The 72,089-nt window shown below is 41.1% G+C and overlaps 1 non-coding gene across 1 annotated transcript; it reads left to right on the top strand.

Moving 5' to 3' along the window:
• The first annotated feature begins 54,815 nt into the window (after positions 1 to 54,815).
• On the top strand, positions 54,816 to 54,897 carry trnas-gcu (transfer RNA serine (anticodon GCU)). The gene has a single exon. It is a non-coding gene; the product is annotated as a tRNA-Ser (tRNA).
• Positions 54,898 to 72,089: the final 17,192 nt, after the last annotated feature.

Below are 72,089 nucleotides of genomic sequence, written 5' to 3'. Positions count from 1 at the left end.
AATAATCCTGACGTTCCCCTTGCTTACCATTCCAATAACCTACATTGTTTGCATGTTGACTTTTCGGTCCTGAGCTGCTATAATGTTCCAAACAAGCACAACCCAAGCTTGAGTAACACCTCACTTTGCACTTTGGTATATTACAGCCTGTAGGAGTTAATATTCAATTCCATTATGCCACAGCCTGACCCCATTATGGCTGTTCGCCATTTTTCATATATTCTGCTTGCTGATTTCTCTATGACCTCGCCTGTGACTTGTTATCTTGCACTCAATTGAGATAAACCATTTCTCCCATTTACACTTTAATTTACACCCATTTTACATCTGTTTCTCTTTCGCCACAATTAAAAGCTCATTCCTTTGTGGCATTTCATCTCCGCAAGATCTTTATCCCATCATCCCTCGTCCACTTTTGTCAAAGGAATTAAGGAGTTCTTTTCAGTTCTGAATAAGTGTCACGCTCGACTTGAAGCACAGTCTCTGTTTCTCTGTCTCCACTGATGCTGCTAGATCTGCGAAATTTCTCTAGCAATTTCTGGTTTTCAACAGCTTGAAAGACGTGTGTCCAAGCCGCTCAAATGCCCTGTCCATCATGGAATGCCATACACCGGGAAGTGAACAAAAACAGAAGATTTAGAAATTCATTGGTTCTGAAACGACAGAAGACTGGCATCATTGACGCTACAGAGTTGTTAATGAAGACCATGGAGAGAAACAGGGAAATACATTCAATCTAAACAGCCAATGTGGCACGACTGGAAGGGAAAAGATCCATATGAATGTTAGAATTAGAATCGCTACAGTGTGAAAACAGGCTCAGTGGCCCAACAAGACCACAACGATTCTCTGAAGACGAAACCAAACAGACCCATTTTCATATCCTACACTTACCCCTGACTAATGGACCCAACCTACGCATCCCTGAACTCTATGGGCAACTTAACAAGGCCAATGCACGTCTTTGGAGTGTGGGTGGAAACAGAACCACCTGGAAGAAACCCACGCAGACATGGGGAGAATGTGCAAACTCCACACAGACAATCGCCGAAGGATGGAATCGAACTTGGGTCCGTCGCGTTGTGAGGCAGCAGCGCTAACCATGGACCCACGGTGCTGCCTGGTGGAACATGCTTAAGGCTTTTGAGAATCATGACATTTAAGAGGTGTGGCATCATGGACAAACGCTCAGAAGAATGAGAATACAAAAATTGAAGTGTCACCTCATCCGAAACCAGAGTAGATCATGGGGTAATGGGTGAATGGGTCTCGGTGTGAACTTGGGGATAGACGGTTGAATTGCAATGCAGAAATTGCAGCTCAAAACTGAGAATTCATGTGATACTGTCGATCACAGCTGGACAGAAGGAGAATTGTATTGAATCACAATATGTAACTTTATGCACAGGATAATCCCTCAGTCTATCATTCCCATTAAGCTGATTGTTGTTACAGAGAAGAGTTGGGGGATGTACTAGGGTCAGAAGCATGTACACCTAAAGCTGACGACAATCCATTGAAAGCTACCGCACGTCACCACTGTACTTACATTCCAAACAGCAGGACTAATTTCTGATGGACAGGGAGAAATGATTACAAAGCAAACAGATCCGATAGAAGCTCTACAATTCTGCTACATCCAGTCAGAAATGGAGTTGAACTATGAAACAACTGACGATGAAAGAGGACACCACAAATATTATTTAAAAACAACATTGTTCAATGGGATTAATGTATCACTGGTTAGCTCGTCATTTATTGCCCAGAGGGTAGTTAACAATCAACCACATTGCTGTGGGTCTGGAGTTACATGTGCCCAGAGCAGGTATGGATGGCAGTTTCCATTCCTTAAGGCCATCAGTGAACCAGATGGATTCGTCCTACAATCAGCAATTGATTCATGATCTCATCGTTAGACTCTTAATCCCAAGCATGTATTGGATTTGAATCCACCTTCCACTGTTCCAGGATTCGAACTCAGGTCAACAGAACATCACTGGGGTTGTTAGACTAACATCTCAGCAGCTATTGCTGAGGCTATTGCTCTACCATTCCTCGAAAGAATGGAACCTTCATGTACATCAGTGTAAAAGACAAGAATGCAGTGTCTGCACCATCCTCAGCCAGAAGTGTTGCTTGAATGACGCCCACAGAATCACAGATGCCAGTCTTCAACCAATTCGATTAGCTGCACGTGACATGAAGAAACAGCTGAACACAGTAGATACAACAAAGGCAATGGGTCCTGACACCATTCTTGCAAAAGGACTGAAGACTTGTGCTGCACAATAAGCCGTATTCCTTGGGAAGCTGTGTCATTCCAGCTCCAACTCCCTGGCAATGTAGAAAGTTACTTAACTATGTCCAATCCCCTAAGAGGGGAATAATTACAAGCTGACCAATTACCACCCTCTCAGTCCCATCACGACAATCAAATTGATGAGGTTTCTTTCTGCCAGAGACGTCAAGCAGCAAAGAAATAACCAGCTCAGTGGTGTCCCATAGGACCCAATGTGGAGATTGTGCTATTGTGGAAATGTCACTGGAATACTAATCTAGACCAGGATAATGCTTTGGCAGCTGATGGAAGTTAGAAACAATTAATACAATATCGAGATGTAAAATCTGGTGCCAGTAATACTGACATTGAAGCTCATGTCAATTGTCAACATAACTTTTCTTCCCCATTGTACTTTCAGGAAGGGAATCTCCCGTGCTTTCCTGGTCTTGTCTAAATGTGACTCCAGATACACGGTCATGTGGTAAACTCATAAGTGGTCTCTGAAACTGCCAAGCAAGGCCATTGTATCAAACTGTTCCTAGGTCTTAAAGGATGAACCCGGACAGAACACTGGGCATTAGCATCTGTATCGGAAAAGGGAAAGGGAACCACAGTCTTGTCGGCCCTTCAGAGACCTCCTTCCTAACATCTGAGAGTTTGTAACAACATTTACAGAGCTTTCCCACAGACTGCACAGAAACATTGGGAAATGTGTAGGTCATCCAACACATTGAGCCTTCCCCACTCTAGTTTTTGGCCAAACATCTCTTCAATTGACTTTTCCCAAACACTGTATACTCTATCCGTTGAAGTGATTAACTGTCTGGATAAAAAATGAAATAGGAACTTCAGTCCGTCAATTTGGTGAAGACGTCAACAAAGGTATACACATAAGTCTCTTCACAGAGCAACAGGTTTACATCAATTCCTATTAAAATGCTAACTGTTATTCTATTTTTCTAACGAATGTGCTCAAAGTCACGTCAATCCACATTGTTCTTCACCTGCCACGTATTTGCCCATTCCCTCCAATTGTCTCAATCACATTTGAACTTCTTTGCATCCTGATCACCCACTCACAATCTCAATTTGGGGCCATCAGCAGATTTGCAAAGATTACATACAATGCCCTTGAACAAATGTTTAATATGCTTTCTGAATAGCTGGTGTCCAAACATCAAATCCTGGATTATCATGCTAATCATTGCTTTCCAATCCAAAATATATAGAACTGTTTATACTGATTCACTTTTTCCTTTAAACTCTCCAATTCTCACCCATGCCAGCATATTAGTTCGAGCTGTTACACACTGTTATGGGCTAGCACAGATCTTCTCAAATCATTTCAAGGAAGTACCGCAGACCCAACCTTTACTCATTGACTTAAGCAGGTGTAGGGTGGGTATTCCAGGAGTGATGCAGCTGAATGAAACACAAACACAAGACGATAGCAGACAGAATAACTTAACTATCTGAAAAAACAACAAATTATCTCTCAAATCCAGATTCAACCTAGTGAAACTATTCTGCACCCCATCCAGTGCCAGTACATTCCTTCTCAATTAAAGGGGCTTAAACTTCATACAATACTCCAGGTGTGGCCTCACCAGCACCCTGTACAACGGGAAAATAACTTATCTGATTTTAAATTGAATCCCTTCAGCAGCGAAAGACAACATACCATTTGCTGTACCTGCAGACCAACCTTATGTGATTCATGTACATGGACACCCAGGTACCTTTGCAGAGCAGCATGCTGCAACGTTTTACCATTCAAGTAATAATCCTTTTTACTGGTACTCCTAACAAACTGGACGAATTCACGTGTACTGATATCATATTCTATCTGCCAGATATTTGCATACCCACTGATAGTATCTGTGTTCCTCTTAAAAAGTTTCATAGATCTCTGTACACTTTGCTCTGTCACTCATCTTCGTGTCATCTGCAAACTTTGACAAACTACGGATGCTCCCAATTCCACAGCATCTCTATAAATTGTAAATAATTGCAGCCCCAACACTGATCCCTGAAGCACGCCACTAGTCACTGATCGCCAGGTATGAATAGCACACATTTAGACCCACCCTTTACTTCCTGTTAGTGAACCAACCTTCTATCCATACTAATACTTGACCATAACGCCTTACATCTTTATCTTCTGCAGCAGTCTATTGTGTGGCACTTTGTCTAAGACCTTTTGGAAACCTAGATACACCACATCCACTGAGGCCACGTTTTCTAACTTGCTCATAATGTCTTCTTAAATTTCCAAAAGACTTGCTAAGCATGACCTGCCCTTCAGGAACCAATGCTGTCTCTGCGCAATGGGACGATTTCTATCAAAATACCTTGCTATTTCTCCCTTGATAATACACTCATGCGTCTTGCCCATTACATAGATTAAACCAACTGGTCTGTAGATCCCCATCTTTTATCTACCAGCCTTTTTAAACAGTGGCATCTCATTTGCTGGTTTCCAATCTGCTGGGACTGCCTCAGAGTTCATCACATCTTAGAAAATTACCATAATTGCACTGGATATTTCTCACGCAATCTTTTTTAGTTCCCTGGAATGCATTTCATTTGGGGACTTGACTGCCTTTAGATCCATTAGCTTACCCAACACTACCTCCTCCGTAATAATGATTATGCACATGTCCTCACCTACCCTCATCTCTCTGACAATTACTGGCCTGTTATTGATGTCTTCCACTAGGAAGATCGATACAAAACACCTGCTCAATGCCTCAGTCATTTTATCATATCCTATAACTAAATGATCCTTCTCATCCTCTGAAGGACCAACATTTACATTAGCTACTCATTTTCATTTTATATATTTAGGGAATCATCTGCAATCTCTTTTCATATTCTGTGCTAATTTTCTTTTTCTTGTGTTTTATCCTACTTTTCTTTATAGCTCTTTTCGTGGCTTTCTGTTGACCTTTAATGATTTTCCAATCTTCTGGGTTCCTGCTGTTGTTGGACACTTTGCATGCCTTCTCTTTAAACTTGGTAGCCTCGCTTATTGCTTAGACACCCGATACAGATTACCCCTTTTCTTAGATTCTTTCCTTTTCGTTGAATATACTTTTGCTAAGGACTTTGAAAAAAATTCCTTTAAAAATCCTCCACTGCTCGTCAACTCTCACTATAATTTTTTTTGTTTTTCAGTCGAATTTAGCCAAGTCCTCCCTCATTCTATTTAGTCTCCCTTGTTTCAGCACACGAACCTGGTATTGGATTTTATCATCACACTCTCCATCTGTATTTTAGATTCAACCACACTGTGATCATTCCTTCCAAGTTGATTCCTAACTCTGAGGTCATTAATTTTTCCTGTCTCATTACACAGGATCAGAACTAGCATAGCTTGCTCGTTATTGCTTTTACCTTAGACCAGTCAACCCCAGACATTTTGGATTCACAGCTTTTTCATCTTTGAAAAAAAAACAAGAACAGCATGATCTTGTTAAAGGAGGAGCATTTTCACAACACTAGACTTGGGACTTCATCAAAACGTTTCTGAAAATCCAAATTCACTGCATCTATTGCTTCGCCATAATTTATTTCCCAGTCGGTTTCTCAAATATGATTCACCTTAAAAAATTTGGCATTGACTTGATCCATGTTCATTACTTTCAAACTAATTTAATTCTCAAAGTTTCCTGGCAAAGCATTCATTCTAATAGACTGTTGTATTGTCCTGACTGCTTCTTTGGTGCTAAACAGACTGTAATTCCCTGCTATCTCCCTGCCTCCTTTAGAAATACTGTGTTTATATTTGCTACTCTCAAATCTGTCAATTCAATCATCAGCAATTTGGAAGACGGCAAGCAAATTACCATTATTCCCATGGCCATCTCCTTTAGGAATCAGAGATAAAGATTATCACGCCATGGGGATTTATCAGATACCAGTCCAAATAATTTCTCCAAAACTTTTTATTTACTGATTTGATTGTATTTCCTGCTTTTTCTCAGTAGACCGAGACTTGCTTGGAAGTTTTTAATTTTTTTCTTTCATGAAGGCAGAACTGACGTAGTTGCTTCATAGTCTGCCATTTTCCTGTTTTCCATTCGCTGGATTTGGACTGTAAGGAAGCTACAATTAACTTTGCCAACATTTCATCTTGATATATTGTACTTTGAGAAGCTTTTACGTTTCACGCTTGTTTAATGTACTGCTCGAAACCTATTACTTCCTGTCTTAAGCTGTTCAATGATTGACCTTTCAGAGCCATACACTCATAGAAGCATAGCCTGTGCAGCATCAAACTTACAGCAAGATCTATATTATTCCAACTTTACTACATCAGTCCCATATCCACGAAAGGTTTGACACTTCAAGTGCTCGTCCAAATCCATGTTAATTGTTGTGAGGTGACCCGTGATAGCTCCCCCCACCCTCCCTCAGGAGCTGCATTCCGGACCCCATCACTCTCTGGGTGTAAAACAATCCCCGAATCCTCTCTAAACCTGAAATCCTTCCCTTTAAACATGTCCTCCCCTGTTCTTGGCCCTTTGACTAAAAGGAACAGCTGCTGTCTATCTACCCTGTCTATGCCCCTCGTAATCTTATCCTTCTGAATCATGACCCCCTCAGCCTTCTCTCATTCAAACTAAACAACCCTAGTTTATCCAGCCTCTCTCCATAGCGGATATGCTCCATCCTTGGGAACATCCTGGTGAATCTCTGTACCCCCTCCTGAACAATTGCATCCTTCCTGTAATGTCGCTCCCAGAACCACAAATAGTATTCCATCTTGGCCTAACCAAAGTGCTACAGAGCTCTTGTAATCTATGCCTCGATGAGTAAAGGCAATGCCTACTGTTTCCAATTATTTCTTACGTAACATCCGATCCTCTCCCGTTACATGCACGGACGTGTGGAGAAGCACCCTCTGAGCTTCCTGGTGTGCTGCCATTCATTGTGTACTCTCCTGTCTGGTTTCTTCCTCCAAAGTGCATCACCTCATAGTTTTCAGGGTGACATCTGCCATTGATCTACCTATCTGACCATTCCATCTGTATCTTCCTGTAACATACGAACTTCCTCCTCACTGCCAAACACCCAGCCAATATTTGTGTCAACACAGACTTACTTATCATGCTGCCACTCTCCCTCCACATTCACACCTGCATCATTTATAAATACCACAAATACTAATGGACACAGCGCTGATCACTGTGGTACATCAGGGGACACCGGTCTCCAGCACACAAACCTGCTTCATGTGGAATATTAATAGAAATCTTTCAAAACTCTGAGGTTTTATTTGCTGAATCTTACTCAGCTGCATACTTTTCCGATATTTCGTTGCATCTGAAGTCGTCCAAATTAGATATTGTTTCCTCGAACTTTCTACCCCTCAACGCCACTTTTACACTTTTACCTGGCCACAGGCTGTCTCTCTCCTGGTCAACCCACTGCTTGTGTATCTCTAAATGTGCCTTTCCAAGTATTCTGGAAACGGATTCTCTGAGTGACAGAAACTCTGCTCCCATCATTTCTTTGTCCTACATCGATGGTTTTGAAAACCTGACGTTCAGAAATATACGAATTGAAAGAGTGAATTTACCACCTATTTTCTCTCTCCAAACCTCAAATACTCTGGAAAACTTCCATTCGGTTTTACTTGGTTCAGTTTCAAATTTTCCAAAACACAAATAAATAAAATTCTATCCCCACTAAATGCCGTCAGCATCATCTCTAATGTCTTAGCAGCCCAGTAAACGCTGGCAGTGTCCTCTCTGATAGAATCACAGATTCCCTACAAGGCAGAAAGTACAGTTCAGCCAATCGAGTCTGTAGGATCACTCTGAACATCATCGCAACAAGACCTAGCTCCCGTTTCTATCCCCGCAGGACTCTGGCCTATGATTTCAAATAAACCTGTTGGAATAAAAACTGGTAACGTGTGACTGCTGACCTTATCACTGTGTTACCCATGGCTAATTCACTTAACTTCCTGAATTCGCTCCCTGGACACATCAGCCCAATTTAACATGGCCAATCCACCTAACCTACAGACTTAACAGCAGTGCGAACCACTGAGCAAATATACCATCACATTGAACACTATTTGAATCATGTGTAATGGCTTTACACACTGGTAACTCCGCCTAGTGAAAGCAAGTTGCGCCCACCAACCCGAATTCAATGCATCCAAACGCGGTTCTACGCTGTGCACCCTCATTAGTGCTGCTGGAAAAGCTTCTGCACTCAGGTTTTAATGGGTTTACTTTGTTTTCTTCCTCAGATTAATGCTTTAAGTAAACACATCAGTCATGAACAACTCTACAAAATGGTTTTCATAAACACAATGTGCAGTTGGCTGAAGTTACGTGTTTGCACTTTCACTGACACTCTCTCTCCCCAGGAGCTGCAGTTCTTCCACACGCTGATTCAGACAGCACCATCCTTCCTGTGACATATCCCATCGAGAATGGAAGGCCAGGCATTAATAACCTTCACTGGGTAACAGAGCGATAGGTTTAAAATCTGTCCGATTCCCCAGCGGAGAATTGAGCCCTGTGACAGGCGGGAACACTAACCACAATACTGTGGAAGACAACAACATTGAAGGAGGCCCTTTAACATGTTGTGGCCGCACTTGTCCAACACAACTGCTTAACGACCTGAATCAGGTTTTCCATGATTTAGCACATAGTCCTATATGTTTTGCCATCACAAATTCACATCTCATTTTTTTTCAGGTTAGAAGGTTTTCCGCCTCTCTGACCCTTTCCACACATCTACTCAAACTTTTCTGCCTTTTCCCGAAATCTCTTGGCTCCAGTGTTCGATCCCCCACCGCCCCACCCCCCCCCCCATCAATAAGAAACGCTTCTTTCAGTCTATCCTCTCCATATCCCTCATTATTTTGCACATCTCTGTCATGTCTTCTCCAATCTCCTCTGCTCAGCGACAAACAACCCCAGTCTGTCCAATCTCTCCTCACAACTGAAACTCTTCAGCCCAGACAATATCCCAGTGAATCTCTCCTGCAATATTCACAGTGCGATCACATCCATGCTCTCATGTGAATTGCAGGACTGCACACAGTAATCTAGCTGGAGCTGAAAATGTGTTGCTGGAAAAGCGCAGCAGGTCAGGCAGCATCCAGGGAACAGGAGAATCGACGTTTCGGGCATAAGCCCTTCTTCCTGAAGAAGGGCTTATGCCTGAAATGTCGATTCTACTGTTCCCTTGATGCTGCCTGACGTGCTGCGCTTTTCTAGCAACATATTTTCAGCTCTGATCTCCAGCATCTGCAGACCTCACTTTCTCCTCAAAGTAATCTCGCTGGAGCCGAATGAACTTTTTTTTACGAGACTGTTACAGTATGAGGGCGTCGCTGGCTCGGCAGTATTTATTGCTGTCCCTAATTGCACAGCGGGTAGTTGAGACTAAACCATATTGTAGTGAGTCTGGAGTCACATGACGTCAGATGGTTTTTTTTTCAACAATTGGCTATGGATTTACAGGAGTCATTAGATTCGTATTTCCAGATATTTATTGAATCCAAATTCTACCACCTAGCACAGTCGGAGTCAAACCCGAGTCCGTGGTGTCTGAATAAACAGTCCAGTGGTCAGTGGTCAGTCCAGTGCAGCAGAAAAGCAGTGAAACTGATCTGATCCAGTGAAGTCGCTTTTCCCCGATACTGTCCTGTGCCATTTTCCTGAGCTTGACCGCACCCACCCCCCACAATAATCTCTGGTCCATGTAGGTAAGAGCTGCTACATGAGTATTGATCTCACAACAGTGGTAAACAAATGGATCAAATGGTCTGTACGTCCCGATGGTGGGGTCGGGGCACGTTCACCCAGCAACAGTGACTGCAGCCACACAGACTGATCGGTATCAATGTGAGAGTCAGTGTTAGATTCTGCAATGCCTTAGTGAAATAGGAAATGACTCCACAAACACATGATGAAAGAGCAGCGCTCCGAAAGCTAGTGCTTCAATTAAACCTGTAAGATCATAACCTGGTGTTGGGTGATTTTTAACTTTGTACTCCATAGACCAACACCGGCATCCCCAAATTAATGCAATTGGGGGTATGGGGTGGAAAGTTTGGTTAGTGATCGTAGGAGGGAAGAAATCTCTGACAACGGGTGGATTTGAATTCTGAAACACAGAGATGTGAGTGAGCAGAACCTGAAGGAAAAAAGTCATCACTTTGGAGAAAATTGCCATGCTAAAACAACTGATTCTTTTGTGTTTCACAAAAGACTGGGACAATAGAGCGATTGTTGCCCTGACTCGGATTCGAACCGAGGTTGCTGCGGCCACAACGCAGAGTACTAACCACTATACGATCACGGCACCCCACAGATGAGCACGCAACGCAGCCGCAATAAGTACAGTATCATAAGAAATGTTAGGCAGAGCACCAAATGCACAATATCAGTGCTTATCGAACTGTGCCAGACATGTGGGAACTCAGAATGGGCTGACCGTTTAACTTCAGTGCCCCAAGTGGCTGTGTTGATTCCATCATTAATATGCTGAAGGCTGAGACAAATAGATTTCTCTAAAACATCAAAGACTCCGGAGGCATTGTAGCTTTTGTTGATATGTATGCTGCAATAGCAATGCAGTTTAACATCGGCTCCTTCACCAGCCCCCCACACAAGGCAGTAACCACTGCTGCCACAGAGTCCCAACTCCCCGCCCAGTATCAGAGGAAATGAGTGGCGCAGTCGCGAAGATCCAACTTGAAATCGAGATGGGAATGAGGTCGCAGAGATACTCAATGGCTCAAGTGACACAACCGGAGAATGCACGGTATTTCTATGACGGTTTAGAGGCGCAAGCAATTCAGAGGTTGGAAGTGCTCCTGGTCAAAGGCGGGGCAGAAGGGAAAATTTGTTCCCGTTTATAATAATATAGCAATCGACAGCGCATCTTGCTGAGACAACTGAGTGCCACAACTGGAGCGGGGGCAGCTGGTTTGGAGTTTGATTTTACTTCACTTTCACCACTTCCCTGGAATGAATTGCTTTCACCATTTTTATTTCCAATTGTTTGATATCTCCCTCCAGTCTGCGGCTTTCTTCCTCATGGTTAATTGCATGATTAACTGTTGTATGATCTGCACACTGCTAAATCACGGCCACTACAAGTAAATATGAATCATTGATCTATATGAGAAAGCAGTGGACATCACAGCAGGTATGCTTCGTAGGTTTGCAGGCGACATCAGTATTGTAGACAGTGAGGACGATTATCTAAGATTCAAAAGGATCTTAATCCAATGAGTCGTTGGGTCGAAAAATGTAACATGGAGTTCAATCTGGATAAATGGAAGGTATTGCATTTTGGTACAGCAAAAAGAATAGGGCTTTACGTAGTGTTGGAGAACACGGAAGCTAGGGATGCAGGTACATAATTCCTTGTAGTTTGCATCACATACAGACTGGATGGTTCAAAGGCATTTAACTTACTTCCCTTCATTGTTCAGTCCTTCGTGTACACGAGTTGGGACGTTAAGTTTAAGTTTTTCAGGACATTGATGAGGCCTCTTCTGGAATATTATATCCAGTTCTGGCCGCCCAGTTGTAGGAATGATATTATTCAGCTGGAGCAGGTTCAGAAAAGGTATACACGCATGTTACCGTGTGTGGAATGTTTGAGTTATAATGAAAAGCTGGATAGGGTGAGACTATTTTAAGATTCGAGATTGGGGTGCTGGAAAACCACAACGGGTAAGGCAACATGCCAGGTGCATGAGAATCAACTCTTCGCGCAAGTGTCACTCATCAGGCTCTTGCCCGAAACATCGATTCTCAAGCTCCTCAAATGCTGCCTGACCTGCTGTGCTTTCCCAGCACAACACTCTCGACTCTGATCTCTCATCTGCAGTTCTCACTTTCTCCTCGTTGTGACTGTTTTCACTCCAGGTTAGGGGTTTGAGCGGCGACCTGACGGAAGTTTATGAGAGGTAAGTTACAGTTAACCATTGCTGCCTTTTACCAGGAGGGCAATTTCAAGACGAGAGGGCATATGTTCAAGATGAAGAGAGAGAGATTTTTTTTTAAAAAAAGCATGTGAGGCATTTTTCTAGAGAAGGTGTTTTACGGGTGCAATTAACTTGCTGAGGTAGTGATGGATGAGGGTACATTTGCAACATGTAAAGGACAATTGGATCCAAACATGAATGGGAAAATGGGATTTTTAAAATAAATATATTCATGCCTAGCACATCAGTTATTTCCCAGAGGACAGTAAAGAGCCAACCACGGTATTATCCATCTGGAGTCTCATGTGGGACAGAGCAGATGAATATCACAGTTTGCTTCCCGAAATCAGATGGATTTTCCACACAACTGATTCAGATCACCACGAGACACTTCAATTCCAGGTGCTTATTGAATTCAAACTCCACCATCTGTCATGCCAGGACCTGAACCTTTTGTCCCCAAGATATTACCTGGGTTTTTGGATTAGCAACACAATAAGAAAACTAAAAGGGCATTATAACCACTCAGCGGGTACAGCAGGAGACAGATGGGACTAGATTAGTTTGGCAGTATGTTCAGCATGGATTGGTTGGACTGACGGGCCTGTATTCATGCTGCATGACTCTATGATTGACGCTATGGAACAAATAGCTGGTTGGGATTAACAGCAGCATTGATAACATAATCGAACACCTGATGGGATATGTAATCCTGCTGGAGTCTGGGAGGTTGTTTTGCTCAGTCATCCCTTCCCACACACGGGACTGGTGAACGGTCTCTCCCCAGTGTTACTGATTAAATAATTTTCCATTTCTGTGGTTAATTGAATCTCTTCCAGCAGTTCCCACATTGCCCTGCTTTCTCTGTCGTATCGGTGTCCTTTTTTTCTACCCAGGGTGAACGATCCTTTCAAATTGTGTCCACACAGATACAAATCCCGTTCTCCATGTTGTTAATGTGTTTTCATTCTTTCTCATTCACCCACAGGGTGTGAGTATCACTGGTCTGGACAACATTTATTCTTCGCCCCTTGTTCGTTGCTGTCTGGCTACACTACACACCCGAGTACAATCCCAGCCTCGGGCGTCTGTCTGTGGGCAGTCTGCACATTCTCTCTGTGTTTGCGTTTTTATTTCTCCCTCTGACCAAAGATGTGCCAGTTACAGGGATCAACAATGGGAAATGCAGGCTTATGGGACAGGGAATACCGTGGGGTCTGGTGGGATGCGCTTCGGATGGACCGTGTGGACTGGAAGGGCCGACAAGCCTGCTTCCCCACACGATGGGGATTCTTAAATTAAGGGTCAGCTCATGTTTTTCTGGTCCTGGAGTCTCTCGGAGGCAGAACTGGGTGAAGATGGTAGAATCCCCTGCATAAGGGACATGAATGAATGGGACTGCAGGAAATTAAAGTTATTATCTCTGTTTCTGAGGTCAGGCTTGCATTCCAGGTTTTATTCGTCGAAATTAAACATCACCGTTTCCGTGTCCCAGTCGCCAAGAATGACAACTTTAAAATATCACCCCAACACCATATTTTCCAGGTCGAAGTATTGACTGTGTGGAAGAAACTGATACTGAGCTGATGCAAGCAAATGCAGCTGCCACCGCTAGTGTCGGAAACACAGATCCAAATAGCAAAATCATCTTTGAAACCCAGCACTGCAAAGTTAAGTGCTCAACACGCTCCAGCTGTCTTCGCAAGATGCACTATAGATCGCTATGAGAGTATAAACGGGGACAACCATTCCCTTGATCAGGAGCACACTCAACCTAGGAATTTCTTGCGTCTCTATACCATCATAAAAGGACTGCACGCTCAAATGTTGCATCACTGGGGCCCGAGAGTAAGTCCGTGACTCATTCCCATCCCCATTTCCTTTTGGATCTGGGCGGCTGTGCTGCAGTTTCTCTGATTCCGAAAATGTGAACTGGGATTATGTGTGATTACCTGCAACACTGGTTACAACTTGAGGAAGTTGGTGAAGTCGCCGATGTTAAGCTAAAATGCTATTTAAGCATACATTTCAACAATATCCTGTACTGTCCCCCGAGTCTTTAATGTTTCGTCAAAATCTATCAATCTCAGTTTTCAACATTCTCATTCAAGGGATCTCCACAGCCTCTGCGGGCATCGAACTGAAAGATTCAGCTCATTCTCAGTTCCCACATGTCTGTAACTGTTCGCTGAGTACTGATATTGTACATTTGCTGTTCTTCCGAACATTTCCTCTGCTCATTAGGCTCAAGCAAGAGAGTTGCGTGCAGTTTTGCAAGTCACATTATAGCAGGGATGTGATCACACTGAGAGAATTGCAGGAGATATTTACCGGGATACTGTTTGGGCTGAAGAGTTTCAGTTGTGAAGAAAGACAGGAGAGAGTGGAATGTTTGTGGCAGTGCAAAGGAGATGTAGACAAGACATGATTGAGTTAGGGTATGGACAGGGTTGACTGAACGAGTTTCCCATTGATGGAGGGATCGATCAGCAGGGGCCGGAGACTTAAGGAGAAAGAAAGAAAGGTTTGAGAAGATGTGCAAAAAAGCTTTAACAGCCAGTGGGTGGTTGGAATTTGGAATACACAGTCTGCATTTTTCAGAGCGGCAGAAACCTTTATAACATGAATAAATATTCAGATTTGAACTTTTGATACCAAGACATATAAGGCTGTGGGGTAAGCATTCTGAAATGGGATTCAGTTCATTAGGCAGTTGGTTTTGATAAGTGTGACCACATTTAGTTGAACGGCCTCCTTTGACACTCTTGTCCTCGGTAGTATAATGGTTAGTGTCCCCGCCTGTCACAGGGCTCAATTTTCCGCTGGGGACAGTGTAAATGTTTTAAAACTGTCGCTCCATTCCCAAGTGCGGGTATTGATACCTGTCCCTCCATTCTAGATGGGGCATGTCACAGGAAGGACAGCAAGGTGGGGAAGCTGAAAATGTGTTGCTGGAAAAGTGCAGCAGGTCAGGCAGCATCCAAGGAACAGGGGAACCGACGTTTCGGGCATAAGCCCTTGTTCAGAAATCCTGATTCCTGAAGAAGGGGTTATGCCCCAAACGTTTATTCTCGTGTTCTTTGGATGCTGCCTGACCTGCTGCACTTTTCCAGCAACACATTTTAAGCTCTGATCTCCAGCATCTGCAGTCCTCACTTTCTCCTTAAAGGTGGGGAAGGGCTGCAACTCTCAGGGAGGCAGAGTGTCAGTGAACGGCCAAACACGTGACTTCTGCAAACTTCACCTTTTGACTGTGTTGGAATGAAAAGCATTTGTGGGCGGCACGGTGGCACAGTGGTTAGCACTGCTGCCTCACAGCGCCAGAGACCCGGGTTCAATTCCCACCTAAGGCGACTAACTGTGTGGAGTTTGCACGTTCTCCCCGTGACGGACTTGTTCCGGATTGAAGTGTTTACTAGAAGCAGGAAGCTGAGGAAGAAACAACATTAACGCATTCAAATATGAGTGCAGAAAACATTTCCCGCAGCACGAATGAAATTGTAAAGGACAGAGTAGCGTTTTGATACATTGAATTTGGGTTCATTTGTTTTGATGAGGCTGTTACATAGAACATAGAACATAGAACATAGAAGAATACAGCGCAGTACAGGCCCTTCGGCCCTCGATATTGCGCCGATCCAAGCACACCTAACCTACACTAGCCCACTATCCTCCATATGCCTATCCAATGCCCGCTTAAATGCCCATAGTGAGGGAGAGTCCACAACTGCTACTGGCAGGGCATTCCATGAACTCACGACTCGCTGAGAAAAGAACCTACCTGGGTATAAAACCATTTAAAAATGATACAGCATTTGCTCAGTATGATGGAACATTGTCTCAGTAATTCGCACTGCTGTTCAGAGGGAGGTTAGGTTGACTGGCAAAGTTAAATTGCCCTCTCGTGTCCAGAGAGTGAATTAAGTAAGTTAGGTGAATTAGCCATGGGTAACGCGGGGATAAGGTCAGAAGTCACAAGACGTCAGGTTATACTCCAACAGGTTTATTTAACATCATAAGGGGGAGGGGTTCCCCTTCTTCAGGTGAAATATAAGGAAATAGGGAGGGGAGCTAGGTCTGGGTGAGATGCTCTTCAGAGAGTCGACACCTGCTCGATTGACTGAAATGCTCTTTCTGCACTGTAGGATTCTGTGATTCTATGAATTGATAATGACGGTGTTTATTGGGGTGCAAAGCCATTAGAGACGATGCTGACGGGGGTGTACTGAGAATGAAATTTTATTCACTTGTCTTCTTGGAAAATTGAGAGCAGTTATCACTGAACCAAGGAAAACTTAATGGGTTTTTTTCAGGTTATGAAATGTTTGGACAGAGTAAATAGGTGGAAAATTCCCTCTTTCAAGTAAGTAAACATCTCGAGTCAAATATAGGTGTAAATATGACGGAAAATTCTTGTCCTGTTTCATTCTGACTCAGTTCTGACTCAATGTGTTAATGACAGCTATTCATTCTGACCAGCATGGCTATTTATTGGAATTTGCTATTATTATAAGTGTAGTGAAAGCAGAAACACAATGGTGTGGATTCGATTGCGCTCTGGAACATTCTCATCCATGACTTTCACCACAAGTAACCTGATGAGGTCACATGTCACCCCACTACAAAATGTGCAGAGGAGACCGAGAGATTATGGTGGTGGGTTGTTATATCGCTGTGCTCCACATTCACCGGGTCGAGTCACACTCTGGTTGCTAACTTTACGCACCGCTCTAGCAGTTTTCCTTTGCACCTCACACTCTGGTATACACTGGATCGAGAATCTTGTTCTTGCCATTCACTGCACGGGAGATTCACGAATAATCAACACCACATTAAAGTCGAAATGAAGAGTGAGAGCAGTCATTCTATTCAATTGTAGATGAAATTGGTGGAATGAGAAGGAACGCATTTTTCTTTCCGCCCTACATTCCATCTTGTCTTTCTATGAATTTACATCGAAAAAAAAGAGAAAAAAATAACAAGAGATCGGGAGCAGAAGTTTATCCAGTGGAGTTGTTCATGAGTATTTTAACCTAACACTTCACACAAAGATCTGATTAGTATTTCAAACAGTCACTCGGAATTGGAACCGAAGAAAATTTCTCCAATGAAACAAACATTTCATTCTTTCTGCTGTGTGTGAATTATACAACGATCCATCATCCAGCGTGATCACTGACTTGCCAACTGTATAAGATCTAGCAACTTCCTTCAGCACAGGTGGCTGTGTACAACTTCTGTACACAGCCACCTGTGCTGTGCCCAGTGTCATTTGTTGCCCCCAGGTCGCAGCACATTTCTTCTTGCTGAGTTTATGAGCCTTGTTCTTGATCTGTCTGATCTGTTCAATAAACCTTTTCTGTCACTTCATCCCATCCCCGAACAATTCTGAACTTATGAATAAAATAAGGTGTTCGACGCAAATGTTAAACCAAGTGAAGTATGCTAATCAGCCCAAGGAGTCTGCTCAACCATTCAACAAACTCAGGGATGATCTGATTTGGAGATGCTAGTGTTGGACTGGGGTGTTCAAAGTTAAAAATCGCACAACACCAGGTTATAGTCCAACAGGTTAAATTGGAAGCACACTAGCTTTCGGAGCGATGCTCCTTCATCAGGTGATAGTAACCTGACTATCACCTGATGAAGGACCGTCGCTCCGAAAGCTAGTGTGCTTCCAATTAAACCTGTTGGACAATAACCTAGTGTTGTGTGATTTTGAACATAGTTGATCTCTTAATCTTGAATTCCTTTCTGCTCACTTAGCTCGGCAAACTTTCATCATCTTTCTGATTAACTATCTGGTACAGTTTGAAAATACCCAACCACAGTCTCAACAGCGGTTACTGGAAAATGCCACAGATTCTTTGACCCCTGAGCAAAGAAATTACTCCTCATTTCTGAATTAAATGGGCAATATCTAATTCTGAGATTATGTCCTCTGGTGCTCTCCTCAGAGCATAGGGCAAGCCACCTGACCGTATCTACCCTGTCAAGATCCCAAGACATTGAACGTTTATAAATGTTATTATGTGATTATAAAGTTCCCTTCCTCCTCCTTTGTTTCAAGGAGAATAATCCCAGCCTAACCAATCATTTCCCGAAGTTCTACTGTGTACAGAGTCAGCAACGTGTTAGTAAGTCTGCTCTGTCCCTTACAGCGTCCTTACATATTATTAAGACAGGTGGAGAAATTTTGGCGAGGAAACGGGTTGAAATTTCAGGCGCAGACGAGAATTGGAACTTGAAATCAGAAAGCGATTGGAATCGGATTGACCCACAGAAGGACCAAATACAGCGAAGATAACTCTGACAAATGAGGATCTAATCATATTCGATTGGCATTCAATGGCTTCAATGTAACTGAATTCCTCCGTGTAATCGTCCTGGGAGCTAGTATTTGGGAAAATTGGAACCTGACCACCCATATGAAGACGTTGACGACAAAAACCTGTCCGTGGGTCGACTTTGTTTGATTATTAACTCAACTCGTGTCTCCGTGAAGCCTACATCGTCCGCAATGCACAAGTTTGATGATTAACAGAACTCTCTGCATTTGCCTAGGTGGGTGCAGCTTCAATGTCACTGAAGGAACTGGGCACTCTCCACTACAATGCAGTCACGTAACTGTATATTGTTCAACACCTGAATATTTATTCCCTTAACTGCTAAGGCACAATTGCAGCAGAGTGCACCACATAGAAGATTCACAGGAGTAAGTCATCCAGGCTTTGTTGGCAGAACCTTCAAAGCTCAAAAACTGTACCGACTATAAGGACAAGTTTGAAGATGCACTGAACCTCCACCATTTGCAAATTACCCTCTAAGGCACATACCAGCATTACCTGGAGAGGGATCAGTGGTAAATTCATTGAGTGGTGAAGTAGTTTGATGGGCAAAGATTAATACTTCAGCCCTTTATCTTTCATCTTTCAATTTTTAAAAATATAGATTATAGCATGGACCAGACTTGTGCTCATTCCTTTAGTTGTTTCCTAAACTGGCGATTGATAAAGATCGAATATCATCCACAGTCTGTGGTCAACAACAGAAAATATCCAAAAATCTCTCGAACAACTGATCTCCCTGTCCAACAACCTTCAGGGATCTGTGAATGTCCACTTCAAGATTTCTTTGTTCCTGTACAACAATCAAAATCCTCACTGTTATTGTTACAACTCCCCAAATTCACTCCCACTCATTGGTCTGGATTCAATTCCATTCGCCATTTTTCCTTTCCACCTAATGGAAACATCCCTGCGGTCCCTGACATTATTCATCATAGTCAACTACATGGCTATGTATCGTCAGTAAACTTCTAAATCATGACTCCTAATAAAAAAAAAATGAATTATTGACTTACGTCAGGAAACAGTGGTACTTCACTGGGAACAAGCATCCAAACATGGTTCCTTGCTGCATGGGATGAACAAATGCCATGTTCCAATCTCCAAGGGTTGCTAGCCCAGTATCTCGCCACTACATTTGCATATGACACAAAGATTGGTGGAGTAGCCAGAAAACATAGGGGACTGTCAAAGAATGAAGGGGAATATAGATAGACAGAAGAGTTGAGTGGAGAAGTGGCAAATGGAGTTTCATCCAAGCAAAGGTGAGGTGATGATTTTGGGAAGTCTAATTCCAGAGCTAAGTATACAGTAATCAGAAGAGCCTTGGGTAAACTTGTTGAGAAGAGAGATCTGGGAGTTCAGGTCCTTTGTACCCTGAAGGTGGATAGAGTGGTCAAGAAGGCATATGGCATGCTTGCCTTCACCGGTTAGGGCATTAAGTATAAGAGCAGGCAAGTCCTGCTAAAAGTGTGCAAGAGTTTGTTTCGGCCGCATTTAGAATACTCTGTACAGTTCTGGTCGCCAAATTACCAAAATTATGTGGACGTTTAGGAGACAATGCGGAGAAGGTTTACGCAGATTTTGCCAGGTATGGAAGGTGCAAGCTCTGAAGAGAGGTTGAGTAGGTTACTTCTGCTTTCATTAGAAAAAATGAGATTGAGGGGACCTGATTGAGGTCTACAATATCATGAACGGTACAGACAGGGTGGATAGAGATAAGCTTTTTCCCAAGATGAGGGATTCAATAATGAGAGGTCACGTGTTCAATGAGAGAGGTGAAACGTTTAAGGGAGATAGACATGGAAAGTATTTTACACAGACGGTGGTAGGTGCTGGAATGCGTTGCCAGCAGAGGTCGTAGAGGGAGGCATGGTCGATTCATTTCAGTTGGGCCTGGGCAGATGCATGAACAAGTGAGGAGCAGAGGGATATGGATGCTTAGAAATTGGGCGACATGTTTAGATAGTTGATTTGGACCTGCGTAGGCTTGGCCGTCCAAAGGGCTTGTTCCTGGGCTGCACATTTTCTGTATTATTTGTTCTTCTTTGTTTACTACACTACCAACTGCGGGTTTCAGGGGTAGTAGTGTTACTTCTGGAATCATAATTACTTATGCAAGGTAAATGAACTCACATCAGTGTACAACTGTTTCAACCAAGAGCTGAGTCAACAAGAATGAAACCTATATGAAGGAAATATATAATTGTTTTCATATTAGCTAAAATGTGCATACAAGAATGAAAGGTGTCTGCAAACAATGGTAGATTGTACAGACAAATAGATAAGGTGCTGTGAGGATGTAGGTTAAGCCAGATATGCTTGTACAAGCAGTATTTATAAGCATCTGTTTGCAATTTCTACCAAAACAAAAAAACAAACCCCAATTAAAATGTCGTAAGGTTCAATATGTTTGGGGAATGGGAGGAAATGTCACAAGTGGGGGAAATAGATCGCAGTGAATGAGGATATACCTAACAGTTGACCACAGCCAGGATGTGGTGAAAAGGCCAAGTAAAACCTATACTTTGTTATGCACAAGGCCGGATAAGGTAAGAGAGAAACAATAGTAATGGGCACCGGGTTTGGAGTAGTGAATCCTATGTAATTGCTAAACTCTGCGTGTCTATTTCAGGCACCATGCTTGCAAGTGTATAATAAACATACTGATTTCTGCAGATCTTGTCTCGCACTGAAATTATTGAAGTGAGTGGGCTTAGTTTTTCACAATTGGAGGATCGTCTGGGATATTCTTCCATCGCCGGGGGGAGTGGGTAGCCCTGGACACTGGGAAAATGCCTCCCGTTCACAATTGTAGAGCGGTTTCTGGTCCCGGTTTTGTCCGCTCCCTTGGGCAACTGGTACGAATCCCACAAGAGAGACATCTGAATCAGACAGTGAAAGGAGGTCGATAAAAAATATGGAAAAAAGGGGCCAGGCAACTCTGTGCACAGAGCAACGTCAGAAAACTGACTTTTACATATTAACTTGGTGGCCGGGAAAAGGGGTATTAAATCGCTGAGGGACTGGTGAGGGCCCCGTGAAATGGGGGGTAGGCAGAGTAAGTCGAACTGCCACGGAGTAAAGGAAGAAAAAGTCCCTGGTAACATTCGTCTTGAAAGTCCGTTGGGGAGGATGTTGAGGGAATAGACAAGTAACACTTGTACAAGGGAAAAAGATAAAACGAAAATGATTAAATATTGTTGTTTAGTATGGACCAAAGAACCAATCCTCCATCCAGCTGTCCTCTGGCCAAAGTATGATTCGGATGAGGATTGGGTATGTCAGTATTTAGATTTGTATGTGAATAAAAAACAAACTTTTTGTCAAGAAGAGGCGGACTGTGCGTCCTGTTGGAAGGGCAGTTTGGGAATGATGGTAGTAAAGGCAAAGGATTCCCCCTCTGCCCCACCCTGTCCCTGGGATCCTTTGCTTGCACATCCCACACCCGTACCATAAAATCAGATTAGGTGGAAATGGGGGAGGAGGAGGGACAGACAGACAGGGACAGGGAATGGATGACCCACAAGAGGAGAACGAAAGGGCAGTGGACGGGGATGTTGTTGTTCCCAACCCTCAATCCTCAACAAAAGAAAGGGAAGATAAAGTAGATGTAGAGGAGGCCTCTGGAGTATCTAAACGAAAGCCTAAGGGGGAAAACCAAAAACAAAGAAAGGGGAAGAACGGGAGGTACCAATAGGGGACAAAGAGATTGAGTTTGTAAGTGCCCCCCTCACCAGTGGGGAGGTCAGAACATTTGAAAAGGAGATGAAGGTCCTGGTTGAGGATCCGGTGGGGTTGTCTGAACAAATTGATCAATTCTTGGGGCCCAGTCTGTATACGTGGACTGAGTTAATCTCTATTTTGAATATACTATTTACCGGGGAAGAAAGGAGACTTATGCCAAGTGCAGCCATTAAAATATGGGACAGGGAACTTCCCATTGGGGATGGGGATACTGGACAGGGAGAGACGGAGTTTTCCCTCAGAGACACCCAGTGGGAAAATCAAAACTCGGAGCATTGGGAAGAAATGATGGAATTGAAAGACCTGTTTCTAAAAGGAATAATAGAGGCAGTTCCGAAGTCGCAGAATTTGACTAAAGCCTTTGAAGTTTAAAAGGAGAAAGATGAGACACCCTCAGCTTTCTTGCAAAGATTAAGAGACTCAATGCGGAAAGACTCTGGAATGAACCCTGAGGACCCAGTGGCACAGGGTCTTTTGAAAGTATATTTTGTGACAAAGGCATGGCCAGACACAAAGATATTGAAGATAGGAGGGAAGAGTGAAATGCCATTAGATGAATTGTTAAGAGAGGCACAGAAAGTGTTTGCAAAGACAGAGGATGAGAGACAAAAACAGAAGGGAAAAATGATGGTAGCTACGATTGATGATGTAGTCAAGAAAAGAATGGAACCAATAGTGAGCAACCGGAGCGGTGGGTGGCAGCATGTAGGACAGAGAGGAAGAGGGAGAGGGAGAGGAAAAGGGGAGCATTTGATAGAGGGTTCGAGCGACAGGGGCAGAGATGGAAGTCTCCACAGGCAGGATGCTGTTATTGCAGAAACTCGGGCATTTTAAGCGAGAGTGTCCTGATCTACAAAGGGAAGAAAGGGCAATTCCACTTATGAATTTTGATGAAGAATAGGGGAACCACCAGCGACTCTTGATAAACTTGAAGGTGGGACCCTGTGGGAAGAGGTAATCTTCCTCGTAGATACGGGGGCAGCACAGTCGTCGCTGAATATTAAACCAAAGAATGTAGGAATGTCAACACAGTCAATTACTGTTTCCGGGGTAAAAGGGGAAGGATTTATTGTTCCAGTATTTGAACCTATGATGATAGAAGGTCCTAAGGATACAGTCACAGGGTAACTGTTGTATATCCCTGATATAGGAAGTAACTTACTAGGGAGAGATTTAATTATCCTCTTAGGACTGGAGATTTGAATTCAGGAAAAAGAATTAGTTGTACAAATGGCAATGTTGACAGAAGATGTGGAGAGAGAGAGATAGACCCTATTATATGGGCTAGAGAAGGGAATAGTGGAAAAATACAGATCCGTTCCCTAGAAATAAGTTTAAAAAGGAAATGGGACGTTGTTTGTGAGCGACAATATCCCATTTCCATAGCAGGCAAACGAAGACTGCAGCCAGTAATTGAGGGGCGAGAGATGGACTGTTGGAGCCATGTATGTCTCCTTATAATATCCTAATTCTACCAGTGCGAAAATCCGATTGAACTTATCGATTGGTGCAGGATTTGAGAATATTGAATCGAATAGAACAGGTCAGGCACCAAGTGGTGCCAAATCACTATACGTTATTAAGTAACACCACTAATGACCACAAATGGTTTCGTGTGATAGATTTAAAGGATGCCTTTTGGGCTTGTCCATTAGCGGAGGAAAGTAGGAATTTTTTGCCTTTGAATGGGAAGATCCCAAGACAGGACGGAAACAGCAATACCGGTGGACCGTGCTCCCCCAGGGGTTTATGGAATCCTCGAATTTATTTGGACAGATGTTAGAACAAATATTGGAGAAATTTAGCAGCCCCAAGGGGACTACCCTGTTGCAGTATGTAGACCACCTCTTAGTAACAGGAAAGAGAACAGAAAGAGTAGTAGAAGCCACTAAAAAAAACTATTGAATTTCCTGGGTCAGCAGGGACTGGGAGTATCTAAAAACAAAATACAATATGTGGAGCGGGAAGTGAAATACTTGGGACATTTAGTGAGTGAGGGAAAGCGAAAGATAAGCCTGGAACGGTTAGAGGGAGCAGTGGGGATTCCGCTGTCCAGGACTAAATGGGAATTATGTATTTTTTGGGGTTTAATGGGATATTGCAGATTGTGGATTGATTCTTATGCTCAACAGACTAAGCAATTATATCTCAAACTATTAGAGGAGGAGACAATGTGTCTGAGTTGGGAAGAAGAGGAAAAATAATTATTTAAGAATTCAAAAGAGATCTGATCCATGCCACCGTGTTAGCCTTACCTTCTCTAGATAAACCTTTCCAGCTCTTTGCTACTGTGGATAAGGGAGCGGCTTTGGGAGTATTAACCAAGAGGTGGGGAGGAATGAAACAGCTAGTAGCATATCTTTCGAAGCAATTGGATCCAGTATCACAAGGGTGCCCTGAGTGTGTGCAGGCCGTAGCTGCCACTGCACTGTTGGTGGAGGAAAGCAGAAAGCTTACATTTGGGGGAGCCCTAATAGTAAGCAGCCCACACCAAGTGAGAACGATCCTAAACCAAAAAGCTGGGCGATGGTTGACAGACTCGTGGGTTCTGAAATATGAGGCAATATTAATAGAAAATGATGATTTAGTGTTGGTCACGGACAATTTTTTAAATCCGGCTGATTTTCTTTGGAAAGGGGAAGGAGAATCTCCTCAGAATCCAGAGCACAACTGCCTTGACATTATAGAATACAAAACTAGGGTCCACATGGACCTGAGAGATGTTCCGCTTCGTGCAGGTGCCTGACTACTTATAGATGAATCATCCCGGGTGACTGAAGTGAAAAGACATCATGGGTATGCAGTTGTAGACGGGACGAAAGGTAGTGTGGTAGAGGCAGGAAGGTTGCCAAATGGGTGGTCAGCTCAGACCTGCGAAATCTATGCATTGGAAAGAGCCCTTTGGGCGTTCGAAAATAAAGAGGGAACAGTATACAGTGTCTCGAAATATGCATTTGGTGTTGTGCACACTTTTGGAAAGATATGGCAGGAAAGAGGACTGATCAATAGCCGGGGGAAGGATTTAGCACATGAGGAGTTGATTAAACGGGTCTTGGGGTCCCTATTACTCCCCCGAGAAATAGTGGTAGTGCATGTAAATGGTCATTGGAAAGGAAATGAACCAGAAGTTAGGGGGAATTGATTAGCCGATGAAGTGGCTAAGGAAGCAGGCCTGGACCCACAAGGAGTTCTGATTCATTCCCTAATACATACTGTCCCTGATCTCCGGGAAGCTCCTATATTTACTGAAAGAGAAGAAAAAGAATTGAAAGAATTTGGGGCTGCAAAAAACAGCAGACGAGCTTTGGATATTACCCGATGGAAGAGAAATATTAAACAAAATGATGATGCGAGAAATTATGGCTGTCCTACATCAAGGCCGCCATTGGGGAGTACAAGTAACGTGTCTTTTAGTTCTTAGGGAATATGGATGTAAAGGAATATATACAATTGCTACACGAATATGTGAGGCATGTATAATATGCATAAAGGTAAATAAAAAAGTCTTGAGAAAACAGATCCCGGGAGGAACAGACCCGGGATTGAGATCCTTCTAGAGTATACAAGTAGATCATACTGGACTACCAGGAGTAGGAAGACTAAAATATATGTTGGTCATAGTAGATCATTTATCCCGTTGGGTTGAGGCCTACCCCCCACCTACCGCCACTGCTAATATTAGAGCACATAATTCCCCGATATGGGCTAGTGAACTGTATAGATTCCGACCAAGGAACTCATTTTACCTCTAAAGTGTTACAGGAGATAATGAAAGGGTTGGGAATTTCCTGGGAGTTCCATGCTCTGTGGCACCCACCATCATCAGGAAGGTTTGAGAGAATGAACCAAACACTCAAACGACAACTCTCTAAATTGATAACAGAAACCAGACTCCCTTGGACCAAATGTTTACCTATAGCTCTCTTGCGAGTACAAACAACCCCATGGAAAGATTTGGGACTATTGAATCATATTTGGAATACCTTATCTGGGAACGAACGGAGAATTGACAATTCCCGAAACTAAAGAATTGTTCTAAAGAAGGAAATACTGGGCTTGTCCGCCTTTTTGCCTCTCCTCAGGAAACAGAGTTTATTGGCACAGACTCCACCCCTTTAATTCAACATTCATCCCATCTGGCCAGGAGATTGGGTCTTAGTAAAATCATGGACAGAGACTAAATTGCAGCCGGACTGGGAAGGGCCGTATCAGGATCTTTTGATTACCGAAACGACAATAAGGACAGCGGAGAAAGGCTGGACTCACTACACTCGGATCAAAGGGCCAGTGTAATCTCCAGTTGAGGAAGTAGTCTGGACAGCCGATTCAACGCAAGATCCGCTGAAACTCAGGCTGAAAATACTTAGAGTAACTAATTATACAATAGCGATGCGAGCGCGGAATTATTTCTGTAGGATTGTTATTAAGTTTTTTTTGTGCTTCAGCACAATTTTTAGAATGCTGGGGATGCTTCGACTTATGATGCTAGCTCTCTTAGTATTGGGACTTTGTCAAATTTAATTTTCATATGTGTTATTAATGATCCCTGAGTCTGATAATCCGCAAGTAATAGACCTGATGTATGTAGCTTAGTAAATTGTGGGGATGTAGATAATCAGAGACAGTACCGCAGCTTAGAGATATATCTTCAGTCCTTTGGGATGGTACTTGGTATAATGGTCTTGTCACAATACACCGGGCCACTTTTCGATCATCTCTCTATTGTCCCGATAACAGCAGAGCCCATATACCTAATTATAAAGAAAGCCACATGGCACAAAGCAGTTCTCGGGGTGAGGGAGTGGGGGGGGGGGGGCACCTATGAGATACAATTAGATGAAACATTTTGGATAGAAATGTAAGCAATCAGGAAGGATTTCTCGGGCTGTTGTTTTCAAATTAGCGTAGGACAGGGAAAACGGGCAGAGCTATTGGAAAATAAGGTACAACCTTTCACCCCTCCCGATGATCCTAAAGTAGTAAAAATTATAGAGATAAAGGACTTGAAACAGACCATCGAAATAACTGGGTACGGGATTCAAATGCCTGGTTTGAATGGGTAAAGTGTATTGTAAAATGTCTGAACAAGAGCAATTGCTCTGCATGTGCCTCCGGTAGGCCAGTCTCCCAGGTGGTTCCCTTTCCGCTCGGGTGTAAGCGAGACAGGAAGGGCATGAAATGTATGATAGCCCTGTAACAGGATAAGACTGCATGGAATGATAGGAATTGTACCTCCCTATCTCTGATTTTCGCTCCCTTGGAGAAGAAAGATTGAAAAGCCCCCCCAACGTTTTCAGCCGAAGTTGGAAATCACACGACGTGTGTGCGTAGACAAGGTACAAATCGGTCTAGAGATTTGGGGGAGCTGAGGTTATGTACAGAGATTAAGAATGTCACCGAAACGGACAAGGGAGGGAACTACTCAGCACCAAAGGTTCCCCGAGCGGATCTGTGGTGGTATTGTGGAGGCAAAATATTGAGACCCACACCACCACCGGATTGGAGAGGGATATGTGCAATTGTACAATTGACAATTCCATTTACCCTGGCATTTGAGAAGGAAAAGATAGTGAGGAAAAAGGGAAGGAGTAAGAGATCACTGTTAGATACTTCTTTCGATGACAGGATTTATCCCGATTCGGTAGGAGTTCCTAGGGGAGTACCTGATGAGTTCAAGGCTCGTAATCAGATTGCAGCAGGCTTTGAGTCAGCTCCCTTTTGATGGGTAACAATTAATAAAAGTGTAGATTAGATAAATTACATTTTCTATCATCAACTGCGATTTATAAATTATACAAGAGATGAGGTTAAAGGAATATCAGAACAGCTTGATGCGACAAGTAGGATGGCATGGGAAAACAGAATGGCCCTTGATATGATTTTAGCAGAAAAAGTGTGTGTGTGTGTGATGTTAGGAGGAAGCTGTTGTACCTTTATTCCTAATAACACTGCACCTGATGGTTCAATTACTCGGGTGCTAAGGGGATTGACTACCTTAGCAGAGGAACTGGCTGAGAATTCAGGAGTAGACACATCTCTCTCGGGTTGGCAGGAATCATGGTTTGGAAAATGGAAGGGGGTGGTGGTTTCCATCCTTACTTCCCTGATAGTAGTAGTCGGGGTATTGGTAGCCATAGCCCTGTATACGAGGACTCACCCAAAGACTGATTGAGACAGCCTTAATAAAACAGATACCCCTAAAATGGAATCAGGCAGAGGAACTTTGTCGATTAAATAATGAGGGGATGAGTGAGACCAAGATGGATGAAATCTCCGGATTGATGCTTGCGAATTTTGGGGGCAATGTTTAAAAGAAAAATTCAGAAGATAATAAATGGTAATTAAAGAAAAAAGGGGAAATTGTAGGATATAGGTAAAGTAGTGTCACTTCTGCAATCAAAATTATTTATGCACTCACACCAGTCTATACTTGTTTCAACCAAGAGCTGAGTCAACAAGAATGAAAACTATGTGAAGGAAATATGTAATTGTTTTTGTATTAGCTAAAACGTGCATACAAGAATGAAACGTGCCTGCAAACAAGGTAGATGTTACACACAAAGAGATAAGGTGCTGTGAGGATGTAGGTTAAGCCAAATATACTTGTACAAGCAGTAGTTATAAGCATCTGCTTCCCACTTTTGCAAAAACACAAAAACAAACCCCAATTAAAAGGTCATAAGGATCAATATGGTTGGGGAAAGGGAGGAAATGTCACAAGTGGGGATTCAGATAGTAGTGATGGAGGATATACCTAACAATGGGCCACAGCAGGATGTGATGAAATGGCCAAGTAAAACTTGTAATTTGTTATGCACAAGGCCGGATAAGGCAAGCGAGAAACAATAGTAATTGGCTCCGGGTTTGGAGTAGTGAATCCTATATTAGATGTGTACTTGTTAAACTCTGTGTGCCCTCTGTCAGGCACCACGCTTGCAAGCGGATAATAAACATACTGATTGCTTCAGATCTTGTCTCGGACTGAAATTATTGAAGTGAGTGAGCTTTATTTCTCACACTCTGTAATTTAAATTTACTGTACTTTCTATTCTCTCAAGTTCTCATATTAATTGCTCCTCGTTTTCTTCTTAACTTTGAGACAAATCTCAAAACTCCGGCACAATAAAAGCGATATGAATTATAAATTAGTATCTGGACAAGAGAACCAATGAACAGCTACATAGACCTCTTGAACATTCGAGATATTTGAATGAAAAAGCAATGCCTTCCAAAAAAACTCTGCACGTCTGTATCCTTGTTCAATTCAATAATCCTGCAAATAGCTTATAATTGTCAGTTGATCTCTCTTAATGAGTATCTAATCAATGTCATTGTAAACCACTGAAAAGTTTGAAACTTTTATTTGTTAAAATGCAAAGATTCATTCTCAATTCGTTATTAAAACAATAAGTGAACCATATTTTACTTGTGCACTAAGGTCAAGTGACCTGTCGCCCAGAATTGAACATTCTAATTTTCCGACAGCTGGAGAAATCGGAGCTAAAAGGGTCAAACTAAAGCAAACATGAGACAAAACAATCAGCTCCAGAAAACTGTGGAAAGCCCGGTCAAAGAGATCACAAAGGGTCGAGAGATCCAGTTACAACCAGCCCGAGAGTTGTGCTTTGGAGATTTTGAAGCAGACTTCCTGGCACCTTGACTTGCAGCCAATGCCTGTGCGTTATGCACCTCGCTTAAAAACGACGACAAGTGAAGGGTGTTTGCAGGAAACCCATTGAACGCTTAGAATCCAGAATTTTGGTAAATTCTTGTGAAACATTTCCCACATCATGGAAATCAGCTCAACATTAATGAAATAAAAGTACTCGTAATGGTCTTCAAGACCACCCAATTACTGTTCGGTGAAAAACACTTTGTACGTGCCTTATTGTTCTCAGGATGAATAATCACAGCAAACATCACACTCTCACCGGATCGAAAGATATGTAAGAGAAACCTTATTATAATTTACACACTACATCTTTCCCAGACCAATGATGACACCTTATTTCTTATGACTGAGGATACTACGCTTAACATGTATCGAGATGAAGCACGTCCTGAATATAGGATTTTTTTCTGATAGGTTTCCAATCCAAACATTATGATAGAAATGTAATTGTGGCTCATTACATTGTCAACAGATCCCCATTAAACGTATTTATCTGTTTATTCAGAGACAATATTGAAACAAATACCTTGATAAATGCTGTTGACTGTATGTTTCTGTGAAAATAAAGCTTCCTTATTGACTTATTTTCTTTATAATTCTGACTCAAATGTCTAAATATTGATGATATCAAAAATTGCATAAATTAAATACAATGCAGAATTTGTTCTTATTATATATTATATTTCTCCAGAAGAAAAGTAGAGAAACCAAGTACAGAAATCTTGAAGATCTGAGAATTTTGAATGTCAAACCATTTCTGATCAACGTTCACTGAATGTCTCATTTCTTTCCATATCATCATGTCAGAACTTGCATTCTCAGCTGACAGATTAAGAAATATCGAGTCAACATCAGAGCAAATCCATTTGGAAATATTGAATCATTTACTTTGCCAAAATTCTAAAAATAATTATCAATGCATTGTCATTCCAAAAATCACACAGCAATTCAGTTTAGGTTTTGTAACAAATATCGTCAAATTCACAATTTAAATTAATCCAGTATTTCTTAGTGTCAATATTAAAAAAGAATAATAATTCTCTTATTCCAGGATAACACAAATTAATTAATGATTCCCTATCCAACACTCACAGATAATATCTGTTCCCTTCTCATTCGAATGTTCACAGAAATCATTGGATTAATATTCGGCCTTATATATTAAGAGACGTCTGATTATTTTACACTCCAATAAATGCTATTCATTTTTACACATGTTGGGCAGCTATATGAGATTTCTAATCATTTTTAAGTTTGCTGTGAAATGTTTTTAAGATTAATTGTTGCTTATATCTAATATTTAAGAATTGATTAAATCCAGTATATCTAGCTTTAAGTGTGAAATTAAGGCTCAGTAACATAAACGTATTGCATTGTACAGAAACCAATGGTAGCGAATGGTGATTTTTATTTCAATACTTGAATCTTAGTTGATTTGTTGTTCTGGGCATGGCCTGCCCCCACCTGGAATAGAATGGTCCATATTGGCTCATGCAAAATGCCTGACAATCAAAAACAGGCAGCCTGCCTTAGAACTAAATTACAAGGTGTCAGGGGGTGATAAACTAGACTAACATTCTGTTCCAGCCTTAAATTAAAAGAAAGCACACTACCAATGGACCTACTCCAATGCCAGGACTACAACATTCCAGACATTTCTTGAGAAGAGCATGCCGACATACAGATAAATGACCAATCCTGATCTTCATAAATGAAAGGATAATTGTCCCAGTAAGTGAATAAACAGCAGCTGCAGGGTACAGCCCAGTTAACTCACTGAGCAGCTATCATGATAACAGAAGAGTTCATTTGTCAGAAATAGTTATTATTTTACAGTTATTCAGAATATTAAACAAAGGTTCTAATTACAGATTCTTGAGGATAATAGGGGAAATTTGCAACATAAGTTTGATACATGTAACCAATGCCTACTAAAAACATTACAGAAAAGCATTTAGACTCAGATTTGAAGTTAGCTAGTTTTAGGAATTAACTTCATGGTATGATGTTGACTGCCCATTAATTATAAAGTCCTGACAGAAAGAGTAGCTGTGTAATTTTACACAATATAACGAACTTTTTTCACACAAGTCATATTACTAATCTTATATCAAGTAAGCTAAAATTAACTGTCTTTTTTTTGTACATATATAATTAAGACAGTGAATAATATGAGGAGTAATTGACTTTGATAAAATAAAATATAATGAATTGCAGAATTCAAAATATCCCAACTGATAAGGCATCCTGAGAGGCCCGAGGGAGTGCAGGAATAACTTTGGAATCTAAATCAATAAGATGCATGGAAAGATCCCAATTAGAATCTGGGGATGTCCATTAGAATGCCCATCTGCGATTATGTGTTTCAATTGGGTGGCTGGATGAGGAGGGAAGGGCTGTAACAACATTGCATGTGGCAATTTTGATGCAGAAAGTCAATACAATTGCTGATTTTTATTGTACATGTTAGAGTGTGTCATGGATCTCCCTTCCGTAATTGGCCTCGGGGGACGATCCCTTCATGTGGAAGAATAACATCTTCCACATGCCTGAGCTCAGCCTGCCTCCTGAGTCCTCATTCCCTGTCAGGGGAAAATGCTTCTACAGCTATGATGACATTTCAATTCATTACAAACATTTATTGTGTGTGAAATGATTACATTCAGACGATATAATTTTCATGATAAAATTGCTTTACATTTACTTTTTTTTGCTGTACAAGAAAACATTTCGATTATATCCATTTGTTTTTTTGTTCAACCAACACTAAGTTTTAAATTATTGTGAAGACAACAATGGGGGAAACGGGAACGAGTCTTCAGCTCAAATGTCATATGAAATGACTGTTTCCTTTTTTCAAACAAATTGCCCTCCAAAAAGATTTTTATTTTCATTTCATTATAAGAAAAAAATTGCTTGGAAATGTTGACAATTCTCCTTTTCCTCCCATATTAGATGTCAGTGAACAATAATCACACAATTATGAGAATTCCTTTCCGTATCAGATGTCAGTGACTCTATATTTTGATGATTTTTATTGTACATGTTAGAGTGTGTCATGGATCTCCCTTCCGTAATTGGCCTCGGGGGACGATCCCTTCATGTGGAAGAATAACATCTTCCACATGCCTGAGCTCAGCCTGCCTCCTGAGTCCTCATTCCCTGTCAGGGGAAAATGCTTCTACAGCTATGATGACATTTCAATTCATTACAAACATTTATTGTGTGTGAAATGATTACATTCAGACGATATAATTTTCATGATAAAATTGCTTTACATTTACTTTTTTTTGCTGTACAAGAAAACATTTCGATTATATCCATTTGTTTTTTTGTTCAACCAACACTAAGTTTTAAATTATTGTGAAGACAACAATGGGGGAAACGGGAACGAGTCTTCAGCTCAAATGTCATATGAAATGACTGTTTCCTTTTTTCAAACAAATTGCCCTCCAAAAAGATTTTTATTTTCATTTCATAATAAGAAACAAATTGCTTGGAAATGTTGACAATTCTCCTTTTCCTCCCATATTAGATGTCAGTGAACAATAATCACACAATTATGAGAATTCCTTTCCGTATCAGATGTCAGTGACTCTATATTTTGTTCACAATAATAGTCAATTTCACGGTCTAATTCTTTTCATTCTAATTCTGAAATCAATATCGAAACATTTATTGTGGTAAAAATTACATCAACTAAATTGACATGACTATTCAAGAAAACTATTGGAAGCATATAAATCTTGCATTGCCTGCATTTTTAAACAAAATCATTTTTTTCTATTGCTGCTGAATGATTTTTTTCGCATAATACAGCTAAGTTTTATGCTTTAATTTTAAGTTTCTTAATCTTAATGAATATCCAATCAACATCAGAGCAAAGTGTTTTCAAAATATTAAGTCAATTTATCTGTCAGGATTCTAAAAGCAATTATCAATTACAATAATTGCACAGCAATTTAACATAGACTTTGTAAAAATGCAGCGTTTTTTAAAATTTCATTCATTATTTCTTATTGTCAATGCTACTATATTAATACCTATTTGTTCAGGCCCATGCGCATACCAAACGGCCAATAATATCCCTTGCAAAATCCTTCGTAAATGTCTGATTTTTGCTCAGGTGAAATATAACAATTATCTCAGCCTTTGAAATTCAGAGAGCTCCAATTACTTTTCCCTGCAATATTACTCTTCATTTATACATATTACTCAGTCTAATATCAGGATGAGATATCTCATTATTCTCAAATTCACGAATATATATATTTTAATATCTCTTTGTTGCTAATATATCTTATATCTAATAATTGTGCAATCCAGTAAGGGCTACAAATGTGGAATTATGCTTCTGTACAATAAATGCTGTAAGGACATTGCAATGTACAATCTCTCAATCATTGTGAATATTGTATTTATTTTAAACTTGGAAACATTTTTGAATTGATTTGATTATAATTTACTTCGATTCTGACACTTACTGTATATCCAATCACAATACCAGTAGATTATATGGAGGTATCATCGTCCATTCCAATAATCACAGTATCTGCTATATACTTTTTTCTGGTCACTCATAGCAAAATGTATCTTATTCCACTCAATCAATATTCCTCAGAAAATATTTGAGAATGTTGCAGTCATAAAGCTGAAATATACAAAGTCATGATAGTCATTAATTTTCTCTTGTTCTGTAGATCTTATTTAAAACAACACAGAATTTTATGCTCCAGTGTAACAAATATGAGAAAAGATCAATTACTTCTCAGGAAAATAACCAAATGTCACTTGCTATTATTTATGAATTTTTAATTACTGGTGAGTTTATGAATTGTGTAAGATTTGTTTTTAGCTTTCCAGTCACCTCTTTACATTAAATGTCATATTGAAATGGTGTGAAAATATCAGGGTGTGTTCATTTGAAAGTTACATTTGCATAATTCTCACTTATCCCGTTGATTGCATGATGGTTTAAGAACGTTTCAATCAGCAATCCTCGAAAAAATCAAAAACTGTCTGATTTTAAATTAGATCATTCGCACCCATATATTACTCTGTTCCTAATTCATGCAAATATCTCAATTTTATCGAACCCAATGTTCACACTAAACAAAACACATGAAGCAACACAAAGACTTCCATCACCATCTGATTATTGTTCAGTAGAATAACCTGAGTAAGTACCTTATTGCTTCTGAAACCAATGACAACAGTAGGCATTTGTTTACTATTCTATGCAACAAGTGCAATTGATATCTTATATGTCAGTTGAGTAGTCAAAGATGATTTATGTTGCTTAAAACAATGCTTCTACTTTATCACGGATACAATCAAGCAAGCAACAAAAGTTTTGTCATTCTAAAAATCTTTAAGTTTACTTATTTTAAATTTGTGAGCAAGAGATATTTTAAATTACAACAACGTTTGTTGTATAATTCAGCAAACCTAAATTTTGAATTTGGAAAAGTCTCCATTTTTGCAAAATGGAAGCAGTTTTCAGTTTATATAACACAGTAAATGACTTTTTTTTACAAATCACGCGCTCTGCAAAATGATAATTGGTTTCATTTAATTGTAAGAAAAGAATTGTTTTGAACATGTTAATTCTTTTTGTCTTTTCTATTCCAAAATTATTCATCACTGTACAATAATGAACAATTATTATAATTCATTTACGTACCAAATGTCATTGACTGCATCATTTGTTCACTTTCATGCTCACTTTCACGAACTATTAACTTTCTTCCAAATTCTGACAAAAATATCTGAACTCTGCCCACAATATTAGTCATCTAAATTAAAATAACATGTCTCTATGATGAAACCATTTGATAGAAATTCATATTTCTTGTGTTACCTTCATTTTTTAGTAAAGAAGAAAAAATATTTCTATAATCACTGAATGATAATTTAATTCATAAAGCTAGTTACGATATTTTATTCCACAATTTATCAATTTTATTAAATATATATTTATTAAATATATATTTAAATAAATATATAATAAATATTTTAATAAAAATAATAGCAAAGTATTTTTGAAATATTGAATCATTTTAATTGCTCATATAACAACATTATCAATGAGATTCACATTTTAAGGTAACAAATTGTTTCTGAGTACCAACACTGCAATATGAAATTTTATTTTCAGGTCAAGTTTTCCACAATGGTTCCAAGGACTTCCCATCTAACATTAATTATGAACGTCTAATGTTTGCTTATTTGAATGATCTCCGTAATCACAGACTTCAAATTCACAGATGTGCAATTACTTTTCATTGCAATAATTCGTGTTTGTTTGCACATATTCTTCAGTCACATAGCAAAACGAGATTTCTCATTATTTCTAAATTCATTGATCGAATTTTATAATTCAGTTGTTGCTCATATCTAATAATTATTCAATCCAGTACGTGCTGTGAATGTGGAATTACGGCTATTTACATGAATAATTAATATAGTGTGCAATCTCTCAATCGTTGTTAATATTAATTCTTATTTTACCCGCAAAAACATAAATGCATTTATTTGAATATATTTCACTTTGATGCGAACATTTACTGTATTTCTAATCATCATAAGATTTAAGTATTTTTCATGACACAAAATCATTTAAAATTCCTGCGGTTTGTTAAGTCAAATGAAAAAGTATTAACATTTCTGTATTGTTTCTTTAAACAATGACAATGCATTTTGAATTTTTCGATGTTGAGCATTTTTGCAAAGAAGGAATGTTGTCTTCAGCTGAATAATCACATTGAATGACTAATTCACAGAATCTTCTGTTTATTCTCTTCGAGTTCCCAAGCAACCAAATTAACTAATTCTGCTGGCTCTAAATTCCTGGAAAGTATTTGATATTGTTGCAGTCTTGAAGTCAATGTGATTTTACTGAATTTTATAATTGAAAAGGGCTTAATTCAAACATTTCAAGCATATAAATTGCTATTCTGCAGTGTTAAAAAGATGAAAAGCAAGTCAATTTCTTCATCAGTCAAGTAAACAAATGTCACTTTCCGTTATTCATTCGTCAGCTAATTCCCAAATTTGTAATTAAACAATGCAATTCACCTGAATATTGTTGTGCCCATTGATCATATTAAGTTTCAAATTATTGTTCATTCATGATTTGTTAGGGATTTCTATTTTTTGTTTTCCATTCAGCTATTCATAATGAATGTAAGATTGATACGCTTTGGCAACATCAGAGAGTGTTCATTTGAAATTTGACTTTGCACGTCTCTCACTTATCTCACTTCTTGCATGGGGGCTTGGCATTGAGAACAGAGGATCAGTGGTTAGCACTCGTGTCTTACAGTGTTATGCACTTGGGTTTGATTCCATCCTCGGCCACATGTTTGTGTGGAGTTTGCATGTTCTGGTCTTCTCTGACAATCCAAAGATATGCAGGTTAGGTAAATTGGCCATGCTAAGCTGCACGGTCTGTTCAGGGATGTGCAGGTTATGTGCATTAGTCAGGGGGAAGCCCAGTAATCTGAGAGCAGAATGGTGCTGAGTGGGTTATTATTTGGAAAGTCAGTGTCGACTTATTGGGCCAAATGGCCTGTTTCCACACAGTAGGGATTCCATAAACTTAGAATTGTGTTTCGCTAAACAAAACTGACAATTTTTTTTAAATGTTGCATTTAAAACTTATCTTTAACTGTCAATTGTCAATCTTGTAAAATGTCTCAATGTTACTGAAATCAATGTTCAAACAAAACACTGCACATAAAACCACACAAAGATCTTCATGACCATCTAATTACTGTTCAGTGGAATAATCACAGTAAAATTTTATTGATTCCGAGATCAATCACCATTATCACATTAAGGCTCTCGTTATCATTCCCTCCAATAAATGCAATCGTTGTCCTCTGATATTTCAGTTCAGTAGTTATACAACATACTGGTTGTTCAAAGCATGGTTATTCTTTATTATGATTGGCCAAGGGTTCCAACGGCAACAGATGTTGTTCGATCTGTTTTGTTGCATGTTCTCAAACAGGTTTTTACTATAAATATTCCAAAAAATGTGTTAATTTGGTCTTGTTCAACTGCTGATGCGAACATTTTCAGTTCGTGTTCATTAAACATATTTGGAGAAAGTGAGGAAAGCTGTAGCATTGGAAAAGGGCAGGCACATTCAAAGAGCAGGAGTATCAACCTGTCGGGCATGAGGCCATCATCAGAATAGATTCCTGACGAAGGGCTCATGTCCAAAACGTCGATTCTGCTTCTCCTCGAATGCTGCCTGACCTGCAGTGCTTTTCCGTCACCACGCTCTTTTAACATTAGAAATTTTGGCTGAATATTCAGAGTTAATACTAAATGTTGCCTCTGTCAAGTTAATTTACTGTGCTTTCTATTCATTGAAGTTTACATTATAATTGCTCCTCTTTTTCTTCTTAAATCTGATACAAATTTCAAAATACAGAACGCATTAAAATTCACATGAATTATAAATTTGATTTCTCAACAAGAAAGCCAATGGAAGGCAATATAGAATTTTTGAACAGCCTACAAATTTGAATGAAAAAGCAATTCCTTCCAAAAAATGTTTGGACGTCTGCAGGTTTCTTTCAATTCAAAATGCTGCGAATAGTTTATAATTGTCAGTTGATCTCTCTGAATGAGTACCTAATCAATGTCAATGTAACAGCTGAAACATTAACAACAGATTGATAATTGGGTGTTAAAGACCTTATTTGAAGCCAACAAATCTTTGGTATTTACTAGAATTCCACCAGAAAACATTCTTGAATCATAATACAAGAAGTGAGATATGTGAGAGATGTGCAAACCTTATTTTTAAATGAACAAACTCCAATATTTTCAAAGCATTTCAATCTTACGGTCAAAATGAACAGGTGAATGGAAAAATAAAAACAATTTTCTGACAATTCATAAACTGAACAACAATTACATATTCACTTTGATCAAAGGACAGAGTAATATTTAGATGAATCACAACATTTAGTTACAAAGTAGGCAATCAGCTGACTGACAAATAATAGGTGGTAGCATTTGTTTGTTTACTGAAGAAGCTATCAACTTTATTTCCAATTTATAGCATGACAGAATAATGTTTAATGTGTTTCAATTTTTTGGACTTCCCCTTTGCAACAAAAAAAGAACAATCTCATTACTTAGACATCGTAATCTTTAATTCTGCAACATTTTCAAATATTCTCCAGGAATTTATAAGCAACAGAATTAGATACAGATACCCCTACTATCCGAAAGTAGAGCGTTATTATGAAACCTTACATAAACTGAAAAGGCGTTAGTCAAAGAAGCATTAATTTATATGGGAAACACCTCCCCTTTTTTTCGTAAACGTGAAAATCCTCTTCAGATTTATTTCAGTTAGAGAAAACAGGGACAGATGTAAGTCTTTTGTAAAAGCAAAGTGGCTAAAGCGAATTTTCCAACACATATTTCTTGGTAACCTGACACAAATAAGTATCAGATTTTGTGATTATTGATATAATAGATAAAAGCATATCTCATGTTGGATTAAAAAGCAGTTCAATCTGTGCTTAGGTACTCTCTAATCACCATTCAGATAGCTTTTGATATATTTCTGGTGAAGGTGTGATTTGAAACCTTCCATCGGGTCTAGTAATAGAAACACTGCCACAGCTCCACAGGCTCCTTTCATAATGTTCCCACTCAGGACGGGCAGGACTGCAATATTATGTTTAAAGTGGTTACACAAATGAAAACTAATCAGCTGTTTATTATAGTAATTCGAATGGTAATTAATTAGGTAGTTTCTGTGTGTAATGGACTGGAAATTAAACAATATTTTACAATAACAATAGAATAAATGAATGATAGTCTTAAATAAATAGGAATCTCATGACAATTCTTTGAAAGACAAATTGAAGAAACTGCGTGATTATTGTACTTTAATTTTTAAAATGCATCAGTCATTCAATGTGAATATTCAGCCGAAGACAAGTTCCCTTCCTTTCAACAATGTACAACTTCCACAATTTCAAAATGAACAGTCATTGATAAAGGAATGAACAAGCAGATGTTAATTCTATTTTCTTCTCATAAACGTGTGATTAATTTAAGTAAGTTTCATATATGTAAAAAGGAAACTCTTCTTGTGGTTGGAAATACAATAAATGTTAGCATGAAGTGAAATATAATCAAATCAATTCAACTGTGTTTTCTCAGTTAAAATACCGTTCAATATCAAAGTAGTCGAGTGATTGTACACTGCAATATCTTTACATTAATTCAGTGCTGAGACACAATTCCACAATTATACCCCTTATAGTGAAGCAAACTTTTGCCAGGAGTCTGAGCTGGTAGGGGAGGTCTTTAATGAGTACTTTGCTTCAATATTCACGAGTGAGTGGGACCTTGTTCCTTGTGAGGACAACGTGAAACAGGCTGATATGGTCGAACAGGTCGATGTTAAGACAGAGAATGTGCTGAAAATATTTAAAAATCATGGGGATAGATAAGTCCCCTGGGCCAGAAAGGATATAACTTAGGTTGTTATGAGAAGGGAGGCAAGTGATTACTGTGTTTTGGCAATGGTCTTTTCATCCTCACTGTCCATTGGAGTCATACTAGATGATTGGAGGGTGGCAAACGTTATTCCTTTATTCAAGAGTGGCAATTGAGATAATCGTGGGAATCATCGATGAGTCAGTCTTACATCAGTTCAAGGCAAATGTTTGGAGAGGATTCTGAGAGACAGGATTTATGATTATATGGAAAAGCATAGATTGATTAGAGATGGTCAGCATGGCTTTGTGAGCGGCAGGTTATGCCTCACAAGCCTCATTGAATTATTTGAGTTTGTGGCAAACACATTGGTGAGGACAGAGTAGTGGATGTGGGGTATAAGGATTTTCGCAAGGTGTTTGATAAGGTTCCCTATGGTAGGCTTATTTAGAAAGTAATGAGGCATGGGATCTCGGGAAACCTGCCTGGTTAGATCATAAATTGGCTGACCCAGAGAAGACAAGGTGAAATTAAATGGATAGTTTTCAGCTTGGAGCACGATGACCAATGGTGTTCTGAAGGGATTAGTTCTGGGACCACTGCTCTTTGTGAGTTTCACAAATGACTTGGATGAGGAAGTGGAAGGGTGGGTTAGGAAGTTTGCCAATGACACGAGGGTTGGTGGAGTTGTGGATAGTGTGGAGGGCTTTTGTAGGTTGCTAGAGGACATTGACAGGATGCAGAGCTGGGCTGAGAAGTGGCAGATGGAGTTCAACCTGGGAAAATGTGAAGTTATTCATTTTGGAATTTCAAATTTGAATGTATATTTTCAGATTAAATGCAGGATTCTTGACAATGTGGAGGAACAGAGGGATCGTGGGGTGCACGTCCATACATCCCTCATAGCTGACATCCAAGGGGATAGGGTTATTAAGACGGTGCATAGTGTGTTGGCTTTCATTAGCGGAGAGATAGACTTTAGGAGCCACGAGGTTATGCTGCAGCTCTATGGATCCCTGACGAGACTACACTTGGAATATTGTGTTCTGTTCCGATCACCCCATTAGACATAGGATGCTGAAGCTTTAGAGAAGGTGCAGATGAGATTTGTCAAGATGTTGCCTGGACTGGAAGGCATGTCTTATGAATAAAGGTTGACAGAGCTGGGGCCTTGGTCATTGCAGTGAAAGAGGATGATATTTTACTTGATAGCTTTGTGTAAGATGATGAGAGGCACAGATAGAGTGGATAATGAAAGACTTTTCCCCACAAAGTGCATAATTTTAAGATGAATGGCGGAAGTTGTGGGGATACATCAGAGATAGTTTCTTTATAGACAGTGGTGAGTGTGTGGAATGCACTGCCAGTGGTGGTAGAAGATTCAAATCCATCAGGGACATCTAAGCGACTCTTGGATAGGCACATGGATGATAGTAAATGAAGGGCATGTTGGTTAGTTTGATCTTAGAGTAGGATAAAAGGTCGGAACAACATCGTGGCCAAAGGGTCTGTACTGTGCTGTACTGTTCTATATTCTATGGATTGAAATGAACAATTATTATATATTAGTAACATTTAGATTTTCAAAATTCTATTAGCATACTTAAGAATAATGATAAATTTCATCTTGCTATTTGACTGTGCTATCTGCAAAAATGAACAGGAATTGTTGCAGGGAAAAGTAATTAAGTTTTTCTAAATTTATAAGGCTGGGATTACACAGATCATTCAAATGAGCAAAAGTCATATTTTTAAAGAGCGTGTTGCATCAGAAATAATGTATTCTTTTGTAGGTGTGTTGATTGGAAATAAAATGGATTTTTATATTGCGGTATAGGTACTAGGGAATATTGGATTAAATTCAAATATAAACTTCACTGTAGTTGTTAGCAAGACTAAACTAAAGCATACTATAATTATTGTCATGCACATGCCTTAACAATTACTGTTAGAATCCTGAAAAAAGGATATATTGTACCAATTTTCAAACAGTCAATAAATTAAATTGTGAAGCTCAGTATACTTGTTACCCAGACCAATTCTTTGCAATTATTGTAATGATAATGACTTGATAACTAATGCTAAATCCTAAACAGATAATTTGGTTCAATACTTTGTCAGCATGTTGCTCTGAAATTGATTGGATATTTATTAAGATAGGTAAACTGAGGGACAAAATATAATAGCTCGCTCGATAGAATTGAAGGAAAAAATAAGACAGTGTTTATTGAACAGAATTGTTTTTTTTTGTTTAAAACTGCAGTTGATGCAAGAATAATATATTTTCCTCCATTGGTTTTCTTTTAGAGACATTTTTTTTAATTGTCATGATTCAAGGCTGAGACACTTGTGTCAGAGTCTGCAAAGGGGAGAGTGAGAGAGAATGAAATTCTAAAAAATGCAGAAAGGAAAGGAACTGGCGAACAGAGGAGCTCCAACTGTCGTGTCTCACCCTGCTAGTATCTTATTGCGTGAGCTGGAATGCAGACGAGTCAAGCAACAAGCTGACACAGTCATACGTACAGAATCATAGCTTACAATGTCCTAGACACCATCGTCACCATCCCTGTATGTCCTGCCCCACCGGCAGGACATGGATGTAACTGAAATGCTGGAACATGCAGGGTTATGGACTAAGATCTGTAGAATGTGATCAATGTGATTTATTTGACATTTCTCCAGAATATTAAACTCCAGTGCAATTTGAAAAGTTACTATCGTCATCAGACTTGAACTACAAATGTCAGGAAAAAAATGATCAGAAAGTTACAAAACACGTGGCCAATCCTGGGTATGTGTTGGCTGTGATAGAACTAGAGGTAAAAACAATGACTGCAGATGCTGGAAACCAGATTCAGGATTAGTGGTGATGGAAGAGTGCGAGCAGCAGCAGAGTTTAAAGGAACCCGGAAGGCGACAGCTAAGGTGAGACAGTTTTCTTTAAAATTACTTACCGGTAGCGGGCAGTGGTGTTTTTTTTTCTTCTCTTCACAGAAAGAGCGGGAGCAGCAAGGGGACGTGAGGAAGATCAGAGGGGTACCCGGGTCCCGGAAGCAGGTATAGCGTAAGCTTACCTGGGTAGGTTTTTTTCCCTATAAAAGTGCGCAGGAGAATAAAATTCTTTCAGTACGGCTTCCCTCTGATATCTTCATGCTGGTGATCCTGATCAAACATTGCCTCTCTAAATGAAGATCAATTTTCTCCTTCCTATTTTCCCCAGTAGTTATCTTGACACTGATCTGATACTCACTGATCTACAGTTCCCTGGTCTACCTCCACCCGCACTCCTGTAAAGGCTCCAGTCCTCTAGCACCTCCCATGTGACAGGATCCTACTTTAACATTTGAGTCAGTGCCTTTCCTCCCTTGTCTCCAACAGCAGCCTGTGAAACAACTCATCCAGACCTGGGGACTTGTCCAATTTTATACCAGCCAAAACCAACAATCCCTGCTCGCATTTTATATCACTCTGATTAAGAACTTCCCAGTCCATCTTCTTGAACTATGTATCTGCCTCCTCATTCTCCCAAGTAAAACAGATGGGAAGCTCTCATATCACAATCTATCAATGTTTTCCAGCTTCGCACACAGATTGCCCTCTTGGTTTCTAATGGGCCCTGATTGTTCGCTGGTTATTCTGTTCTGCTTCATGTTCTTGTGGAATATCTTGAAATCCTCGCTAATCTTGATCACACTTTTCAATGCCCCTATGTTCGTCACTCCCCTCTGAGTGATATTTTGAAAGTTTCATTTAGATCACCTCTCATTCTCTGAAACTCTACAGCATACAGGCGGAGTTCCCTCATTGGAAAATATTGCCATCCGAGGGAGTAATCTGGAAAATGTCCATTCAGTATATGAGATCAGTATGATTTACTTGGATCAGGAAATCATAGAGGAGAAAGTGAGGTCTGCAGATGCTGGAGATCAAAGTTGAAACTTTATTGCTGGAACAGCACAGCAGGTCAGGCAGCATCCAGGGAACAGGAGATTCGACGTTTCGGGCACAGGCCCTTCTTCCCGAAACGTCGAATCTCCTGTTCCCTGGATGCTGCCTGACCTGCTGTGCTGTTCCAGCAATAAAGTTTCAACTCAGGAAATCATAGCTGTACTCAATACTCCAGGTACAGACTAACCAACATTCTGTGTCACTGGTGCAGAACATTTTTACTCCTAGTCGGTGCAAGTTACTTCAGAAGCTGGAATTCTGTAGTGAAACCAACACATACTGGAGATCACAGTGAATCAGATATCTTCCATGGAGAGAGAGAACAGAGCCTTTCATCGTCTATATTCTGATTCCCTTCAAACAAAGTGAAACTTAACTTTTACTTTCCCCCCTTTGCGTATGTTCCTCCCAATGCAATTTTCTTTATTGTTTTAGGGATAACTTACTATATGAATTCTTTAACAATCCTCCTGATATCCAACTAGACCACATCTACTGGTTGCCCATTGTTTATATCGACAAGAGACATCTTCAAGCAAACATTTGGTAAATCTTACCTTCCCTTTCAGAAATCTAACATCATTCTCTCGACTATGCTATAACTTTCCAAGTGTCCAATATCGCATTGTTTATAATAAATTCCGACAGATTCCCCACAATGAACAATAAGTTAACTGGTCTGTAGTTCATCATTCTCCCTCTTCTTCACTTTGTAAATCCTTAGAATGCATTTATAACTTTCCAAATTGAATACGGAAAAATAGAATGATTCCCAATGCAATTATTATCTCTATTTCTGCTTTCTCTGAAATTCTGGTATGAAGTACATTTGGTCCATCAGACTTATCAATACAGTTATGTTTTCAAATGCTACCTCGTCACTGATTTTAGTCTTTAGTTACACAAGTCCCATGGTCACTTGGTATTTCTGGGAGATATTCTGGACCCTCCTGCATGAAGACAGATATAAAATAACTGTTTAGTTTCCCTATCATTTTTCTGTTCTCACAATAAATTATCCTGCCCACACATTCACTGTTCCACATTTGACCTTGTTTTTATTTTCCTTTCAAATATTCATAGAGGTTTTTCGTCAGTCTTTTTGTTTCGGGTTAGTTTGTATTGCTGTTCTCTTTATACTTTACTTATCAGTTTATCAGTCCTCTTTTGTTGTGTCCAAAAGTTCAATGAATGCACAATATACGACCCTTTTCTAAGGCACTTTCTTCGATCTAATGTAATTTTTAACTTCTTTTGTTCATCATCGTTGAGTCACCTTTGACTTTTGCTAATTATGCCTTGGAGGGATATATGTATATTACAGACCTTACAGTGCTTCCGTAAATAACAGATATTGCCTGTCTTTCATTTAGTCATTTTAATGTACTTTCCAAATTCACTAAAGCCAACTTTACTCTTGTATCTTAATGTCTTGCCCGACTCAGGTATATACCCGTAATATAAGAAAAAGAACTGCTTGCATTCAGACGTCATGTAAAATTCAATATATTAAGATCACTAATCCCCAACTATCCTCAAGAGCAAAGTATTCGATTTGCTCTTCTGATCACACAACACCAATTCCAAAATTTCCTGATCAACAGCCCAGTGCTCAACATGCTACTAAAGCAACCCGGTTCATACACACTCAACATTAACATTCACTTGGGTAAACATTGGTTAGATGTAACTTGAAGCTGCCTATTATTACAGCAGTACCCACAAACATGTATGTCTAATTTCCTGTTTTATAACATAGCCAACATTTGTATTGCAGCTTTCAATTTGATACGTAACTTTCATGAATGTTTGCTTCTCCTTGCTGTTTCTAAGATCACCTCAATAGATTCTGTGGAATCTGAGTGACGTGGGCTCTGGCGAGGTTAATGGTAGATTCAGGCGAGATGCTTGGCGAGGCATATCTCAACATGGATATTATCTCACCACCTCTTACCCGTTCTTCTCAAGCGGCATTGTAAGATTTTCTCCAGATCACCCGTTATACTGGTGTCGTAGGGAAGGACAATGATCTTCCAGCAACCTGAGACTGCTCTAACCTGGGTGGGAACCTTATAGCAGGCTGGTAAAGTGCTCCTGCTGCTGTACAGGATCTTCGTGAGAACACATCTGCAGTCGTGTGTACAGATTTAATCTCCTCACTGAGGAAAGGATATTGTACATAACTCAAAGATTGTTCCCTCAACTGACTTCTGCAACAAAGGTGTTAATCATCGAATCTCTACAGAGTGGAAGCAGACCAGCTGACCCATCGACAACACACTGATACTCCGAAGATCATCCCATCCAATCCCCACCACCCACCCCACTCAATCTTTATAACCTGGCATTTTCCATGACTGATGCGCCAAGCTTCCACATCCCCGGATATTATGGGTAATTTCGCTTGGCCAATCCACCAAACCTGCATATCTTGGGACTGTGGGAGGAAACTGGGGACTGAAATTGAACTAGTATCGCTGGTGCAATGAGACAGCAGTTCTAACCACTGAGCTACCCAATGTGGACAACAAAACTTGCCTGCATATTTCAGCCCTTGAAAAGTGGCATTTTTGAGCAGGGAGATTCCATGAGTCCCCAAAACTGTGATTGAACGACAGGAGGAGAACATTGAGATCTTGAACGGCTTGGTCAGGAACAGAAGCAGAACATGCAAGTCCATTGAGACTATAATGTATGAACACCGGGAGGACATTCCGCTCAGCGAGTGTGTAAAGCAGGAACAGAACGAGTCCAATCAGCCACCACATGTCTCTTACGCAGCAATTGGAACAGATCTTTTACAGCCTTGTGCCTGTTACACAGGAATTGTGAAACGGAACATAATGGTTATAGAAAGGGAAGAACTTCGAATAACCAGCTTCACTCGGGAATGATAAGTGGTGAGAAAATTATCGAGATTGAAGGCAAATTGTTAGGATTCGTTATGACAGAATTAATAACAGGACATTTCCAAAGTCAAGCCACAATCCAGCACAGTCAACATAGTTTTATGAAGGATAAATCATGTTTGAATGATTTGACTAACTTTCTTTAAAAAAAAACGTAACAAGCAAGGTGGATAATGGGGGTTCTATAGATGTATTATATCTGGACTTCCAGACATCAGTGCGTAACGTGTCGCAAAAGATTATTATGCAAGACCAAAACACTTGGGATTAGGAACAATTTACTTGCCATGGGAGAGGATTAGCTAACCAGTAAAAGTCATGATATGGAGCCGTTTGATTTGGACTGGGTTGGACAAGGTCAAAAATGAAATGAAACCCATTAGAGTCCAATGGGTTTATTTGTAAACAGAAGGTTTCATTATGCTACTCCTTCATCAGGTGTAAGCGACAGGAAGACCTTAAACACAGAAGATATAAGGAAAAGATCAAAGGGTTGTACAACTCATGCACATGAATTGTACACACACATAAGATGGCTCTTAAATACTAAATCAGTTAGAATGGAGGTGCGAGTTTGATTGGTTAATATGAAAATTACCGAATTTATTTCAAGTCACTGCCTGGAGATACCTTCCGGTATTATCGATGTAAATGAAGTAACACGTGCGGTCAGACAATGTATTCTAAGCTTGACGACTTGTTTGGACTCTGTCTGTGTCTTGACCTGGAGTTAGACTGGTTTTATTTACAAAGTACGATTTGTAAAATAACACATTGACTGAATGTCTACAAATTGTATGTTTTGGAACAAAATAAAATGCATCTGCAAATACAAATGGGAAAATGTAAATTCAACCCACAGATTTATATGTGCATTCGTGTGTGTGCGTGTGCATATGTGTGAGAGAGGGGCGTGTCTGTGTGAAGGGGAGAGAGAGACATTGTCTGTGTGTCAGAGACAGTGAGGTGGAGTGTGGGTGTGAGTGTGGGAGGGAGAGAGAGTGGTTGTGTGTGCATGCGTGTGTGAGACAGAGTGGAGTGCGTGTGGGAAATATGAGAGGGGGGAGTGTGAGTGTGTGTGAGGTGCAGAGAGGGAGAATGTGCATCAGTGTATGTAACGGGGAGAGTGAGAGGGTGTGCTTGTCCAGGCTAAGACACAAACAGATATGGCTGGTCCCTTTCCCCACACACACTTACTCCATGGTTTTGAAAGCTTCCTCTCTCTGCAGCCTCTGCTCCATTTGTTGTTCATGTTACAGACCCAGATGCTGTTACTATAGTTCCGTGCTACGTCCCGAGCTGGGACACCAAATCCTCTGGTCTCCTGGAATGTCTGAAGCAGCTTACAGCACAACTTCTCGCAAACAATCCCCAGTCCCTCCACTAACAGGAGGCAGTCAGAGTCCCCTCAGCTACAAGTTAGATGCCTTGTCCTTTGCAATTATACTTAAGGATCTTCTTTGCGTTACTGACCCCACCATCAACTGAGAGGGACAAACAGAGGCATTCCATGAGAGGCGCATACCAAGATTCAAACACGTGAATCAAAGCTCCTGGAACACCCTTGCCCATGGAGTATCACATGGGACACATTGAGAAGTGAACAACAGCCTGATACACACTATTTCAATGTTTCTGAGCTTCACTATGCCATCACTCGATACACGAGGGAGTCCAAAGCCAATGCTCGGGAAAGACGCAGAAAAAAAAACAAATAATTAATTAATTGATAAATTGGTGAAAATATGGATAAGGAGATGGAGGGATTGTATGAACTGGATAAGTGAGACAACGGTGGGCCCAATCACAAGAATGCAAACATTGAATAAATACATTGCTCGATCAGCTGAATTGGTCGATTGCCTCAAATTATAAATCTGCTTCACAGAACCAGCCCGGATATCTTAAATTGGGGTACGGTAACGGCCAAAATGGAGAGCTGTGCAGGCCGTGCTAGTGGATACCTCCATAAACCGGACTATCTGCACAGCATGGGGAGCACTGCAAACCTCTGCCAGGATATCGCAACCTCTACCACCACCCTCTGTCTGGACCTTTGAGTCAATTTTGTATCCAAATGGCTAGTTTTCCATGTATTTCATATGAACCAACCTTGTTAAACAGATGACCATGCACATTGTTGTTCAACACCTTACTGATGTCCATATCGACAATGTATATCTCTCTACCTCAATTAATCTTTTTAGTCACTTCTTCAAAAAAATCTCAGTCAAGTCAGTGAGACACAACGTTGCTTGCACAAAGCCATGTTGACTATCCCTAATCCGTCGTTACCTTTCAAAGTGAGTGATAATCCTATGCCTCATAATCCCCTCCAACAATTTACCCACCACTGACGTCATACTCACTGCTTTTCCCTATTACCCTTCTTAAATTCCTTAAGTTATGGCACCACGTTAGCCAACTTCCAGTCTTCCGGCACTTTACCTATGGCTATTGATGATAGCACAAGGCCCAGCAATCACTTTCCTAGCTTCTCACAGAGATCTAGCGTACATCTAATAAAAGTCAGGACATTTTCCTTCCTTTGCATGTTTTGAGACCTCCAGCAGCTCCTCTGTGATACAGACACTTTCCAAGATGTCATTACTTATTTCCCAAATTATTTAGCTTCCATATCCTTCTCCACAGTAAATACTGATACAAAATATTCGTTCAGTATCTCCCCCATTTCCTGTGGTTCTGCATATGGGCAGGCTTGCTGATGTTGAAGGATGTCCTATTCTTTCCACAGTTACTCTTTTGTCCTTGACGTAGTTGAAGAAGCCAAAGCTATCACATGTCCCCTTTTTTACGCTCGCACTTTCCCTCTTAAGTATACTATTGTTGCCTTCAGACTCTTCTATTGATTCACATTAAGTCAGTAATTAAGAAACTAATGATGACCATTCCAATTGTCGAAAAAATCCATCTGGTTCACTGATACCCTTTAAGGAAGTAAACTGCCATGCTTACCTGGTGTGGCCTACATTTGACTCCAGACCCACAGCAATGTGGTTGACTGTTAACTGCTCTCTAGGCAATTAGGGATGGGTAATGGACGTTTGCCTAGCCAGGGACGCCCTCATCCCGTGAATGCATTAAGAAAAAATCCCTCAATTCCTGCTATCTATAACTGACATATTCTTCCCTCTTATCCGTGACCAGAACCTCAATTTCTCCATTTCTCCAGCATTCCTTACACGTACCAGCCTTACCCTTCAACCTAAGAGGGACATATCTCTCTTTACTCCTGACATCACATTTTTGAAGGCTTCTCACTTCACAACTGACCAATTTCTCTGCGAATATATATCCCAACCGACTTTGACATTTTCATTGAGTAGGACAGAGGGATGGTCTGCATGAGGCTGAGCTAAATGATGCTATCTTATCAAACTCACGTCATTAATTACCCACCTCACCCCATGGAGTCCCTCTTATTCAATGCCAGCCCGATTCTCCCATTCATCATGGCTGGAGGTTCTCACCATCGCCCAGATGCCCCCGATACTCCACGACCCCTGGCATTGGTGCCATCTTTAAAAGCCAATTGGCACATGGTTTTGCTTTCTCAGGTTGGAGCTGCCCTCCATAGTTTATCCTGAGCATGGCAGAGAAGGGGAAATTATACCACAGTTTGTCGACTGGGGCCCACATATCCTGGTGGATTGGCGCGTACAGAGAGGGAAATTCTCTCCCCAAAAGGGGAGCCACACTACCAGACCCACCAATCATGGTCTGAGCTCAGAGCAGTATCTGCCGTCTGAAGAAATGTCCAGCAATACAGGACAAGAATCAATTACCTTCCCCACTCTGTCAGGATAAGGTCACCGTATTTTCTCTACTCCCTCACAGTCACTGTATATCTGTCATAACATCTACCCCGGAACAAGACGTATGCTCCACCACTCTCACTGCTGCATGCAGCACCTTCCCTTTCTCTCTTTTTTCCTCTCTACTATATCTCCTTCACTAATAGCACTGCATGGATATAACACTCTTGAAGAACTCCCTTTGGACACGTCACCATCTCACCCACCCAACCCCCCCCCCCCCCCCACCCCCCTCCACCCCCCCACACCTGCACCAGCACTAACAGTAGTGTCACCCACTCCCGCCCTCACTGAATTCTTCCCCGTCTCCTATTCCAGGAGAAACACCTCGGAATAGGATAGAAAGTGCGAAGCTGGGTAGTGGACTGGTCGATATCCACCTCCCCCCACCCCCTGTATGTGTGTGTCTGTATTTTTCTCTGTGAGTGTCTGCGTGTGGTTGCAGGTCTGGCAGTCTCTGTGGTGCTTAAAATGACACAATCTCTCTCTTAACTGGCCACCACACCCTACTGCAGTGATGGTGGCAGAGGGTGATAACTTTCGATTATTCAGTCTGAGTGGGAGAGAAGGCAGCAGCTCACAGCAGCATCCAAACTGACACACACATCTTCCCGCCCGCTTCACCCCGCGTCCAACCACACACACACACACACACACAATGCTGGTAGATGGATAGTTGCAAATATACTTGGGATCGTCAGAATGGAAATGCTCACCTCCGAGTGAACCATTTTGTCAGGAGATGACATGAATTGATTTCTGATTCTGTGACTTGCAATGCTTACATATTACGTGGAAAAGTATTGAAAATTCCCAAAAAAAGGCCTGGTAGTGTTGACAATGACGCAGGGACAATATCGCTTAGTATCAGACAAAACTGCTCTGTGTTTCCAAAGATATTATTTGAAAAAATCAAACGAACGTGTAATTTGAGAGATTCACAGCAAAGGATTTGCTATCTGCACAGAGCCAAAAACTGTGACACTGATGCAGATGGCGTGGGCAGGCCAGCAGAGGGCAGTATTGGATGAATCCAATCATAAAACTGATTGGTTCGCACTCCCTCTATAAAGATTAGAGATGTTGGCCTTACAAACCTTCCGAACATTCCGTGGAAGAATAAAGGGAGTGATAGATAATTTTCGTCTCCATGGAGACGATGTTCATGAATTGGATAGATAAAATTTACCTTATTGGAGTTTATAGATAGAGAAGTCATATTTAAAAAGCAGAGTTCATAGTGTAACTGTAAAATCTTTAGGTCACCCTCAGTGGGAGCATTGTGTGTAATCCTTGTCCTCATTCTCCACCAAAATCATGTAAAGAAGTTAGAAAGGGCACAGACGCTATTCCCTGGATAGCAAGATATTAGAATGCCAAGTGGTGTTGTTTACTGAGACATAAAAATATCAGAAAGGATAGAAAAAGGTTTAATCGGGATGATAGAAAGAATGAATGAGTTACTCACGAGATTTGGGAATACTGGAGTAGAAACACACAAGTTTTTATGTAAACAAATGAGATTTTCACATAACGTGAGGTTTGAATGACTAAATCAGGGAAATTCCGTCTTTCGAGTGGAACAATAACTTTAGTTAGAGCTTCAAAACCTTTAGTGAATGATTAAGAAAGGTTTGGATGAGAGTTTCTTCCACTCAATAGAGTTATTTAAATCGTGAATAAAGCATAGAAGCTGATTTCATAGTGTTTTAAAAGATACACGAGCAAACATACAAGGAGGGAATTTACCATTGAGAGAAAGTCAGTGTAGTTGAGTTCGGAAACAAAGACATTTCATGAACACGTACAACTGAATAAGATTGAATATAAAATGTTCATGGATTGGTAAGGTGTGACGTATTATTCAAGGTGAAACTCTGCAAATGGAGCTGATGTCTTAAAATAACTGCAGAGAGAAGTTATATCCTAATGAGTCGGAATTGAATCGTCACTTGGAGACGCTACACCTACTTTAAAGATTTGACCACATTCACATGATGTTATGTATATTTCATACATTCTTAACTCCACCCAAGAAATCCACCAAGAAGACTCTGTCCTTTTGTGTTGTTAACCCTCTGTACTTCTCTGCACCACGCCATTGAAGATAAAATATGCTCAGACCAAAATTCAATTCAATACAATATTCAAACGGTCCTATGTGATTTCTTTTTTTTATTATTGCAACAACCTTTGTGAGTTTGCAACAAACTGTGTAACATGAAACCAGTTCAACATCTATTTTCCCGGAATTTAACGCAGTGCACATGGGAAACGCTATCCATCTGCTGAAAAATCACCTTCGGCTCTTTCTCCACACATGTCTCTTCACGTTTTAAATACTTGCACTATGTTTGTTGATCAAGGAGTCATTATCCAGAAAAGGTCGTTTCTCAATCCACAAACACGGGTATCTTCCCATAAACTTGGCTTTGCTCAATAGCATCTTTTATCCGTACCCCTCAACACGACGACAAATTGAAGCTGCTCCATGTGATGCTCAAACGTAAAACGTCGGCACAGTACAGCCCACTATACTGGCACAGAGATACCGTGCACTGGTCACCTGCAGCACAAGAGCAACACATGAATGCTTACCTCCACATTCCTGGTTTTAACTTAACGTTTGGGAAACCGAATTTCTCTGATTCCATGGCTAGTAACGGGGATTATAGGATCATCTTCACCAGTGGTTCTGACCCCGAGTGAGGAAAGTGGTGAGCTACTCTTTGCAAAGATGGGTAGATTGTTGAAATATACAATTTCGACATTTGCCATCAAATTCCTAAGTGTAAAGCCCCTCTGAATCTCTTCCACCGCAGTCCGCTGTTGGGAAGTGTTCCTGTTGTGGGAAATGCACTTCCCCGTGTGTCAACTGCTGCTCCCAGCATGCGCTCTGGCACTGCACTCATTTTCCTTCTGACACTTGCTCACTGTGTTGCTGTGATCATACAGTGACTTGGTGTCGCATGGCCCAGGAAAATGATGCAGATCAAGGTTTTTGCATTGTTGAATTCAATTGTCAGTTTAGCCTTATTTAGGATTTTGAAATTGTCTGTTCTGTACACAGGTGCGTGTCAAACATATCTGACTGGGAGAAAGGTGTTCCGAATAATGACATTGAGCACTATGCACTCTCCTCCAGTCTGGCAAACAATTCCTCACAGGCAATTTAATAGACAATAGACAATAGGTGCAGGAGTAGGCAATTCTGCCCTTCGAGCCAGCACCACCATTCATTATGATCATGGCTGATCATCCTCAATCAGTATCCTGTTCCTGCCTTATCCACATACCCCTTTATTCCACTATCCTTAAGAGCTCTATCCAACTCTTTCTTGAATGAACACCTCCTGCTGTCTCGGATTCTTCATTCCATTGACTTCAAATCTTCACAGAATTCAACAGATCTTGTTACATAGTCATTTCTTCATTTTTGTTCAGACCACTGTGAGCAGAGTGTCACAGTGGGAATGCGCTTGCCCCACAACCCAGAGGTCAGACCATAGTCTTGGAACGGTACTGTGCTATTTATCATTTCACCAAAACAAGGGAGAAATATGTGCTGCTCTGCATAATTTATGCAATTCACTTATTGATAAGATTATAGGTGCTTAGGTTTGTATGACGAGGTTGCCGAGAGGTTAAGGCGATGGGCTGCTAATTCATTGTGCTCTGCACGCGTGGGTTCGAGTCCCACTCTCGTCGGTGTTATCAGTGGTTTTCAATGTTGCTATTTTTGGATGATCACAGCTGTCTTACTGAAATTGAAACTGCCATGTCAGTTTGTATGCATCGACGCTATTATAAAATCTCAAAGAATAATTTGGTTCTGTTGCCTAAACTGCATTGAAATGTAAATTGCATTGGGATATTGAAAAGGAACGCGACTTTCTTTTTCAAGTCAAGCTGCTGTGACCTTTTACCATATGAAAGAGATCCAGGAAAACCAAATAACAAGAGATGTGAGGGGCATGTTTATGCAGTGGGATTCTTAATGAGTGTTTTGTCAAATGAAATCTGGAGCAGGTTGAGGAGAAGTGATTCATCTTGGTGAGAAGAGCACAAAATAATGGAGATATTTCAAAAGGAGCAGGGCGTGGGTGTAGGGGCACCGAGAACTAGCTGTAAATGTACAGTAGAGAATTGCCAAAGTGGGTGCTGTGCATGGGCACGGAAAGACTTACACATTGGTCTCTCCCTCGCCCTCGCCCCTTGCTCTCGCCATTGAGGAGTGCTGGACATAAGGCCCAAACACAAGATGTGGGAAGCGAGCTCCCTCTCGTTATACACACACTGGATGCATCACATTGAACTATGAAAAACTGGAGAAGTCAGCATATTAACTTTAGGGACTGAACCTAAACTGTGCATCAATAACCGCAGATTCATGCAGCATAATCATGAAAAATGATTTAAAGTGTCTTCATACGCATGTCATTAACAGACGTTTCGTTATAATACCCGTGTGGTTGAAAGAATAAAGCACCACATTTCAGATGGATGACAACGTAACCAATTTTGTTTTGAAACTGAGACCAATTTGATCATTTTACACAGTGAACAAGTTTATTTTAAATAATGCAAACCACATTCCCTTACCTGGAATAAAAGTGTGATTTCATTACAAACATTTTCCTTGCTAAGTCGCAATTACTCAACATGAAAAATAGGATGTAATTTTTATTGAGAATACATCAATTAGCACCATTATCTATCTTCGGATTGACTGCAATATGCACATGCTAAATAAGGTTTCAGAAAGAATGACTTTTGGAAATAATGATTCTGTGGTGACTAAAATTAATATTAGGTTCTCATGATGTGGATTTCCCACCAATGGCTGCAGTGGTGGAAATGCTCAGTGGGCAATATTTCTGTGATGGTATAGAGGTGTGTGATCTGCCAGGAATGGGAGCTCCCACTTCATCTGGAGCAGCGTCTGTTGACATGGACCAGGGAGCATTGTGACATCAGTCTGGGAGTTCCAACCACACCTGGAGCAGCTTTTATTAACATTGAGCAGCAGGGAGCATTGGAACATTAGGACTGAGATCCAGCCTCACCTGGAGCAGCCTGTATTGACATGAAGCAGCAAGGAGCATTGCAACATCAGACTGCGAGATCTAACCTCATTTGGAGCAGCTTCAGTTGACATGGAGCAGGGAGCTTTGCAAGATCCGTCTGGGAGCTCCACTCTCACCAGGAGCAGCTTTTAATGACATGTAGCAGCAGAAAGCATTGGGACATCAGAGTGATAGATCCAACCTCAACTGGACCGCTTCTATTGACATGGAGCAGGGAACATTGGGACATCAAACTGGGAGCTCCAACTTCAAGTAGAGCAGCTTCTATTGAATGGAGCAGCAAAGAGCATTGAAACGTCAGATTGGGAGCTCCAACCGCACTTGGAGCAGCTGGTATTTACATGGAAGAGGAGGGAGGATTGGGACATTAGGCTGGGGGAAAGGATAATCAACTATTTTAATCTGAAGTAAAATATGATTCAATGACTCTGATGTTAATTGATTTATGAAGAATCTTTCCCAGGGAAATAATTGATTCTTTAGATATTAAAGACAAGTCCTGCAAATATTCAACTCAGGAAAACGCATTGGTACAGAGAGAAATGGGAGTGATGTTTCATGTCTCTGTCTTTTCTTTCCTGGCCGACTCTGCACTGGTTTACATCACCGGAAGGACGTTTTCAGTCATTTCATGTTGTTCAGTTTCCTGCAAATACGGACAGATCATTAACGTAATCTAAAACTGAAAATTAACGGGAATATGTGATGTTATGATTAGGCTGGAGTATACCTCAAATTATTTTGAAAACGCTGCAAAGTAAGTTTCAATTTCCTTGATCAGCAGTGACCTCATTGATTGGCTGATCAGATTGTGAATGGTCGTTTTTTGAGGACAATTTGAAGTGAATCAATGATGGTGATTTTCTTTGTTCTTTGTTCACCTTGTGACTGTTACTGTTATTGCTCATGTCCTTGTTAACACCACAGCTCTGTAGCGTGTAAAATCTCACCTGTTCATCTGGCCAGTGGTACAACCATTCGTATAGCTGGCTACGGATCAGGCGGTTGTAAGTGCGACTTTTACTTGGCGCAAGCGCATTGTGGAGATTCATCACACATACAAACTAATCATTTTTGTTCCGCTGAGGTGGATAATATGTGAAATTTTCATCTCCACGAACGAAAATTCTTTCACTGTCTTCGATGAGTTAAACATTACCAAGAACAATCAGAGTAAAAATTACACAGCACCAGATTGCATCGAACAGGCGGATTTGGAAGCACCAGTGTTCCATGCACTGCTTCTTCATCAGGTATTTGTCAACTGTTGGAATCTAAAGTGGCTTTGTGTGATTTTAAAATTTGGCCACCCCAGTCCAACACCAATACCTCCACGTCATGGGTACCATCGACACCACGAATGGTCTGTTAAAGTCCAGATGATCTTCCAAAAGATCGCACATATTGACACACACACCAAGTTTCTGCAGAAAAACACCCACCTGGTGAAGAAGAGGCTCTCTGAAAGCTAGTGTTTCCAAATAAACCTGGTGGACTATGCCCTGATATTGTGTAATTTTTAACTTTGTCTACTCAACTCAAACACTGGCACTTCCATATCATAGACAACATCAGTCATGTCCCACCGTTGTCAGAGAAGGCAATCCTGGAATAGCCCAATACATTGCTCATAGGTACGTTTCCTTTTCAGAAACCAATGCACTCAATAGCTGCAGCTCCTATGTATGAAAAGCACAGAAAAGAAATAGCTGAGACTCCGTTTTTACGGTATTTTGAAACTCTTTGGGAAGTGGAATCAGAGGAGAATGAAGGATTAACTGTCCGACTGTGCAGAGAGAGGGAAGACATTTTCCCTTCTTTGAAGAGCTGCGGTATTGACTGATCTAAGGGATGAAACAGATTCCTGGTAGAGCTGCGCTCTCTGCATCAGGAACAAGAAGTCCTGATTTCCTGAACGGTAATGAAACCCAGGCCACTCAGTTAAAGCGCTGAATACTAACCACTAGACCACCAGGGATGAGGGCAGAAGCAGTTGCACCGTTTTTTCATAACACAGTTTTTGGAATTATGTCACTGCAGATATGTTTCCCCTCAAAAATGTTTGAATTATTGAGTGTTTACAGCACAGAAATGGGTCCCTTCATCTCATTTCCCAGCACTTGGTCTGTAACCTTGTAAGCTCTGACGTTTCACCTGAATGCTAATTTCTCTGGAACGTTTTAATCTTGTAAAACACAATAAATGGGATTAAAGTTTGAGATGGGAACTGAACCCCATTTTTACCCATAGACTGAAGCACGCAGACACATTTCCCCAAGTGTGACACAGTCCTCGGGAGAAAACAAGCAGAAAGTAAGATTTCAGATTTGTCTGATGTTGTCCCATTTCAGAGTTCAACACCAGTGTCTGGTTACAGCAAAGAAAGGAAGCATTCAGCCCCTCCCGTCCCAGTGTTCCTTGCCCATTGTTTCCCCCATTACTCTGTAGTTTATACTGCCTCACCTCGTTCTTGCTGCCAAACTTGATCACTGCTCACGCCCGCTATTTCCTGTCCTGCCGAACGGTTTGCCTCAAATTCTTGGAATGAAAAACAGGAATGGCCTATTTCAAGCACTTTACTAGTTTACAAGGACAGTGTTATCACCACTGAGCAAGCACATTGCCAGCTCAGAGAGAAGGTCTCATCCTTTAGAAACTGAAATGCAAAGATGATTGGATAGCCTCAGTATTGTAAACCAACCAACAAGACCGGAATAGGGCGAGGGGATCACGCACAGAAGGATGGGAGAATAGAATGGCGAATCTCATGGTGTCCAGGGTGGTGTTGACAGAAATCTTTCCTGGTAGTATAGTGATGAGGATTCAGTGATTTCACTGTCATGACTTGTTAAAGGTTAACGTTTACAGTAATCAATATGAAATACTGCCTGACATTTCGAAGCAGAATGATATTGTGCAGCAGACAGAATCGTTTCCCTGCATGAACTAGTAAGAGAGCTCAGAAGAGCCAGGGGGAGACATGAGAGCCAGGAGGAACATGAGAGGTTGTTGGCGGATTGGATCAGGGTTAACCCTAAGGCTTTCCATAGGTATGTCAGGAATAAAAGAATGACGAGAGTTAAATTAGGGCCAATCAAGAATAATAGTGGGAAGTTGTGTGTGGAGTTAGAGGAGACATGGGAAACACTAAATAAATATTTTTGACAGTGTTCACTATAGAGAATGAAAATGCTGGCGAGGAAGATACAGAGATACTTGCATCGAGACTCGAAGAGATTGGGGTTCACAAGGAAGAGGTATTAGAAATACTGCAGAGTGTGAAAATAGACAAGTCCTCTGGGCCGGATGGGATCTATCCGAGGATCCTCTGGGAAGCAAAGGAAGAAATCATCATTGTCTACAGGAAAAGTGCCTGAGGACTGGAGGATAGCAAATGTGGTTCTCTTGCTCAAGAAGGGTAGTAGAGACAACCCTGGTAATTACAGACCAGTGAGTCTCACTTCAGTTGTTGGTAAAGCGTTGGAAAAGGTTATAAGAGATAGGATTTATAATCATCGAGAAAATAATAATCTGATCAGGGACAGTCAGCACGGTTTTGTGAAGGGTAGGTCGTGCCTACGAATCTTATTGAGTTTTTTGACAAAGTGACCAAACAGGTAGATGAGATTAAGCAGGTTGATGTGCTGTATATGGATTTCAGCAAGGCGTTCGATAAGGTTCCCCACAGTTGGCTATTATACAAAATGCAGAGGAATGGGATTGTGGGAGACATAGCAGTTTGAATCAGTAATTGGCTCGCTGAAAGAAAACAAAGGGTTGTAGTTGATGTAACATGTTCATCCTGGTGTCCAGTTACTAGCGGCATTCCGCAAGGGTCGATGTTGGGTCCACTGCTATTCGTCATTTTTATAAATAACCTTGATGAGGGCTTAGAAGGGTGGGTTAGTAAATTTGCGGACAACACTACGGTCGGTGGAGTTATGGATAGTGACGAAGGATGCAGTAGATTTCAGAGAGACATAGATAGGATGCAGAGCTGGGCTGAGAGGTGGAAAATGGAGTTTAATGTGGACAAGTGTGAGGCGATACACTTTGAACGTAGTAATCGGAATGCAAAGTACTGGGCTAATAGTAAGATTCTTGGGAGTGCAGATGAACAGAGAGATCTCGGTGTCCATGTACACAGATCCCTGAAAGTTGCCACCCAGATTGACAGGGTTGTTACGAAGGAAAACAGTGTTTTGGCCTTTATTGATAGAGGGATTGAATTCTGGAATCAGAAGGTTATGCTGCAGCTGTACAAAGATCTGTTACGGCCACATTTGAGGTATTGTGAACATTTCTGGTCACCGCATTGTAAGAAGGATGTTGAAGCTTTGGAAAGGGTGCAGAGGAGATTTTCTAGCATGTTGCCTGGTATGTAAGGAATGTATTACGAGGAAAGGCTGAGGACCTTGAGGCTGTTCTCGTTGGAGAGAAGACTGAGCGGACACTTAATAGAGACATACAAGATAATCAGAGGTTTAGATAGGGTGGACATGGAGAGTCTTTTTCCAAGTATGGGGACGGCAAACACGAGGGGTTACAACTTTAAAGTGACGGGAGATAGGTATAAGACAGATGTCAGAGGTAGTTTCTTTACTCAGAGAGTAGTTAGGGCATGGAATGTTTTGCCTGTAACGGTAGTAGATTCGCCAAGATTAAGTGCATTTAAGTCGACATTGGAGTGGCATATGAACGTACATGGAATAGTGTAGGTGGGATGGGCTTCAGATTAGTATCTGAAGGTGCAACATCGAGGGCCGAAGGGCCTGTACTGCGCCTTAATGTTCTATGTTCTATCTACTACAGTTCCACATCAGCAATGTCATCTGCAATTGACTGAAGTTCAATCAGTTTAAAACAAGAACGGAGGGGGCGTCAGGAAAACGGAATGGGAATAGTAGTTTGTGAGATTTAACTACATGTCTCGTGGAGCCAGGTTCAATGTAGATACTGAATATCGGTTTTCCTGTTTACCTTGGTATACTGATCACTCCGGATCAATTACACAATATTCTCGGCCCTTTGTGTGTTGTTCTTTGTACATTTCACCTCGGTTCAGTGCTCCGGGGGGACCACGCTTTTTTAAATTTGGCACATTTTACTCAGGTCGGTTTTGCAGCTTCATATTAAGGCCAAAGATTTTAGGAACAGATAGACACCATTCAGACTATCAAGTCCACTCCGCTAATGAATGGTTTCATGTCTGATCTGATAACCTTGAACTGCACTTTCTTGCCTTTCCCCATAACGCTTGATGTCTTTGCTGCTTGAAGAACTGCCGATCTCAGCCTCATTACACCTAATGACACTTCCTCAACAGTCTTCTGCTACACGAAATTCCACTGATACAGAACTGTCTGAGAGAATAAATGCTTCTTCGTCTCTATTTTAATTGTGAGATCCGCATTCCAATACGAAGTTAAAAATCACATAACACCAGGTCACAGTCCAACAGGTTTAATGGAAGCAATAGCGTTTGGAGAACCGCTCCTTCATCAGGTGTTTGTGGAGTACACAGTGGTCAGATACAGAATTTATCGTGAAAGGTTACAGTGTAATGTCACTGAAATTATACATTGGAAAAATACCTTGATTGCTTGTTAAATCTTCCATCTGTTAGAACGACTATGTTAGGTTCACTTCTTTCTTATGTAAATGGAAAAACTTTCTTTTAACAGTTACATTCTCAGGTGGACTTTACCAATTGGTGTCAGCACAGATAATATGTTGAAGGTGTTAGTCCCTGTGTGCTGCGTCCATGCCAAAATGTTTAGACTGACGCTAATCTAAGAAAAAACAAACGCTGCAGGCAAGGATGCTTTAAGGCATGGTACATTGGTGAAGCCGAGCAGAGGCTACAACAACGGAATGGGCGCTGTACATCAATCGACAGACAGGTATGCCCTTTCCCAGTTGGAGAGCACTTCCGTGATTCAGGACATTCGACCTCGGATTTTCGGTTGACAATCCTCCAAGGCGGTCTTCGGAACAGGCAGCAGCTAAAAGTGCCCCCGCAGAGGCTGATAGCTAAATTCGGTACCCAGGTTCATTGGGTTCATGTCACAGTACAGGTGATCCCATTGCCCTGTCTACAAACAGAGTCACTCCCACACACACACACACGCACACACACACACACACACACGCACACACACACACACACACACATACACTTTTGTGGGGTGAATTTGTACTTGCAGAGTTACATTGTACTTTGCTCAAAAACTGCATAAATCCATGTAAGTCCCTGGTATCTCATTTTTTTCAATTAGAATCAGTCTAAACATTATGGAACAGACAGCAGCACGGGGGGGGGGGGGGGGGGCAGACACCAGTTGTTAAATTTCACCTGAGAATAAAACTTTAAAATAAAAAAGTTTTGCACTTTACACATGAAAGACGTGAAGCTAACATGGTCATTCTAACAGATCGGAGACTTAGCAAACAATCAAGGTTTTTTTCAATGTATAATTTCAGTTACATCACACTGTAAACTTGGGCTATAAATTCTATGTCTTACAACTGTGTACTCCACAATCATCCGATGAATGAGCAGCAGTCCAAAAGCTAGTACTTCCAATTAAGCCTGTTGGACTATAACCTGGTGTTGTGTGATTTTCAAATTTGCTCACCCCAGTCCAAAACCGGCATCTCCAAGTCATTCGATACGAGGCGCTCTGGTCACAGAACCAAACTTTCTGCATCCAACTTATTAAATCCTTGAAAATACCAATATGTTTCAATAAGGCTCATTTTGTAGTACTGAGTCTGAACAGGCAAAGGCAACTGATTTCAGCGTTCCTTCCCATTTGATTTCATCTCCGATATGAAATTCTCACTGACTCTGACAGAACAGCTACCTTCGCTGTTTTGTAATGTCAGGAACTCATGTTCAATTTAAGATTTTCATAAGGAACAAGAAATATTTTTCCCTGACTGGAAATCAACATTGGGAAATAGCACTAAGACAGCTGAATTTCAGCACTTTCGCACCAAGGACGACATATGCAATGCTTGGAACTTTTCTTGATGACATGGCTTTTGCCAATCTTTTTTCAGTTGAAAAATGGCAGTTAGTGAGTTTTAAAAGCATGGCGAATGGCCCTTCAGCCTATTGCATCATTATCAGTTATCAAACGTCTGGCTTGTAAACACAGTTTCCAGACATGACTCATCGCCTGGTGTGTTCTAACATTTCAAGTCTTAGTTAAATTGTTATTCAATTTCTTAAGGGCTTGAGTGGAACAAAAAACATCTCTGTGAACTAACAGTTCTGAAAGACAAACTCTTTCTCAGAGCCGTTTGTCAGTTTTCCTCATGATGCTACCAAAAATGTTTCTGCGCTCCCATCTGAATTGGTTTACCCTGTTTCTTCCTCAGCTTCCTTCTTCTTTCTATTAAATGGTTTAGATTCCAAGACAGACACAAGGTGCAGGTTGCGGAAGTCACGTGTTTGTACTTTCACTGAAACTCTGTCTCGCCGGGAGCTGCAGTCCTTCCCCACGCTAATTCAGGCAGCACTGTCCTTCCTGTGACATGCCTCATGGAGAATGGAAGGACAGGCATTAATAACCCGCATTTGGAAACGGAGCGACAGTTTTAAAACATTTACAGTGCCCCAGCACGGAATTGAGCTCCTAACTCCCGCATAACATACGGGGACACTAACCACTATGCTACCGAGGACAACAGTTTCAAAGGAGACACTTCAGCCCGTTGTGGTTGCATTTGTCAAAAACAACTGCTTAACGACCCGAATCGTTTAGCCCATAGCCTTGCAGGTATTGGCAGAACATATTCACATCTGAATATTCCTTCAGGTTATAAGGGTTGCTGCCTCTCTGACCCTTACAGACAGTGTGTTCCAAATTCGAACACCCGCCGGCCTATACCGCTTTTCTACACATCTACTTAAACATTTTTGTCTCTCTCATTATATTTCTGGCCCCCTGTGATCGTTCTTTCCATCGATGGGAAACGCTTCTTTCAGTCTACCTTATCGATACCCCTCACAAACTCCTCTGCACATTGACAAACGAACCCAGTTTGTCCTGTCTCCCTTCATGACTGAAACTCTTTCCCCTAGACACTATCCAAGTGAATCTCTCCTGCAACTTTCCCATGCGATCACATCCCTGGACAATTCGAGCAATGAGCTGAATGAACATTTTTCCATTCTGTAACAGCATCGGGGGTGGCTCTGCAGCATTTATTTCCCTCCAGTCTGGAGTCACGTGGACGCCAGCTTCATTTCCTCAAGGACGTCAGTGCAACAGATGGGTTTTTCAGATAACGTCTTTTTACTTCTAGGCATTTATTGCATTCACATACTACCATCGTCATGGTGTGCTGGGAGTCGAACCCGTCTCCCCAGAATATTACCTGGCTTTGCTGTGTTAACAATCCAGCGATAATACCACTAGGCTATCGCAGATCATGGGGGATCTTTTCCAATAGAGTCTCTTTTCCCCAATTATTCCCTATGCCATTTTATTGAGCCTCACGCTCCAATAATCTCTGGGCCACGTCAGTGAAAGCTGCGAAAAGAGAATTGATCTCACAGCCATGATATCCAAACGGATCGAATGATTTGAAGGTGCCAATGAAGAGAGCGGGGCATGGTCACCCAGCAACAGTGAGTGCAACGGCACAGACTGGATGGTATCAACGTGAAAGTGTATGTTCGATTGTGCAATGCCTCAGTCAAATGGGACTAGTGACGGAAAAGAGAGTTAGGGAGAGTGCGAGGGAGAGACATCTTCGAGAACTTTTGGGTTTAAATCCTGATACATGAAACGCAGAAATATCAGAAAACAAAATTCGATGGAAAACAAATCATCACCTCGCAGAATATTATCTTGTAAAAACGATTAATTTCTTATGGTGTTTCACCAAAAGTAAAACTTTGAGAGAACTGACCGCCAGGATGTGGATTTGTGCCGAGGTCGCTGCAATCCCAACGCAGAATACGAACTACTAAACGGTTACAGCACTCCACAGAGCACGCCTGCAAACTGCAACCAGTATGGTAGCAGAGGAAATGTCAGGAAGAATGTACAATATCAGGACTTAGCGACAGGCATGGGGGAACGCAGAATGAACCGAATCTTTAACTTCAGCGTCCCCAGAGACTGTGGAGATTCCATGAATGAGAGTACTGGAGAAATTGATTAATGAAACTCTCCAAATTCTTGAGAGAGGGCAGAATATTGTTGAAACGTATGCTTCAATAGCATTATAGTTGAACATCGGCTACTTCATCGCTTTGCCCACACAAGGCAGTACCAACCGTTGCATGTAATCATACATAATCCCAGTTCCAGATCCGGAATCAGAGAAACTGTGTGAAGCATGCACGAATGTCCAATTGGAAATTGGGATGGAATGATGGGAGAGAGGCGCATGTATTTCCGAGGTTGGCACAGCTACTGGTCACAAGCGAGGCGGAAGGGAATACTTGCCCCCATTTATAATATTATGACCATAAACTGTACATGTTGCTGAGACAGCCGATTGGCGCATCTAAAGCGTGTGGAGACTTCAGCTTTGGGGTGGCAAGGTTCGAAATTTCATTTCCCTGTTTGGATCAGTGGTTTTGACATTGGCATCTGCTTTTGCTCGCATCAACTCAGAATCAGCTTCTTGTTCCCAATAAATGCTGCAACCTGGAGAAGGTGGTGTTGTGGTTATATAAGAAACTAGTCTTCCTTGGGGACTCACACACAGAACTGGTAATGTTAAAGTTCGACGAATAAAACCTGGAATGGAAGCTTGACCTCAGGAACAGAGAACATGCCTTTAATTTCCTGCAATCTCATTCATACATGTCGCTTATGCAGGGGATGCTACCACCTTTATCCAATCCTACCTACTTGTGACTCCAAGACCTGAACAACATAGCTGACCCTTAATCCGAGAATGACGACCGTGTGGGAAAGCAGGCCATTCGGCCGTTCCAGTCGACACCATCCCTCTGAAGCACATCCTATCAGACCCACACTCCACACCTATTCCGTTCCCCTTCATTTCCCATGGCTGATCCCAGTAATCTGTGCATCTTCAGACTGTGGGAGGAAACTCACACAAGCAAAGGGAGAATGTGCAAACTGCACACAGTCATACGAGACTGGGATGAATCCATGTCTCTCGTGCAGCGAGACAGCAGCGAATCAGAAAGAACAACAAATGCTGTCCTGACCAGCGACATCCACACCCTGTGGGTATATGAGGAAGAATAAAAACACATTCACAACATGAACAACGGGACTTACGTCTGCGTGGACATGATTTGAACCAATCGTTCACCCTGGGTAGATACAAAGGCACCGATATCACAGAGAAACCAGCGCAATGGGGGATTCAATTACCTTCTGAAGCGGAAACTCATCTACTCAGTCATACTGGGGACAGACTGTTCAACAATCCCGTGTGTGGGAAGGGCTCAATGAGCAGAAGAACCTCTAGATTTACCAGCAAGATTACATATCCCAGGAGGAGATCAATTAAACTGTCAACGCTGTTGTTAATCCAAACCAGCTGCAAGTTTCATAGCGTCAAAGTCATAGACTCACACAGCATGAAAACAGGCCTTTCACTCCTACAAGCTCATACTGACAATAATGCCAAACTAAACAAGTCGCATCTGACGGCTCCTGTAACTGCTGAGGGTTAATAATGCCCTTGTGATAATATTACTGCATTGTTAATATGAATGTCCAGATATAATTCTTTGGACACGGGTTCAAACCCTGGCATGGAAGATGCTGGAATTTTATTTAAATAAATACCTAGAGTCTAATGATGATGTTGAATCAGTTGTTGTAGGTCTGATTCACTAATGCCCGATAGGGAAGGAAACTGCCATACATATCTGGTCTGGACGGTTTGTGACTCCAGATCCATAATATCGTGGTTGCTTCTGAACTTCCCTCTGGGCAATAAATTGTGTACTAGGCATGAATGAATAGCTTTTGTTCATCCCACTGAAACTTTCCAATTCATTTATCGATCCAAATATCCTGTAAATATTGTAAATGTACTTTCATTCCTCACTGCCTCAGGAAGTGAATTGCACACATAAACCATCCTCTGTTAAAAAGCCTCTCATGTCTTATTTTAAATCCCTCTTTTCTTTTTAAACATTTGCCCTCTCGTCTTGAAGTGCCCCTCCTTGGAGAAAAGACAGTTACAGTTAACTCTAGCCGAACATTCAATAATTTATAAATTTCTATCAGGTCGCCTTTCAAACTCCAGTGTTCGAGTGAAAATATTCTCAGCCTATCCAGCCTTTCGTTAGAACACAAACCTTCCCCACTAACCATACGCTGGTATACCTGTTCCAAACCAACTCCAGCTGAATAATTTCCTTGCTATTACTGGGCGACAAGAACTGGACACAGTATTCCAGAAGACGCATCACCCAATGTCCTATTCAACTTCAACATAACGTACCAACCCCAACGCTCAAAGGACTGAGCAACGAAGGCAAGATGACTTTTTTAACCATTGTGTCTATATATGAAGCAAACTAAAAAGAATTATGTACTTGCATTCCTGGCCTTCGTGTTCCACAACAACGATGCAACGCCCGATCATTAATTGTATAAGTCCTACTCTTACTTGATGCAGCAAAATGCAATACCTTCCATTTATCCAGATTGAACATTGACATGTGACATTTTTCAGCCCAAAGACGCATTGGATTTAGAGCCTTCTGGAATCTTAGATCACCTTCTTTACAGTCTCCAATTCTGCTGTCCTCTGCAAGCTTATGAACCATGGCTTCTACGAGTTCTATTGTTTTCTCATATAGGTCAACGATTTTTAATTATTTGTCGTATTTTTAATTATTTGTCGTGGCCATCATTTAGCAGTTTGCAAATCATGTAACAATTAGTCATGTAGTTAACCATGAGAAAGAAAGCCATAGACTGCAGGGAGATTGGAAACAATTGGCAAGAAAATGTGTTGAAAGGAATTCAGTCCAGTGAAGTGGGTGATAATAAATTTGCGGAGGAACAATGATAAAAGTGTGACTGTTAACAGTAATAAAAGAGAAATTGGAGTAGGCAATCACGAATGTTTGAAGGTGATTGGGCAAGGGATCAAGTGGTCTCGCGGTGTAAGTGATACATTCTGTTCTTGACCGTAGGTGGGAATATAACAGCAGGGAAATGATGCTGGAACTTTAGCAACTGCCTGTTCAGAGAAGAGTCAGAGGACCGGCCACAAGTCTGGTCATTGCAGGAATCATTTTTGTTTGGAAGAATGATAAAATAGAAGATGGAGGGCAGAAATAGACCATTTGGCCCATCAAGTCTGGATCAGCACTCAATCAGATCTTCGCTGACAATTCTCTAAGTCAGGCTGGCTTGTTCCTTAGAGGGGAACTTGCAGATGGAGGTCATTCGATGCATAAGTCCATAAGACAATAGAGCAGGTATTAAACCATTCAACGCAGTGAGTCTGCTCGGCTTTCTGTCCTGCGAGCGCACCTTGCCTCTGACACCATGGGCTCTTATCTTATTCTGTAGCCTCCTGTGCGGAAAATATCAAAGGCCTTCATGATGTCCAGACACATAACATCCAATGGCTCTCCTTGGTCTACCTTCCTCGTTACTTCCTCAAAGCGGAATTCTTTCAGATTTGTCAAGCATGGCCTCCTCTTGATGAAACCATGCTGACTTTGCCTTATTTTTACATATACTTCGAAATATTCAGAAATTTCTTCCAACGCAATGGATTCCAGGACCTTATCCACAGCCAAGTTTCAGCTGATTGGTCTGTAATTTGCAGCTTTTGTGTTGTTTCTTTTTAAAATGGGGTGTCACGTTTGTGATTTTTCAGTCCTGTAGCACACTTCCTGATTCTAGCGATTCCTGAAAGCTCTCCACTAACGTATCTACTATTTCTTCAGTTGTCTATCTGGCAGGTACTCCACCTGATCCAGATGATTTATCCACCTTCAGGCCATTCAGTGTTTCTTGCACCTTCCCAGTGATGGCACGAGACTCACCTCTATTCCCCCATTCTCTTGTATGTTTGGGTATAACTCATGCCTTCCACTGCGAAGACAGGCACAAAATACTTTTTTTAGTTCCTCAACCCATTGTCGACTTCTTCCTCTCTTTTGCGTTTTTATGAATAAAGAAACAACTGCGATCTTCCTTTATATTCTTAGCTATCTGATATTTAATCTTCTCCCTCCTCATTTGTTTTGTTGTTGCGCTTTGTCGGTCTTTGTGAGCTTTCCAATCCTCTGATTGCTCACTGCCCTTTTCCACATTATATATTTTCTGTTTTGCCTTTATGCTATTGATGACTTCCTCAGTCAGCCATGGTTGCCTCATCCTCCCTACACCATGCCTCATTTTCCACACGATGCGTCTCTGATGTGTCTGCTGAATTACGCTGACACACCCCTACTATTGCATTTCCACTTTCCTGCTTTCTTGCTAGGCTCCTCTCCTCACCAATTTCACCCAGCTCCTCCCTAATGGCTCTGTAATTGTCTTTATTCAACTTTAATACTGTTACCTCTGATTGTATTTCTCCCTCTAAATTGCAGGGTAAATTTAATCATTATCATCACCGCCTCCTAAGGGTTCCTTCATCTTCAGCTCCCTTTTCACGTCTGCCTCATTGAACAACTCTAAATCGAGTATTGCCTGTTCCCTACTTGGCTCCACCACAAGCTGCTCCAAAAATCCATCTCGTCGACATTTCATAATTGAATTGTATTGAATTCATTGTCACGTGCACTGAGGCACAGTGAAAAGCTTTGTCTTGCAATCAATACAAGCAGATCACAGTGTTAAGTGGCATAGATGTATAAAGAAAATGGAAACATATAATAGGTTGGCCTTTGTGATTGTCCGGGCCGAGTTCACCACTCGCTGAGTCTCCTATCTTGAATGGTGCAGATGCCATACCAGGTAGTGATACATCCAGACAGAATGCTCTCAATGGTGCACCAATAAACGTTGGCAAATGTATTCGCAGTGGTGCTTCAAGTGATCATCAATTAAAAAAAAACTTTTCCACCACCTCTCGTGAGATGTCATCATCACACATATATCCCTCTCCCGTCCTTGTCCACCATCCACAGGGACCATTCCCGAGCGGAAACCTTGTTGTATTTTGCCTTCACTCCCAACACCTCCCGCAACTCGCCCCATGGAATCTTCCCACTGCATCGCTGCTTTTGTGACACATAAATGCAATGTGGCTTCCACATAAATGCATAGAACCTAAAAACACGAGCACGAGTTTGCTGTCCGGCCCTTCAAGCCTGCTCCGCCGTTCAATGACATCATTGCTGATCTTCTAAAGACTCAAATCCGCTTACTCGCCCTCTCACTGTATCCCTTATTTCATTTGTTGTTCAAAAGAAGTATCGCTCTTAGCTATAAAAAACCTTTGTTGTACCAGCATCAAGTTTTTCACTGGGCAAGGTTTTCCAAATAGTAATATCCGTCTGGGTGAAGAAGGTCCTTCTGAACTCAGTCCTAAATCTGCTCCCTCTAATTCTGAGGCTTTGCCCTCCTCTCCGAATTTCACTCGCAAGTGGAAGCATCCTTTTTCAATTCTACCGAATCTGTTCCGTTCAATGTAAGATTCCCCGCTCATTCTTCTAAATTCCAAAGAAAATAATCCTAATCTACGCAGTCTCTCTTTATAGACCAACCCCCTCACCTCCGGAATCAACATAGTGAATCTCTTCTCCACCGCCACCCCGCTCCCCACTCCGCCCACTGTCAGTATATCCGTTCTCAAGTAAGGGGACCAAAAGTGCACGCAATGCACCAAGGATAGCCACACCAGCACCTTTTACAGCTGCAACATAACATCTCTGCCTGAACCTTCATGAACCTAAGTTGCATCTGTTCAAGTTCTATCGAGAAGCCCCGCTACTTCTTCCTTGATAATAGACTCAAACATCTTCCCAACTGCAGAACTTAAGCTAACTAATCAATTATTCCCAATCTTTTATCCACCGCCCTTTTTAAACAGTGGTGTCACACCAGCTGTTTTCCAGTCTGCTGGGACTGCCACGCAGTCTAGTGAATTTGAAAATTGCCACTAGAGCACTTGCTCTTTCTCCCGCCATCTCCTTTCATACCCTGAGATGCATTCCCTCACTGCCAGGAGACTTGTCCATCCTCAGCTCCATTAGCTTACCTAACATTACCTCTTCCGTAATAATGTTTGTTTCCAGGTCCTCATCTGCATTTCTCTCTTTGCCACTTACTGGCATGGTATTAGCATCCTCCACTGTGATGACTGACACAAAATACCTGTTCAATGCCTCGACCATTTCATCACATCGCATAACTAAATGTCCATTCTCATCCTCGAAAGGACCAATCTTTACTTTAGCCACTGTTTTCTCGTTTTATATTTTTATAGAAACTTTTGCTATCCGTCTTTGTATTCTGTACTAGTTTGTTTTTCCCCTCATGTTTATCTTTAAAGTTTTCCCAATCTTCCAGTTTCATGTTGTTCTTGACCGTTTGGTATGCCTTCTCTTTCACTTTGATAGCCTCCCTTATTTCCTAAGACACGCAGGCAGATTACCCCTTTTCTTACAGTCCTTCCTTTTCACTTGAATATACTTTTGATGAGCACTTCTACAAAAACATCATTTTTTGGAAGTCCTCCACTGTTCGTTATCTGTCCCACCATATAACCTTTGCTTCCAGCCTACTTTAGCCAGGTGCACTCTCGTTCTACTGTTGTGTCCCCTATACATGCACAGGATCCTGGTATTGGATCTTCTCTTCACAATCCCCATCTGAATTCTAAGTT

Source organism: Chiloscyllium plagiosum, unplaced genomic scaffold, assembly GCF_037043375.1.
Source record: "Chiloscyllium plagiosum isolate Xiang-an unplaced genomic scaffold, Cpla_swu_hap1 HiC_scaffold_42, whole genome shotgun sequence".
NCBI lineage: Eukaryota > Metazoa > Chordata > Chondrichthyes > Orectolobiformes > Hemiscylliidae > Chiloscyllium > Chiloscyllium plagiosum.
Note: the sequence above shows the minus strand (reverse complement) of the source record. Positions and strands in the feature narration are given on the sequence as shown.